The sequence below is a fragment of the Megalobrama amblycephala genome, linkage group LG6 (assembly GCF_018812025.1).
Source record: "Megalobrama amblycephala isolate DHTTF-2021 linkage group LG6, ASM1881202v1, whole genome shotgun sequence".
Taxonomy (NCBI): domain Eukaryota; kingdom Metazoa; phylum Chordata; class Actinopteri; order Cypriniformes; family Xenocyprididae; genus Megalobrama; species Megalobrama amblycephala.
The window spans coordinates 32,227,500-32,290,817 of NC_063049.1; the positions used below are offsets into that span (position 1 = coordinate 32,227,500).

Sequence of the window (63,318 nt, forward strand, 5' to 3'; positions counted from 1 at the left end):
AGTGTCTTGTGCAAAATTTATGAAGATTTCAGCCCCCTCATTCTTCCGGCACCTGAGTTATGGTGTAAAACATGTGTGACGGAGAGCTTTATTACTCCGCTTCTGAAGGCTGCAGATGAGAGCTAAATATCAAGCTGAGATCTCCAGCTCAGAGGAAGCAACATTTACCAAGACCCCCCCAGGGACAGGAATCATTCTGTTTGCTACAGACTCCTCACACAGCGGAGGTCAACGTCTAAAAATAAGCCAGGCTTGAGTTACAGTTGAGTTCAGATCCGAGGAGAAATTACTGGGATATGGAGAGAAATTATAGGGCTTTATGCAGCTGTGAGGCAAACAATAAATGATGCATTGTCAGCTTTGAAGGTTTCATTAAAAACAGGTGATATAAGCAGTGGTTGATATAAGCATCACTCAACGTGCATCAGTATGTAAATCTAGGAGGTGTACAACAGTAATAAGCAAATAAGCAAACAATTACAATAGCATATATATAATGTATATATTTCATACAACAATATGCCCTGAACTAATAAAAGTTATGTACTTATACAGGTAATGGATACGTGTAGGCCTATTTAGAATTATGAAGCCCAGGGTTAGGAACTGAGAACCAGTTCTTATGAATAATAAAAAAAATCCCAGAACTGTTTGATGTTCGTTCCGTTAATGGTTTGCGCATATAGCCTACATTTTTCAGCTGATGCAGACCGAATACTGTCCTAAAAAACTCACAAAGTTTCTTAACTTATATTCAGTTGCACCACTACTGAATCAAGTTAAATGAAAATTCTGTCATTTATTACTCACCCTCATGTCGTTCCACACCCGTAAGACCTTCATTCATCTTCAGAACACAAATTAAGATCTTTTTGATAAAATCCGATGGCTCAGTGAAGCCTGCATTGACAGCAAGATAATTAACTCTTTCAAATGCTCAGAAAGTTAATGAAGACATACTTAAAACAGTTCATGTGACTACATTAACCTTAAAGTTATGAAGCAACGAGAATACTTTGTGTGTGCCAAAAAAAACTAAATAAAGACTTTATTCAACAATATCTAGTGATGGGCGATTTCAAAACACTGCTTCATGAAGCTTTGAAGCTTTACGAATCTTTTGTTTCGAATCATTGGTTGGGAGCGCCTATCAAACTGCCAAAGTCACATGATTTCAGTAAACGAGGCTTTGTTACATCATAAGTGTTTTGAAAAGTTTCAAAATTTCAATGGTTCACGTGACTTTGGCAGTTTGATACACGTCATTTTTGATACAAGTCATTTTTCATTTTTGGGTGAACTATCCCTTTAAAGGGTTAGTTCACCCAAAAATGAAAATAATGTCATTTATTACTCACCCTCATGTAGTTCCACACCCGTAAGACCTTCAGAACACAAATTAAGATATTTTTGTTGAAATCTGATGGCTCAGTGAGGCCACAGCCAGCAATGACATTTCCTCTCTTAAGATCCATTAATGTACTAAAAACATATTTAAATCAGTTCATGTGAGAACAGTGGTTCAATATTAATATTATAAAGCAATGAGAATATTTTTGGTGTGCCAAAAAAACAAAATAATGACTTATTTAGTGATGGCCGATTTCAAAACACTGCTTCAGGAAGCTTCGGAGTGTTATGATTCTTCTGTGTCGAATCATGATTCGGATCGCGTGTCAAACTGCTGATATCACTTTGGCGCTCCGAACTGCTGATTCGACACGCTGATTCATAACGCTCCGAAGCTTCCTGAAGCAGTGTTTTGAAATCGGCCATCACTATATACGTCGTTTTTTTTGTTTGTTTTTTTTTTTGGCACACCAAAAATATTCTCGTCGCTTTATAATATTAATATTGAAACACTGTACTCACATGAACTGATTTAAATATGTTTTTAGTACCTTTATGGATCTTAAGAGAGGAAATGTCATTGCTGGCTATGCAGGCCTCACGGAGCCATCGGATTTCAACAAAAATATCTTAATTTGCGTTCCGAAGATTAATGAAGGTCTTACGGGTGTGTGAGTACTTAATGACAGAATTTTCATTTTTGGGTGAACTAACCCTTTAACATTCTGAGATAGTTCTTTGTAATGAATCAAAAACATATAGTGTGGCCAAGATTCCCTGAACCAATGACTCTAATCAGTTTGACCTTTTTAGTGAATCAAACACGTCATGCAGCTAGTTTCTGAGATTGTTCATGTGATAACATAAAGACATCAGCAGAGTTTTATAAAAAACAAATAAACAAATACATTACATATATTACCATAATGTTGGTTCTTTCAGTAATGTTCACTGTAAAAAAAAGATTGTAATGTTACCATAAAAGTAAAAATGCGACAGTAAATACCTATTAATTGTTACTGTTAAATTACATTTTGTGTAATTTAACAGTAAAATACTGTTAATTTCTTTTACTGTTACAATTTTAATGTAAAAAGAACAAATCATCTTATAATTTGATAAGCTGTAAACTGATATTCCTAGAAGTCCCTGTGTGATACTTCACGTGATGTTTTTTATTATTATTTTATTAATTATGTTTCTTCTTAGTTTTTTGTTATCAGTTATGTACATTAGGGTTTTATCATGTTACATTTTATGTTGTTAAATCGATGTTTATGCATTATTTTAGTATAATGTGCATGATGTGCGTTACCATGATGGTGTTTTTTATTTGTGTGCATGACACAGTTTACCTCAGCTTGTGGAAAAGTTTGTTGTGATGAGCTTTGATTCATCATGTGATTTTCTCATCATAACACTGGTGGATGTCAGTATAAGTACAAAAGCGACATGGCCTTGCTAATTCAGCAGAAAATGGCTTGTGTTCTTTACTCGTTTTATAATCAAAATTATCTTTATCTTTTTTCACACATTTCTTCATTAAAAGTAGAATTGGAACTGTAATCACTAAATTATTTAAGTTTGCTCACTTTCTACAGTGTTTCTCACACTGTAGAACATATCCACAAAAATCATAAGTAATTTTATCACAAACTAGAGTTCTGAGAGAGGATTTAAGTTTATTGTGCAAAGTATGAAGCAATAGTTTTCCTGTTGCCAATGAACTGGCCAAACCGCTGGTGACACCAAGTGAAAGGAGGAAGAAGTGCACTTGTAAAGCATTGTCTTTGCATCTCTTCTAGGGGTTTCTTTCATTTTCCCCTCTGTATATGTGAAACAGGACAGCCACTAAGCCTGTTCTGCTTTGAAGTTGCCTTTATACATCCAGCTGTTCACAGAAGCCTATGTGTAATGATGAATCTCTGTTTGTTCCTGACTGCACCGTTTCTCTATAGCCGTTTGTCCACAGGTGCTTGTTCCAATTGAACAGGACTCTTGATTTACCTAATTAACTGGTCCTAGTGGGCTGAATCAGATGGTGCAGTTTATTGTTGCAGCAAACATCTGAGGACAATAGAACCCCAGAGATGAACAACACTGGAGCAAGTGGGATTAGATTCATTTCTAGCAGCTGGTGAGGAAAATCACTTCCTTTCTAAGCCCATAGGAGAAGAGAGGAAAGGCATGCAATCTAATCCTGCGAGTATTACTGACACCAGATATACATTAATGCATCAAGTTAATAAGCTCTATGATTATTAAACCATGGGCAGACCCAACTGCCGCTTTTCTTGGCTCGAGTTCAATTACAAACACATCGGATGCTCTGATAATACACTAATAAAACCTAACCAGTGATAACAGTAAAATATATTAATTTAATCCACCTCACTATATCATTACTGTCTCTGTAAATAGCTGATAAATGTTCGGGGCTTCAAGCAGTAAATATTTAAAGTCTTTCTTTCATTACTTTGACAAAATTCTCCTTTCAACAGATTTTATCAGAAAGGGAGCACATTTTTCTGAAGTAATGATTATGTTTTTGTTCCTCTGAATGTCAAGCTTTTTTTATTTATTTTTTTGTCTTTTTTTTCTGTCACTGTTGATATGCTTTTCAAGCTTTTGGTTCAGAGTTGCAAATAATCACACAATCATTGTTGTTCATCAAAAGGCTTTCTCTCACAGAGCACTTCTAATAACATTCGTCAGGGGGTATAAGAACCAAACCTGCATTTGACTTTTGATGGCTTCAGCGATCGCTCATTGAGATCAATATATTTCCACTTGAGAGAGAAAAAGAAATATGGGCTGTTATCATGCTAGACCCAGTGGTTTATCACATCTGTGAAGCTTTTTTTCTTTTCTATTCGAAGCCCTTTTTGAAAGACTAAGATAGCAAGGATTTGAAATTTCATAATTTATATTCAGTGAGCATCGATCTGTTTTCTTCTATACTTGGTCTTGCAGGGCAACATCAAGTGCTTGACAAGGTAAGCATGTGAAATAAAGGTTTCACAGTGAGTGTTTCAAATGATCAGAGCAGCTGCACAAAATCAATGCTGTTTAATTATAAATGAGCTCATTAATTGATCTCTTAAAAAGAAAAAAGATAGAGTGTGTCTGTTGTCAAGAGAGATGTCAGTGCTCGGGACACCTTCAGGTCCCAAACTTTTCAAGTTATAGTAGCTATATAATCACACTGCTTATTTTTTGTTTGTTTAAATTAAATTTTTTTAAAAATAAAAAAATGGTTGGTTTACTGTTCTCATTTAAATCTAGCACAGACTAATCAAATTCAGTAAAATGAATTGAGCTATTTAAATAATTGTAATAATAATTTGATAATGATCAGCAAATAAGTCAACAATCTATCAAAAAACAAAAATTTAAAATGATATTAAAATCAAATACTGAATTTATTTTTGCACTTCCCATGCATCTTGCTTGTTGCCACAAGATTTCACTAAAAGTGGCCTACAAGAAATTCATTACAGGAAAAGTGAGTTGCTCAGTCTTATTTGCTCTAAAACAGGGGTGTCAAACTCATTTTAGGTTGAGGGCCGGATGGGAATTTTTTTTTTTTTTTTTTTTAAACCTAAGTGAGCTGACAATTACATTAATATTAACCATACAAACTACACATTAATTTGCAAGAAAAAAAAAACACTGCTCTTTGAAAACTGACGTCTAACCACAGCCCAAGAATAAACTAGTCATCAAATATACAGCTAATGAATGACTGCATCTATACATGTTATAGACAACAAAATAATGTCTAAAGGATTCTCATAAATGACAATCCATTCAAACAAATTAAATATAAAGGTTTTATTTAGAAAAAGAACTCAAGATAATACAAAATGAAAAATAAATAATAAATACAATTTTACAAATACAATACAATTATTATTATTATTATTATTTTTTTTTTTTTTTTTAAATATGAAACATTTTACAACTTTACAAAAAAAGTTCAATAAAAAAGGTTAACAATGATTTTTGGTTTATAAAACAATCTGATTAATTGTTGGCTTTATTTCCATAGCATTTTTTAACTCAAACTCTGTTGCCGCTGGAAAGTTCATCTGCCAAATAAGAAAAAAAAAATGCATGAGAAAAGCATTGTTGACATCAGGGAGTCATTCTCTTTTGTTTGGATGCACACTATAGGGCTGAGCAATATAGTTTTTAGTAATATATGGATATATTTATCAAAGCAATATAAATTGAGACTGTATTATTTATATCAATATAGCCTGATGTCACATTAAAAGAATTTATTCAAGCAGTTCTTAAAAATAAATAAATAAATAAATAAAAAATAAACATTGTGTATCACCATTTTTTTGTGTATTACCAATTTTTTTATGTCAATTTGACGTCCACACACTGATGTCCAATGGATGTTGAAAAAAACCCCATCAAATTGACGTCAACATCAATTTTGTCAATTTGACATCCACACACTTGACATCCAGCTTGCAACTGTTAATTCTTTTAAATCAAGCCTAAAGACTTTACTGTTTGCCACTGCCTTTCATTAATTGGAATAATTATGAATTTATTACACTGCACTGTAATGTTGTTTTTATTTTCTATTTAGCTGTTTTAAAATGTTTTCAAATGTCTTCTTATATTGTCTTTTTATATTGACCTATGTTGCTGTTATGTTTTATGAATTGCCTTGTTGCCGGACTATATCGGGTCTCTATAGTTAATGACGGCTATTGCTTTCTGGGAGGCTACTTGTACGGAGATCGAAACTTTTCTAAAGACAGTCCCCTTCTAAGTTACATTTATATAAAACCCAATCCAATATTTATATTTTTCTTCCTATGTTTCACAAACAGTGAGCCTGGCCTGGTACAGTATTTGCTCTGCTGGCACATCTGTGTTCTTCTCTTGTGTCCATATTCAGCATGTGGCTGTGTTAACGTCCTGTATACAGACTTTGTAATATTTCCACACAAACAACAGATTGGGAAATGATTGTAAAGCAGTTTGTTTGCAAGTCCAGAATAGATATTGGCCAAAATAAAACTAATAACCGTTCGGATTTATAGCCGGTGGACCATGCATAACTGTTTTTTATTATTGTTCAAATCATCCCCCGGGCTGGATTGGACACCTTTGTGGGCCGTACTCGGCCTTGTGTTTGACACCTGTGCTCTAAAATGTTAAAGGATTAGTCCACTTTTAAATACACTTTTCCTGATAAATTTACTCACCCCCATGTCATCCAAGATATTCATGTCTTTCTTTCGTCAGTCGAAAAGAAATTTCAGTGCAGCTGAAGAAGTTTCAGTGCAGCTTCAAGGGTTTTAAACGATACCAGATGAGTAATAAGGGTCTTATCTAGCGAATCGATCGGTCATTTTCGAAAAAAATACAACCGTTTATGCTTTATAAACAAAATATCACATTGAACGTACTTTCCGCTTCCGCATTCTTCATAACGCTTACGCTGAATGTTCTACGCCTTCCCTATTCTACTTACGGAAAGAACGCGGCGCCAGTTTCGTTTTTTTTCCGTAACTTGAATAGGGAAGGCGTGGGACATTCGGCGTATGCGTTATGAAGAATGCGGAAGCGGAAAGTACGTTCAATGCGCTATTTTGTTTATAAAGCATAAACGGTTGTATTTGTTTCGAAAATGACCGATCGATTCGCTAGATAAGACCCTTATTCCTCGTCTGGTATAGTTTAAAGCCCTTGAAGCTGCACTGAAACTGTCATTTTTACCTTCAACCTGTTGGTAGCCATTGAAATCCACTGTAAGGAGAAAAATCCTGGAATGTTTTCCTCAAAAACCTTCATTTCTTTTCGACTGACGAAAGAAAGACATGAACATCTTGGATGACATGGGGGTGAGTAAATTTATCAGGAAAAGTGTATTTAAAAGTGGACTAATCCTTTAAGATCATATATCTAATGGTAATCCAACACATTCCAGTGTTTATAGCCTCGTTGAGATTGGTTACGTTCAGACTCAGTCCAAATCTGATTTTTGTGCATATCTGATTGAAATCAGATCAGATTTAACAAATGTGAACAGCAAAAAAAAAAAAAAATCACATGAAATGTGATTTTTACAAATCTGTTTCAAGCTACATTCATATGTGGTTTGAAGTCCTTTTCAAATCGAATTTTTGAAATCCATTACAGTCTGACTGTTCAGGGGTGCGTTTCCCAAAGCGAACTATGGTCGCAAGTTCCGTCGTTACCAATAGAGTTCAATGGGACTTACGACCATGGTTTACCAACGATGCTTTCGGGAAACTCACCCCTGATCGGATTTCGCCTGGTTTATGTGAAAAATGACAATATAACTGAGACATGTTTTGAAACTGGTGGAGACAACAGCACATAATTGCTTACTCATGACATATAGCAACAAAGCTAAAAGTATTCCTCATGTGTTTGACCTTTTATTGTCTTTTAATATTCTACCTGTTGAGACATGCTTTCTCAAGCCACCATATACGTGCTGTTTTTGTGATGTTTGAGTTGAGGGCTGTTTGCTAGGTGTCACTAGTGTCAGAGAAACTACATACTTCACCTATAAAGGGTTAGTTCACCCAAAAATGAAAATAATGTAATTAATTACTCACCCTCATGTCGTTCTAGACCCGTAAGACCTTCGATCATCTCATCAACAAAAATTAAGATATTTTGATGAAACCCGATGGCTCAGTGAGCAGCAGCTCTCCAGCAGGTTTTACTTTTGTATGATAGCATGCTGCTGAGTGATGTCTTTTGATTGTTCTTTTACACATGCGGGTCAGTCCAGGACAATGATCTGTTCACACTGAGGCCACATTTAAAACAACAATGTGAAGAGCTATACAAAAAAATTAGATCTCAGCAATAAATCAGAATTGAGCGCTAAGGCTCACAGTGTGAACGTAACCTCTGATACACATGTATGTTAAAATCATTAATTACATTAGCCTACTAATAATGATAATGTAAAAGGCTGTTTAACAACAAAACTATGATTTTATATTCAGTTTACAGTTTGCAAACAACAACAAAAGCAAAAACTTCCTATCAGCTGGTTTTGGATGACATCTAGTGGTCATGCCCTATCTGTGCAACTATAAGGACTATAAGGGGTACAGAACTCCAGATCCACCATCCTGCAGCCTTTAGGTGGATCTCTGGAAACAGGACTACACTGCTCTGGTTTCTAGGGCCCCCACCACACATCATACACTGAGATAAACATATGAAGACTTCAGATGCAAAAGCCTCTAAGTGCTTTCTGAAATTTTCTTCTAAAATGAGCATTTTTATCAAGCTTGTATGTTTATGGTCAGTTATTTCATTTTAATGCCAATGAAAATGACCTATTAATTGCCATTTAAAGTGAAATTACTGAACCTAAATATACAAGCTTGATAAAAATGCTCATTTTAGAAGAAAATTTCAGACGGCACTTAGAGGCTTTGGCATCTGAAGTTTTCATATCCAGAAGAAAATCTTGTCTGAGAATCAGAAATAACAGTCTCAGCTTTGTTGCAATCGATAGACTTAACAGGCAAAAAGCACCAAAATATAAAGTCATGTTGCAAATCATGACTGGTATGAATCAAATAAGTTCACAGAAGGGAGAAAATTTTGGTCAGAAATTAATGTTACATGGAGAATAAATAAACATGATATTATATACATCACAATGAATTGGAATGGGAGCTTAACTTAATTTCAAAAATCAAGAGATACAACAAATTCCTTGAGTTTAGCATTCAACTGCCAAGTTACAAACTATAAGGAATGAAAAAAAAATGACCAGGGACCAGAAGGATGGCTGTTAAAGGGATAGTTCACCCAAAAATGAAAATGTGATGTTTATCTGCTTACCCCCAGCGCATCCAAGATGTAGGTGTCTTTGTTTCTTCAGTAGAACACAAATGATGATTTTTAACTGCAACCGCTGCCGTCTGTCAGTGGTATAATGCAAGTCAGCGGGAACTTGGACTATAAGAGTAAATAAAACACGACAGACAAATCCAAATTAAACCCTGCGGCTCGTGACGACACATTGATGTCTTAAGACACGAAACGATCGGTTTGTGTGAGAAACCGAACAGTATTTATATCATTTTTTACCTCTAATACACCACTATGTCCAACTGCATTCATCACTCGATTCGTTTGGTCTGATCGCGCTCTGACAGCGGCAGTGATGTCTCGCGCATATACTTGAATGAGAGCGAGGCTGCGTTCCACTCCAGTTTTAGACACGCACTCGCGAACTTCCCTACACACTTCCCCTCGGGGGAATCCCTGCCGCCATTTTGAAGTGCGTTCCACTTCGTGAAGTGGACGAGGGAAGTTTACATGGACAGACTACTTCACATGTACACTTCAGGCAGCTCCATAACCCACAATGCAACACGATTATGACGTCACCGCATATCGCGTTTAATTTACCCTACCACAAACATTTCTATGATATATTAATTATTTTTTAAAACATTTAAAACACACATATATACATATAGAATGCTGTATTAAACAAATTTGTAAGGGGAAAAAATAAATAATAAATCAGCTCCATTGCGGATTCCAAGTGATCAAGGGCTTAGGACATTCCAGTTCAGCCCATTGCAAAGGTTCCGCCAGAAGTGGGCACTCGTGCAACGTAAGCAATGACGTACATCCGAGTCAACGAGACCGAGGGAAGTTAGCGAGGGAAGGGCATTTAAAAACCGAACTGGAACGCAGCCCGAGACATCACTGCCGTTGTCAGAGCGCGGTCAGACCAAACGAATCGAGTGATGAATGCCGTTGGACATAGTGGTGCATTAGAGGTAAAAAATGATATAAATACTGTTCGGTTTCTCACACAAACCGATCGTTTCTTGTCTTAGGACATCAATGTGTCGTCACGAGCTGCAGGGCTTAATTTGGACTTGTCTAAGCAAGTTTTATTTAGGCCTACTCTTATTGTAGAAGTTCCCATCCACTAGCATTATTTGACTGACAGACGGCAGCGGTTGGAGTTAAAAATCATCATTTGTGTTCTACTGAAGAAACAAAGTCACCTACATCTTGGATGCTCTGGGGGTAAGCAGATAAACATAAAATTTTCATTTTTGGGTGAACTATCCCTTTAACATGAAGCCTTCACTTTATAATAGGGGAAACATGAGAAAGTTTACTTTATAACAAACTAGTATGACATACTTGTTAGGGAGTGAATTTGTAACCATATCCTCCTGAGACTCAGAAAAAAAAAAGTTTTTGAATTTAGAATTTTTTCACGTCATTACATTGTTTAGAGCATAAGAAACAAATAAATAAAAAAAAAACATTTTTTAAAAATTATATTTTCTTCATGTTATGCTATGTCCTCTGTAGTGGACAACAGAACTAAGTTGTTTAAAAAATAAAATGACATGAAATGACATGTATAGGCAAAAACAATGGGATTTTTTTATTCACCCTTTTTATTCACCCACTGAACTCACATGAACTGTTTCAAATATGTTTTTAGTACCTTTATGGACCTTGAGAGTTTGAATGGCTTTGCTCTCAATAGAGGCCTAACTGAGCCATCGGATTTCATCAACAATATCTTAATTTGTGTTCTGAAGATGAAAAAAGGTCTTTACGGCTGTAGAACGACATAAGGGTGAGTAAAATAATGACATTATTTTCATTTTTGGGTGAACAAACCCTTTAACAGTGGATGGGATTGATTACCTTGACTCATTGAAATCATTATAAGGGGTTGGTTGTACATTTTTGATAAACAATTACAACTATCACCACCCCAAACAGCCATTACATCAGCTGTTTTGGCATGTGGGTTTGAAGTTAGCATGAATAAAAAGCATCAAATTAAAATAGAGAAACTGACACTTCAGGTCATGTGAGTCAAATAATTGTATCTACAATACAATGATTGCTAGGCAAAAAAATAATGATTAAAAAAAAATATTTTCCTTCCTGAAAATCAGTTTTCTTGGTCATAAAATCTACATTGTTGTTGCTCAGTCACATGCACTTCTCCTGTGAGCTCAAAAAGGAAATGTGAGTGTATGGTATTAATGACATCACCACAGCTCTTTTCTGACTTTTCAAACTGTAAATGTTACAACTTTTCCCTCAAGTATTTATTATAAGTGTTAGCATTAGATTAAACTTCTGCATATCGAACTATGGAAATTGAGATCTACGTTCTCTGACTGTGGTCCAGTCATCATCATTTTAAACAATTTTAGGTTACACTTTACATTTGAGATAAGACGACAAGGCACAACCCGCATAGCTATACTACATGTCCACCAGGTGACGCCATATATGTATATGTATTTACACACAGTCCCCAAAAGGGTTGAACTTGATGAGTTGATTAGATCTAATTTCAATGTCGCAACTTTTTTAGTGACTGCCAGTGGATTCAAAATGCGGTGAAAATTTAGAAAGCTCACGGAACTAGGGCACTACATGAGGTTTTCTTAAAATAAAATCAGATTAACTATTAACCAACGAGCAGAATTTTCAGTGCAATTTAATCCAAAAAATGGAATATGTCATCCTCAAAAGTGAAATAGCTATATAGCCTACCTGAGCATAGTAATAATAATAATAATAATAATAATAATAATAAAAAGAACTTAAAAAGCTGCAAAGAGTCAAAGGGTTTGACCTTATTTTTTCAGGTGTTGTGCTAAATTCTGACCCCCACCAGAATATTCCCCCTCTAAGTCCCCAGTATAGGTAGGTTTAGGATAAGGTGTGGGGATGGGGATGGGGTTAGGATTAAGCAATCAGGTAGCGGCTTCAGCGAGGGGGGTAATATTTTGGCAGGGAGTCGAATTTAGGCACAAACCGGGACTCCTCCTGGCTAATGACGTCACGCAGCTTCTCGTACTGTACAGCGAAGCGCTCGAGACTGATGAGGCGCGCGCTCACGGCAGCTGCACATAACGGTCCACAAGAGACTGCACTTCATCTACAATAAAGTAAGTACTATTTATACATTTATATAATACATTTGGCCTTTATTTCTTCATCGAAGTTTTCGTCAATTAGTGTTTCATTGCTGTTTGCGTCTCTATCTACCACTGAGTTACAACTTTCCTTTCTGAACTTACAGCTGAACTCACAACTGCTGCTTCTGACACTTCATATATCGAGTTTATGATTTTTTTCCCCGTCGTGTTAGACACTGTGTGAATGTGTAGGTCTACTGAATGTCCTCATCCGTTTCTTAAGATTTCACAATACGTTTCAACTTGTCTGAGGTACACCCATCAACCGTCTTTTATCTCACATAAAGAATATGTACTCCCTGCTTGAGAGTTCATACTTGCACGTAGTCCTAAAAAACTGGGCATTAACTTGAGAAGTGTCAGAACATTTTCTTTTGCGCCATATCTTTCGACTGATCAGTGCAACTCTAACGGATGCAAATTTTATTAGTATCAGAACTCGAGTCAAACCTCCAGGAATCCACTCATGTCAAACTACTAAGGAGCTCCTCTTAAATAATATATACTCTGCAGCATTAATGTTTAATTTAACAGTCTGAACATTACTATTCCCCCCATTTCTCCTCAAAAGTCATCTAACTTACATATTTTCAGATATATGTTAACAATTAAACATACTGTTTTGAACTCTGTTTTGAGCTCTGCCTGGAATGTACCAAATAGGCTAACGTTACTTGTAAAAACGTTTTTTTTTTTTTTTTTTAATTCATTTAATCTGCACTGGATAAAACATATAATTTAAATACTGTAGGCTATATTGCAATGTCACCAATAAACAGCAGTCGTGTCTCAAAAATCTGTAAATTCAGTTTTGAAAATAGCCAATGATATAAACGTCCATTACAGTAAAAATTAAAGGGTTCACCCTAAAATGAAAATTCTGTCATTAATTATTCACCCTCACCCAATTACAGTTGAGCTTCTGTTTATGTTCTCTGATTATGGATTATATGTGAGTAAAAGCCTAAATTAAATCTGTTCATCATAAAAATCGATCGAGACTCTTCAGAAAATTTGGAGTAAACCGCTCGATTCATATGGATTTGTTTTCCAACCTCTTTATGAACTTTGAAGTGTCAAAGTGTCAGTTGCAAAGGCAGTCTATGAAGGAATAGAAATCTCTAAGATTTCATCAAAAAGATCTTCATTTGTTTTCCAAAGATGAACAAAAGTTTTACGGGTTTGGAACGACATGAGACTGAGTAATTAATCACAGAGTTTTTATTTTTGGGTGAACTATCCCTTTAATTGAACAAGAACTGAGATTTTTGTCCCAGACTGGTACGTCCTATACCCTGTAGGTGTTGGTTCACTAAAATGTGAAAGTTGTACCAAGTAAGTTTTGGGAAATGCAGCACATCATTATTTCACAGGCATTTCCTCTGTTTTTCTGAAACGAGGTGGAACAACCAAACAGTGTTTCACAGAGCAGATCCTGCAGTCTTACAAACACATACACAAATAAATCAAGACAAGTGAAGTCAATTTTAAGTCAGACAACAATGATTTAATAATGCCATTTTCAGGAATATTTGCCCAAATTTAAAAAAAAAAAAAAAAAAAAATCTAAATGAGCAGTTTACCACAGATAAATGTGTAGTAATATCTCATATAATATGCAACATAACACAACTGCTCTCCATTTGCTGATAATGTACTTAAGGCCATATTTGCTGCTTATATTATGTATTGGTTTACTATATAACATTGCTGTTTTAGTGTATATAAAACTGTAACACTCATTGAGTGAATTTGCTTTTACTAAAGGTGAGGCTTTGTGGAGAACTTCTTTAAGTTTTAAACATATTGAAATATTGAGTCCAGACACATAGCGATCGCTTTGTTGGAGTGATAATCTGCTGGACTGCAATACAGTTAGTAGTTTCATAATATGTCAGACTGATGAATGTGAGACATTCCCAGTAGGCTACAGCTGGGCATTTTCTCTAAAGGCGCTTCACTGTGTGTGCTTTCTTCCCCAAGGTGGTAGCCATGGAAACCACTGATGTGTATTGCTGGAGAGCCTTTATAGTTCATGATCAGACTTAAGAGGATGCCGAGTTCCACTCAAACACTATGCTAGTTTTGATTACTAAAAGCAAGCGTTGTTTGATCCTTAAGCTTGCATTCTGGGCACTTAAAGCAGCTCAGATGGAACTTCTATTTATTTATGAATAATTCAATCACTTTGCGCAATATTTGAAGCAAACATTGGACAACATAAGTCATTTCAAGTATAATAGTAAAAATTTAAAAAAAGGAAAGAAATGTAGTGCCTTTGATTTCAGGCTATAGAAGCAATTGACTGTGTGAACATTCATAAAGGCCAGGGCCTTTTATTCTCTGTTTGTTTTCAAGAGGATGTCACGAAAAAGGTAGACAAGTCTGGACAAGAAGAAATATTTCTGCTCTTATTAGCCTCACTTCAAGACATGTAGTGGCAAATGTGGGCTCTCTTAGGTTTAGGATAATAAATGGAACAAGGAAATGAAACTGAAATTTGCCTTATATACATGCCTGATAGACCAATAAGAAAATAATTGTAGGATTTGCTCTATAATGGCTAATCTTACTGTGATTATTAATACTGAGAAAAAAATTATAGTTATCACAGTTAACTGTGTGTATTTGTTTTTTTTTTAATTCTCCTTGTAGATGAATTGTTCTGATCTGTTCTGATTGCACTTCTTAATTAGAAAAGGACTGTCACAAAATCAGTATAATAATAATAGTTCTTTAACAAATCTTTATTTCTCAAATATTTTGTAAAGAATAGCACAAAGGAACATTGTTATGAAATTGTTACAATTTATCCTCTTAAAGGTGCTGTATGCAATTTCTCAAATTTGTTGTTGAACACTGTTGATATTTAAAATCAATCCAAACAAACCCACCCCTCTCTTCATTGCTCCACCTCCAAAACTCACACTCCAATTCTAACCACCCTGCTCTGAGTCGGTCTCGAACCCCGTCCCGATCGCTGCTGGCATGCGAGGCGAATGCACTACCAATGACTCTAAACACCTCATTTTCTAGTGGTGGTCAGTGTGCAATAGTTTAACTACAAACTCTCACTATCTGGCCACTGTTACACACGCAACGCGAGTGGATGTCTGCTGACGCGCAACAAAATGCTTCACGAAAAGTAAAGCGCAGATAATGAATGAACGACAAGGAAGCACAAAAAAATGAACGTACAGTGCACAAGAGTAAATACAGACAAGAGTTTGTTGTTAAATCGCCCACAGGACAGCAGCTCCAGACAATCAAAACCCAGTGTTACTCACATGAGAAGGAATCAAAGTCTGTTTTCAGGTCTTCTCCAGCGCTGGAAAGCTTTTCTAATATAAACGTGGGTCCTAAAGCGCTTGCCCAGTCATAAAACTTCATTGCAGTGATATTCTTTTGAGCTCTTTTGTATTGTGTCCCATCTCTCGTTCTGCAGTTTTTTATTTTATTTTCAAATCTTCCTCTTGCTCGTTCTCTCTCCTCGACTGTCATATGCCCCCTAATGCTGATTGGTTACATGTTTGTTGTTGGTATCGGTCCGACTAACTTCCAAACAGTGTATTTGAAATAATACACCTTTCATAATAGTCCACCTTTCATTTTCTTGCATTCCTAGTTAATTTCTAGTGGTGTTATTGTGCAAACAACATCAAATTTCCTTAAAGAATATATTCAGGAGAAATAAAAAAGCAAATTCATAATGCCCTTATATTGCTTTGATACAGATATTATGGAATGCTTTTGATCTCTCAATGTGAAACAGAAACATGTGAAGAAAACCTTGAGACAAGAGTTGGAGTTCAGTAGCGAAACTCACCATGGCTGCCCATCGCATTCGTTCAGCGAACAACAACACTGTGCTCCCTCGCTGTAGATCTGAGGGCGCACTTATCGATCTCAGTGAAGGAGTGTCAGAGGCCACCCTTACAGATGTTAAAGGTTTGTTTTCTTACTCTCACCTCACAATCAAAGTACTGTTAACTTTATTTTTAATTTCATTAATTTAATTTTTTTTTTTTTTTTTTTTTTTTTTTTTTTTTACAGCGCCTACCCCTAGTGCCTTACGACTGGATGTTACCTCATTTGGAGCAGTTAGGGAAGTGATTGCCATTAAGGATTACTGTCCGTCCAACTTCACCACTCTTAAGTTCTCAAAGGGAGACTGTCTTTATGTTATAGACACATCGGGTGGAGAGTGGTGGTATGCACACAACAGTAAAGAAATGGGATACATCCCAGCAGCCTATGTCCACCCAATCAATTATCGAGACTCCTCGTTCAGTGATAGCGGTATGATTGACAGCCTTGGTGACACTTCTGAGGGAGTGAAAGAAATGGACATCTCAGGGGAGTGGAAGGAGTCCTCCAAAAGCACAGAATCTAGAAATGAAAATCCTTTTGTTAATAAACGGATGTCAACTAACCCTTTCCTAAATGGCACGGTGCAAGACACCTCTGACCAAAACAACAAGCATAATTCAGCAAATGCTTTGTGTTTTGATAACCCCTCTCTTCCCATCTCAACCACCAGCAGCACTGTTAATATTAATGGCTTTGAAAGTGGGCTATTTGACGCGTACAATTTCAGTCCCGGCTCAGGAATGAGTCGAAATCTTCGCCGAGATGATCCGTTTTTTAGGAGCAAGCGCTGCTACAGCATGTCAGAACTGTCTGTCCTGCAGTCCTTGTCTGATGGGAATCAAGGCTCCTTGAGTTTTTTTGGTGGCATGAAGTCACCTAAACCTGAGCATTTTCAAAGTAGAGATGATTTCAAAACGGCATGGCTAAATCACCGCAAATTTACACGATCCTGCCACGACCTGGACTCCATTGGACAAAATCCAGGTTGGGGGCAAACCCAGCCAATAGAGACCAACATTGTGTGCAATCTGGACAGTTCTGGCGGAGCCGTGCAGCTACCAAATACCAGTATCAGCATACATATCCCTGAGGGCCATGTTGCACCAGGTGAGACTCAACAGATTTCACTGAAGGCCCTTCTGGATCCACCATTGGAGCTCAACAATGATAGATGTACTACTGTAAGTCCAGTGGTAGAAGTAAAACTCAGTAACATGGAAACCAAGACCCCAGTCACTTTAGAGATGAAGGTGTCTGTTGTAGTGAAGATAGAGAGCCGCAAAACTGCAGAGGTGGTGTGCGTAAGAAGCGACTGGAAAGAAGGACCATACGTCCCGATTCCACATGTATACATGTATGGAGACACAGTTCAAGTGACTCTGGACAATTTAGAACCTTGCATGTATGTCTCTGTGGTTGCCCAAGCACAAACTGTGGCCCCATACAACACGGTGTGGGAACATGTCGTAAAAAAGGTCACTCTTGGGGTATACGGGCCAAAACACATCCACCCATCCTTCAAGACCGTGGTGGCCATTTTTGGCCACGACTGCGCCCCGAAGACGTTGCTAGTGAGTGACGTAAAAAAGCACTCACAGTCTACTCCACCTGTCGTCCTCCAGCTCTGGGGAAAGCATCAGTTTGTACTAACAAAGCCTCAAGACCTTCAAGTTGGCGTGTATTCAAACATGTCCAATTTTGAAGTAAAAGCCAATGAGCAGGCAAGAACCATGAGGGGTTTTCAGATCAAACTCGGCAAAGTGGCCCGTCTCATCTACATGATTGCAGCCCGGGATTCTACTGATATTTTAGATTTTACTTTGCGAATTCAAGTCAAGGATGATAAGGACTGTATCCTTGCCCAGTTTTGTGTTCAGACGCCAACCCCACTACCAAAAACAAGCACAAGAAGCTCAGTTCAAAGGCGTTTCCTAAAGAAAAAGGAAGTGAACAAAATTGTACTGTCTCCTCTTGCTGCGACCACAAAGCACCCTGTGTTTCAGGACAGACTAGTCAAAAACCTGAAATTTGCTAAGTTGCTGAAAACTGTTATAAGACAGTCAAAAAGCATGTATCTACTAGAGTATCTTAAAGGTGATGTAATGGCTCTTTTGAGTGAGGAAAAAATAAAATTTAAAGGACATCTATGGACCAAAGAGTGGTACATCGGATACTACCATGGAAGAATTGGCTTGGTGCATGCCAAAAACATTCTAATCATGGGAAAAGTGAAACCTGTTAATTTCAAAGGGCCCGATCTTATGACTACAGCCCTTTTAGAGCAGATCCTGAAGCCCTGCATGTGCCTGACGTACATCTACGCATCAGTGCGAACGATATTGATGGAGAACGTTGCGAGCTGGAGAGCGTTTGCTGATGCTTTGGGCTACGTCAATCTGCCTCTGGCGCATTTCTGTCGGACAGAGCCGGAGAGTGAGCCTGAAAAAGTGGCTTCTGTTCTTGAGAAGCTTAAGGAAGACTGCAACGCAGCTGAAGGCAAAGAGAGGAAGTCTTTCCAGAAGGAACTCATGAAGGTAAGCGTTGACATGGAAGTAGATCTTTCAGCTAAACTTGAGTGTGTACTGAGAGCACCTTCATAGAAACTAAACATACTAATTGTATAAAACATTTTTTTTAATTTACTTCTTGAAACTGACAAGCTGATAATTTCCCCCATGTACTGGCCAATAACTGATAAATGGTGAATATTAAAATTTTATAATATTTTTTCAAAATAAATAATCATTTTAATTTTACTTTACACTTTAATTCATTTATTATTTATAAGGTTAGCAACTGCAAAGAGAATCAAGAGAAGAGTAAGGTTTTTGAATGTTAAGTTGAAAGTCTGAAAGTCAACTATGATAGTAATAGAAACAACCTGAAATAGAATAATGTCACTACTGAAAATTATAAAAACTTGATGAAGCTGCATGCAGTTGACCTTGATGGTGTGATTGAAGGATTTATTCTACACTTTTCAGTTTTGCAAATGAAGAGATTTGTATTAATTAAACTATGAATAATATATCATTTCTGTAGTTCTTACCAGAGCCAGTCAAATAAATATTTCATAATATTACTCACAGTTGTCACAAACACTTTTTTGGGGGGTTCTGAAGCAGAGACCAAGTGCTGTTAAACATTTTAAAGCACCACCTTATTTGCAGAATACCACCAGCTACTCACCCAACAACATATGATCAATTTAGCAACCATTTCTAAATAAACTGAATGAAAAACCTTACATTATATATCTCATTTGTCTATATTACGATGATGGAGAATGTGCTAAGATGCAGGTTTCTCTGGTTATCACCTGTCCCAACCTCTTCGTGCCACTGTGTCAATATGTGTGAAACTATGCCTCATGTGAAAATGTGTGTCAACAGGAACATGAAGCAGGATTTTTCCTAAGGAAATATCAAGTTGCATTTTAGCTACTTGTATTACAAACACACTTTTAAATAAAAATCTGCTTTGTAAACTGTGTTCCAAATTGTTGTGCAAGTGACATATCAGCAGGATTTTAGTGCAACAAACATTCAGATTTTAGTTTTTCAAAGAAAGTGTTTGTTTTATTTTCAGTAGCTTTTTAGATAACTGGAATCAATCTCAGACAGGTTTAAGTAGTTTGCCAGGTCTTCTTAGGTAATTGGAAAACCTACTTAAAGATGTTCTTCCACATCATTAAGCAAGGCACAGTTCTCATGCAATATGGGGAAGACCTGGCAAACTACTTGATAAACCTTTCTGAGATTGATACCAGTTATCTAAAAAGCTACACTGTAAAAAGAAATTCTGTAAAAATTATATATATATAAAAAATAAAAAAACGGATAATGTACTAGCAGAAAATTACCAGGACAATAATTTTACGGACATTTCCGTTAAACCTAAAACACAATATTCAATGTTCAAAATTTAAAATACAGGTAAAACACCTGTAAAAAATAAATACGGAAAATTCTTTCAAATACAGTACATTCTGCCCTATTTTTATGGATTTTTTTTTGAGTGTATGAGAAAACAAACAAATACACCTTTTTTGTAAAACTTAAATCTGAATGTTTATTGTACTAAAATCCTACCGACATGTCACTTGTCACTGCATAATAACTTGGATCACAGAGTATATTAATATAAAAAAATGCATAAGAAAGACATTTGCCTTGCCTACAACAGTCCACCAGTGGCCTTCTCATTAAAGGAATAGTTCACTTTCAAATGAAAATTACCCCAAGCTTTACTCACCCTCAAGCCATCATAGGTGTATGTGACTTTCTTTTTTTTGATGAACACAATCAGAGATATATTAATAAATATCCTGACGCATTCGAGCTTTATAATGGCAGTGAACAGGGGTCACGAGTATGAGCTGAAGAAAGTGCTTTCATCCACATCCATCCATCATAAACGCACTCCACATGGCTCCGGGGGGTTAATAAAGGCCTTCTGAAGTGCAGTGATGCGTTTGTGTAAAAAAATATCCATGTTTAACCAGTTCTGAAGTAAAATATGTAGCTTCTGCCAGACCACCTTCTGTATTCAACATTCGAAGAAAGTGTAAAACTCTTGCAGTTCAAAAAGTTTATAGGCTACGTCCTAAGCCTTCCCTATTCAACTTACGGAAAAAGTGCAACTGACGCAATGCTAGTTTACACTTACTCCGTAACTTGAATACGGAATGTGGTCTGGCGGAAGCTAGATATTTTACCTCATAACTTATTAAATATGGATATCTTTTTTACACAAACGCATCGCTTCGCTTCAGAAGGCCTTTATTAACCCCCCCGGAGCCGTGTGGACTAAGTTTATGATGGATGGATGTGGATAGAAGCACTTTTTTCAGCTCATACTCATTGGTATCGCTCACTGCCATTATAATGCTCGCATGCATCAGGATATTTATTAAAATATCTCAGATTGTGTTCATCAGAAAGAAGAAAGTCATACACCTAGGATGGCTTGAGGGTGAGTAAAGCTTGGGGTATTTTTCATTTGAAAGTGAACTAATCCTTTAATGCTGTGTTTCACACATATGTGTCATTGTCTCAACAATGATTACAATGCTTATTCTGACAAGTCTTTACTACTGTGTGTGTGTGTGTTAAATATTTGTAGGTCGACTTCCTGAAGAGTGTAAACACTGCCAGAAATTACACACTTTTTCCTTTAACGTTCACATTGGCTGCCATATGTATGCATATTTTTTGTGATTCAGTCACTCAATACAATTTTGAAAGTAGTCAGAAACACACCAATTCATCTAACAATAATTTTGCAAAACAGGAAATAAAAATAGTAAAGTTTAAATAGTTTTAAACTTAAAATTATGTGCAACTGTAAAAGAAAATGAAATGCGAAATGCACAAGACTTAAAAAGAATGTCTTCAGTATCTGATATCAACATGCAGAAACAAATCACATAAAGTCTGCGCATAACACGCTTAAGTTTAGTTAACTGAAATAACAATGAGCTGAAACATCTGCTCAAAACATCACATTTGTAGTCAGATTAAAATTACGATATTGGCAATATACATTGTCATATAACACGAAATCAGTTTAAGAGCTGCATATGAAGTGAAGCTGCCTAAATGAATGTCAGACACATAGAAATGTTCTTCATAAACTACATTTTGGAAGGGTCATCTGTGACCATCTAAAACGTGACAACAGACCTGTGAGTGAAAATGCCGGAAGACGTGAACGTGTTGAAGAGTCTTAGTTGTGCAGATGTTTCCTTTCTTATTGTTCACATCTACACAGAAGCATCAAATATGGACTGAAAGGCGCCCTAAACTACACAACCCCTCCACACCTACAAATCTATTGCCAGGAGATTGCTAACACACATGCAACTGTAATTCTCTGCACATTTTAATAAACTACTATTCTGCATAGAGAAGAATTTGCATTTTAGAGCAACGGATTTGCCTCTGGAATTTCTAGGGCTTTTTTATTTATAAATAAAATGAGGTCTGTGGTTAACATTTTATGAAGAGACTTTCCTGTTCTACAAAATAAATGACACAGTCAAATGTGAATTTTGAAACCCATTAAAAATTCCCAAGGGAAGCCATGGTGAATTAGTCTTTTGGGTTGCCTATAAATTGACTGAACAGCTTTGCAACTCCAGAACTTTGCAATTCCATTTTAATCAGTAAAAGTTTTAGTTGTAATGCTGTTTCCTTGCATAGTCTGGGCTTTATTTATGACCAGATGAATTTACAGACATGCTTCAGAAGAACATTTAAATGTCTCTGAACTTTTTTTAAGTCTTTGATTCCTCAAGAGTCCTCCCATTTCCTTTAGCCTATTGTTTGAGCAGAAGAGTGGTTCTGTATAAACAGTCTGAAATTTCTGACAATAGTTCATAAACAAGAAGACAGAATGGTCAGCTTATATAAAAATAAATCAAAAGGGACAGGCAAGAGGAAATATATAGTAAGAATAGTGTCATAAAATCAGATTTTAAAGAAGAGGAAGTCAAAAGAGAAATTTTGTTCTCATCTGTCTTAATCTGCAGTGATGATGTCTAGTGTACGTGCAGTGTTAAATCAAAGCTAAGCAAACGTACGAGCATGCTAACTAATTCACATGTCATGTTTTATGAATTTAAAGAATCTATGCACTGATCAAATATCTTGATTTGCTCAGACACGCTTTGTGTGTAATATACAGTATAATTAAATTCTTGTAGTAGGTCAACTGGTATATCATGACGCTAACAATTCCTGTTAATTGGAGTGAACGTATACAGATTCAAGTTTTTTGGCTTGAATTCACTGCAAGTGTAGCACTCCAATATGCTACACAATTCTCAATGTGTGTATTTCCACAGACATTTTAGGTAAAATTAACAATACATCTTTATAACTGTTTAAATTTGCCAGAACATTAATATAAAAATAAACTTGTTCTGTGCCAAAATTAGCTAGGTTCACTGGGTTGTGGGTAGTTTGAATCAATGTATTATTAGTAACAAAGAATCTCCACAACAAATAATAAACAAATAAATCATGGAGACAAAAGGCTCAGAGTACTGAGGAAAGTCTGGAAACAGGAATGAAACATTTTTTACTTTTCATTTTTGCACATTTGCTCTTGTTGATTTTGTCACAAACATGTTTAGTAATTAATGAACCTTAATTTAAAAGCCTCCTGTCTGCCATTAATTGTTTTATTATTATTATTATTATTATTATTATTATTATTATTTTATGTGTGAATTGACCCTTCACCAGGAGTTTGATTGAGAGGCCAATTGTCTAACCAATCAAACGCCGAATCCGCCATACTGTCCGACAAAGGAGTTAGCAGATTAACGTCCGTGGACTTGAACTTGAAAAATGGTGTGTACTGACGTCTTTCCGCGATTGAAACAACATTCCTTATGATGTTCATTCATATTTATTTGATGCTATAAATAAACTAGTAGGAAGAGATGATCGGTTCACGAGCCGCTTGAACTGAGGCGCTACAGCAATCTGTCACAACACATTAAAGAGCCACAAAATGGTATTTATTGTTTAGATTTCTTTAAAAATGGCAAATTTTGAAATTTGAGACTTTGTTTCGACACGTTGTCAGTGACCTCTTCGCTCCTGTCTAAAGGAACAATGAAGAGAGCAAAACAACAAAACAGTGAAACCAGCTTTGGCATATTTGTGTGCAAAATAGTAAAATGAATAGGAATCATTATAATAATAATTTACCCTTGAATTATTTTCTCAATAGATTTTAAAATGATTACAGATTTGGATATTCTTTTTTCTAGTTACGTTTTCCACACTTGACATTCTTGTAATTTTTGAAGAATTAACATTTGGTTCTGGATTCTGTGACAGTCAAAATCCTGAGCAGCAGATTTTGTTTGGCTTTCTATTACTACTGTGTCTCTGGAGGGTTTACTTTAATAAGTTCCTGTCAGTGACAGGGGTCAGAGGTGAGACACCTCAGGAAACAGGTGCACATGAAAGGCCTTATCTTTCTTTGGCTAATGCACACAATCAGTGTGTACACAGTGTGATACATTCACACACAATTCACTTGCATTCAGACAGTGAGTGGCAAAGTCACTGCTTGTAGTATACAGGAGAGGAGTGAAGACTGTACCGATCACATAAATGTATCTCCCTTTTAGCACTGACTGAATGTACAAGTCAAAAAAACATACCTTCCTGTCTGTTTGCAGAACTACCATCTTTGATAAGATGGAAACCATCCAAGACTCCTGCTAACTCATTGCTCTGTTTGAAGCCAAACATGTCTTCTGGGGCATCAGCTCCGTGTTCCTCCCCCTCTGAGCAGACTTCCTGTCATTCCAAACATTCCAAGCCATGGAACTGAAATCAGAGATTAGTGGGTTCAGGGCGTGTAACTTTAAAACACTTGCTGCTGCTGTTGTGTGTGTGTCCATGAGAACATATTTGAGTATACGAAGAACACCTGCACTTTTGACAAATTCATGTTCAAATGCTGAATTGCATTCACTGATGACACTAGTAAAAAAGACCGATTCTTTTCTTTGTTGTATAAATAAAGCACTAACAAAGTATAAATGTCACATGTCATCATCATCAGATAACAGTTTCAGACATTTTGTAGATCAGTGAATGTCATATATTCACAAGGCAAGGTGAATGTAAGTCCTTATTCAGTTTTTTAAATGTCGTGACAAACTCTCAGGGAGAAAAGAAGGTCACGTTAATAAGAAAGAATACTTTGCCAACAGAACGACCGGATGTTCCTCCCTAACATTTCCCTTGTCCAAGGGGCCTGGAGTCACTCTCATTATATTGTGCTCACAGGAGCATTGCACGTCGCTTCCTGCATATCGCTACATTTATCAAAGCACACTGAATGATGACTTGAGCTCTTGATTGGCCAGATCTTCTGAGGCGGTGCTTAGAAAAACACCAACACTATCTCAGTTTTGTAGTTTGTGTTGCTGTGTACTCTTGGTGAAGGTCACTTATTTAGAACAGGCTTTACTTAGCAACAACATAGGGAAAAAAACACTTTTTAAAAAAAAAAAAATAGCAGAAGACATGGTGTGAGATTATGAAAGCAGATAACACAACTACACAAACTACAAACATTTAGTTTGATTCCAAGGCTTTTACTGTGTCAAATATTTGCATATAGATTTGCATATAGATTCAATGTCTTTTGGATTCTTCACACCTTATTTAAGCATGATATTTTGAGCATATGCAGTAAATGCATTGTAACTGGTATTAAAATTCAGGCCGATACTGATATATACCGATAATTATTTTTATGTTACAGCTAATAACCAATAAATGGTTCATGTTAAAATTCGTAACTGACAATTTACAATATTAAAATGTACAGTATGGATATTCCTTTTAAAATTAGCCACATATGTAAAAACCACATATGTTGTTCCAAACCAGTATGAAAAAAAGGACATACAAGGAGGGTCCAGTGTGGTTTTGGACCCCACTGACTTTAACTGTATAAATAAAAACATTTCTTCAAAATAACTTATTTTGTGTTCTACATAATAAAGAAACCATACAGGTTTGGAACAACATGAGGGTGAATAAATGATGACAGAATATTCATTTTTGAGTGATCCCTATAACACTGTTATGAAATTATATCTTTAAGCAAGTGTTAGACAATTTCAAAAGTTATCTAAAGGAAAAAAAAAATTAGAATGCACAATTAAATATCCATTGTAAGTAGAGATGCACCGATCAATCGGTATCGGCCAATAAAAGCTATTATTATCACTATTGACCATCATCAGTAGCCGATGATCAGGGCCGATTATATCCAGTCAATCAAAAGGGTGCGGAAAAATGTGTTCAGACTGTAACTCATACATAGTGTGAAGGAAATCACTCTTGTGTTGAATTTTAACGCATTAACAGTTTAAAATAGTGATGTTAAAGCAGGCTCTTTTTGACCATATGAATCACTCGTAGTTCAAGCCAGGGTTGCCAGGTCTGAGTTGTTGTTTTTTTTTGCTACATCAAATATTATTTGTAGCACCTCCCATCCAATAATAGCAAAAAGATTTGTGCTTTGTTACTTCTGATAAGACTAAAAGTTTCAGTTTTCAAATTCTGTGAATTTTATAATGAAATTAAAACATTAAATGGCGTGTTGACATTCTTAAATGTGACGTGTGGTGTCAGATCGCTGTAATGCCTCAGTTCAGGCGGCAGCGCGGAGCGCGAGTCTTTTCTTCCTCTTATATATATGTTATATCTCGAGAAACATGCATGAACGTCAAAGGTATGTTGAAAGATATAGTACAACCTACCGGAATGTATCATGTCTCATGTAATCACTTTATTTGTGTTTCAACAGCGGAAAGATGTCAATAAAACAGCTTGTGAACAATATGTCACTCACATCATGTCACATTTACCTCAGGAATGATTTCCGGTGTTCACAGTTCCTTAGCTATCTATATATATAAAACACTAGAAAGGAGCTTATTTACTGTTAATTATATGTTTGTGTAAATTGTGTAAAGTGCTTATGAAAACTACCTTATGTGATTACAAACATTTCAGTTTTTATTTGAGTGTTATTATTATTATATCTGAAAATAAACAGCAGCTGAATATAATACCTCTGTTAATTGTAACCTCTAATGTTGTAGTGTACCAAATGAGATGGTTCCCTGTATAGTTTGCAACATTATTTAGGAGAGATTTTTTAAGAAAAACCAAACTGTCGGTATCATCAGATATCATCAGCCGATATCATTCTGAATAACTGGCTATCGGTATCGGCATCGGCAGAGAAATAAAATTTAGTATCGGTGCATTTTTAAAGGTGCCCTAGAATTAAAAACTGAATTTACCTCGGCATAGTTAAATAACAAGAGTTCAGTACATGGAAATGACATACAGTGAGTCTCAAACATCATTGTTTCCTCCTTCTTATATAAATCTCAAGATATATAAAAGACCTCCGAAGAACAGGCGAATCTCAACATAACACCGACTGTTACGTAACAGTCGGGAACGTTAATATGTATGACCCCAATATTTGCATATGCCAGCTCATGATTGAGGTATTACACAAGGGCAGGCAGTATTAACGTCTGGATCTGTGCACAGCTGAATCATCAGACTAGGTAAGCAAGCAAGGAAAACAGCGAAAAATGGCAGATGGAGCGATAATAACTGACATGATCCATGATTACATGATATTTTTAATGATATTTGTAAACTGTCTTTCTAAATGTTTTGTTAGCATGTTGCTAATGTACTGTTAAATGTGGTTAAAGTTACCATCGTTTCTTACTGTATTCACAGAGACAAGAGCCGTCATTATTTTCATTATTAAACACTTGCAGTCTGTATAATTCATAAACACAACTTCATTCTTTATAAATCTCTCCAACCGTGTAGCATTAGCCGTTAGCCACGGAGCACAGCCTCAAATTCATTCATAATCAAATGTAAACATCCAAATAAATACTATACTCACATGATCCGACGAATGCATGCAGTATGCATGACGAACACTTTGTAAAGATCCATTTTGAGGGTTATATTAGCTGTGTGAACTTTGTTTATGCACTGTTTAAGGCAAGCGCAAGCTCCGGGGGCGGAGAGTGTGCGATTTAAAGGGGCCGCAACCTTAATCGGCGCATTTCTAATTATGCCCCAAAATAGGCAGTTAAAAAAATTAATTAAAAAAATCTATGGGGTATTTTGAGCTGAAACTTCACAGACACAAACACAACTTCATTCTTTATAAATCTCTCCAACCGTGTAGCATTAGCCGTTAGCCACGGAGCACAGCCTCAAATTCATTCATAATCAAATGTAAACATCCAAATAAATACTATACTCACATGATCCGACGAATGCATGCAGTATGCATGACGAACACTTTGTAAAGATCCATTTTGAGGGTTATATTAGCTGTGTGAACTTTGTTTATGCACTGTTTAAGGCAAGCGCAAGCTCCGGGGGCGGAGAGTGTGCGATTTAAAGGGGCCGCAACCTTAATCGGCGCATTTCTAATTATGCCCCAAAATAGGCAGTTAAAAAAATTAATTAAAAAAATCTATGGGGTATTTTGAGCTGAAACTTCACAGACACATTCAGGGGACACCTTAGACTTATATTACATCTTGTAAAAAAAACATTCGATGGCACCTTTAATTGTAAGACAATATATAGCCAGTATCTACCAATAGAGATATAAAAAAAAATTACTACCAAATTTTATACATTTCTGTATCTGTCATTCAGGCTCTTCTGAAGATGGACTGTCAGGGCCTGGTGGCACGGCTGGTCATGGACTTTGTTCTGTTGACCACAGCGGTGGAGGTGGCGGGACGCTGGAGGGAGCTTGCTGAGAGACTGGCTAAAGTGTCCCGGCAGCAGATGGAAGCATATGAATCTCCACACAGGGACAGCAGGGGACAACTGGACAGCGAGGTAAAACTCAAAAAGTTCAAACTCAGAAAGCTCAAAAACTTGGGGCCCGTTTCAATAAGGTGGTTCAACCATGAGTTAAAACTTGAACTCTGAGTTGACTTACCCTGAAATGGGAGACTCTGAGTTTTCTGTTTCAGAACAGCTGAATTGAGTTAGTTCAATCGACTCTGAGTAGGTTGACTGGGTGCTTTTCAATATCCCTCCTCGTTTCCTCGCTCCTCCGTCCTCCATCCTATGACCCGGAAACCGATCGAGCTCAGCCATCTTGAAGGACATCTCAATTCTCTAATTGCACCACGAGGAACGAGGAGTGAGGAGGCTTCCCGAGGAGTTATGAGCGAGGATACACAGGTGCATCCTTTGCACGCTTAAATTCTCCTCCCCTTTCATATCTGTCACAATAATTTAAATGTATGCTTTAATGTATGAAGTTTAAATAAATTTTACATCTCACATATTTCAACGGGGCATCTTGCTTTATTAATATTTATAACATTTTTTTTTAAATAACCAATACTTTAACAACATATGGGTAGATCCCTCGAGTGCCGCTGATGACGCTTTGAAGTGACGCTAAAGGGAGCGAGGATATATCATTTCACTTGATTCAATTCCTCCGTCCTCGCTTCTTTTCCTTGTTTCCCTTCTTCGCATCCTGAAGGGCTGGAGCTAAGACGCGAGGAAAGGAAACGAGGATGCACAAATAAGAATTGAGAAGCACCCTCTGAGTTAAGCGTGTGCACCACGACTATGAAAAGCCGTGATCAGTGGAGCTCAGATATTACGATTCACCAAGGCAACAGAACGTGACAAAATGACATCCGCATTCTTCTGAGTCAATGCAAGTTTAATTCTTATCACTGTTATAATATCAAAGGTGAAAAGTGGCAGAACGGTAAGTTATTGAACTAATATTCATTTTCATGGTATCCTACAGTACATGCAAAAAAAGAAAATAATAATAATAATTTAAGTGCATTTTTTTTATTTTACAAATTATGTTCAATTTATAAAGGCTAAAAGTAGCAGTTATTAAGCAGCAAGTGTAAATAGTAATTAAATGCTATTTATATTTTATACTGGCAGATACATACTATTTGCACCTTAGTATTATTGTACTTTAACAGGATGCAATAATAACAGAGTGTAAATGATTTTATCATTATTCAACACTCGTTAGGCAATTTACTTCCAATTTTAGAACATTTTCTTCATTTTTATTAAAAGTAAATGCCTTTCTGATGTGATAAGTGATGAGAAAAGGGAGAAGAGCGAGCTCGGCAGAAGTCAGATTCGAACCCAGTCAGTCGCATCACAAGTTAGCTCTCCAAGCCCAACACGCTACTGCCTACACCACTGAAGCCATTAATCATTTCCATTGTTTTGTATGACAGTGGTGGGCGGGGCTACTGTAAATTTGCACTTAGTAATAGACACTCCGAATAATCTTGTTTTCCGTTTGCATTAAGTTTATTTTTATTTGATCATTTTACTTAAGTAAAATGCACTTAATTTAGATCCCCCCAGGAAACAAAACTAAATATCTATCATTTTCTTATATAGAAATTTTTTTTAGATATTTATCCTTGAAATAGGACAAAAAATACCAGGAGTGGGTTTCCCAAAAGCATCGTTAGCCAACTATGGTCGCAAGTTCCATTGAATTCTATTGGTAACGACGGAACTTTCGATGATGGTTGGCTTTGGGAAACGCACCTCAGGTTAGGTTCACAGAGTAAGTTACCATGGTAACTGACTCTAAGTATAAGTTACCTCTCTTTTAGAAACGGGCTTGACTTACCCTGCTTTCTCGGGTTTGACATACCTCCCATTCTGAAACGGAAAACCCAGAGTTTCCCTCATTTCAGGGTTAACATACATAACATTTTCACTTAACCTCCTTTCTGAAACGGGCCCCTGAACATTCTGTCATTATTTACTCACTATCATTGTTCCAAACCCGTATGAATTTATTTTTTCAGTGGTACCCAACAAGATGTTTTGGGGATTTTTTTCTTGCATTGAAAATGTATGATGACTGAGACTGTCATTCTGCCTAACATCTCATTTTATACTACACAGAAGAAAGAAAGTAATTTAACCCACTAACAATATGAAGTGGAGTCATTTTTTGAGTGAAATATTCTTTTAAAACTGGCTGACTATCAACTAAAAGATAAAGCTATACCCCTCATTCAACTTAAGAGCGTGTTTGATTAATGACAAGTCATGAATGATGATTTTGGAATGGGGAAGCTCTGTTATTCTGTGCTGGTGCTGATAGACTCTCATACAGAGTGACATTAAACAGGGAGGCACAATATTTCCCACAAAACAACACAATCTAATGGCAATTCATGACTGTTTTACATTTTGCAGAATTGGTAGCTAATTCCTATGATCTTATTCATACGTTTTTATACAGTCTGTTTACACCCCACTGACGGGGTGTGCTTATAGGGCCTTCATGCTTACTGTGTTTTTTTCCCTAAAAATCTTATGTTTTCATACAAATCAAACTAAATTCATACCAAATCACCGCCTTGTAATTTTCTCATGAGATCAGGTTGGAAAAAAGTTGACATTACAGACAACTGTGCAAACAAAACAAAGACATAGATTATGAAATGAAAAAAAAAAAGAAAAAAAAAAAGTATATCTGAAGTATAGAATGTTGAATCCTCTAAATTATAACAAATGGATAAATAATTAAAATTTGTGTGAGGGAGTAGTTGACATATGTAAAGTCTAAAACTGGGTTTTAAGCACTGATTACATGACATACAGGTCATGATTACAGTGTTTGCATCCAGCTCAGAAGAGGAACCTAAATGTACCAACAATTGATGAGATTATGAGCTTCCTCTTGCTCTTTGTTTTACTGGCTTAGAATATTTGCACACATTCACTCTAATGGAGACAGATCAGGTAGACAGTCTTTTCTGGGAAATAAATTTAGGGCACTTGAATGTCATGTGCATGCAGGTTTATATGACAAACTCAAATGAATCTTTACTTTTTTTCTCCTCTCACTAAGGCCATGTGGAAACCTGCCTATGACTTCCTTGTCACATGGGCAGCACAGATTGGGGACAGTTACAGGGATGTGATTCAGGAACTTCACACTGGATTGGACAAAATGAAGAACCCCATCACCAAGCGCTGGAGACACATCACAGGCTCCCTCATCCTTGTCAACTGTCTGGATCTCCTTCGGAGCTCCGCCTTTAGCCCCTCCCCTCAAGATGACTGTGCCATATAAGGACTGCCTACACCAGCTAACTTTTACAAGACCCAGATACAACTGATTTCAATTTATATTCCTAAAGGGCCCCTATTATGCTTATTTACAGGTCTATAATTTTGTTTTGGGGGTGTACTAGAATAAATTTACAAGCTTAAGGCCCCGTTTACAATGAAAACCATCCTCGTCTACACTGGAGTTTCCACAGGGTTTCAGAAACGATCTCCGTCTACACTACATGACCAAAAACGAATGTCACATGACCGTTCATACACACTGGTTATGCGCATACAAGTGTAAACAGTTGTCTCTTGCACATGTAGGTAGCAGCAGTATTAAAAAAAATTCAGAGTTAAACTGTACAATGGCTGCTAAAAATGACAACAATGCCTGGAAAGATTGCAGTTCTGTCTCCATGTTTTTGTTTACACTGTCGTCAAGGATATGCAGAGCGAACGGGGGCAGCCGTGCCATCGTCTCCATTTTGGTCTGTTTACACTGAAACGCAACCATGGCGTTTTCGAAAGTCTCTGTTTTCGAGGGTCTAAAACGTTGGGGTAACCATATCAATATTTATGCGATTTAAAATGAAAACGCACTAGTGTAAACGGGGCCTAAATGTTCAAAAAAAAAAACTATTTTTCGGTTACGGTTTTCACACTCTGTCTGAATGCTCTGTTTTAGTTTTAGTTTCTTTAAAACCTGCCTTCCGGAAAGCCTAGTCTGCTCTGATTGTTCAACCGGCCCCAATCTGCTGTATTGGTCTACCGCTTGGAGCATGTGTGACAAATGTAACGTTAAAAATTCATTATAAACACTGTAAGTTTTAAGTCCATGTAATGTTTTCCCTCTCACGCAGTGAAAAGAAGTGATAAACTCCTCCTGGCCTTATAAAACCTTTGTTTGATGGCGAGTCACATTAGCCAGCAGCTAGGCATTACGCAAACGTGTTACATGGTGACGTAGTTACAGCACGGAAATAATAGCAGGACTACAAATGAGGCATTCCAGTTAGGTGTTTTCTGTGGGAGCAATTAATTCCCTTTGGCATGGACTTTGTAACTTTGCGGATTGTTTACATGCACAAACATTTATATTGCACACTAAAGACAAAATGAAAAAAAGCATAATAGGTCCCCTGTAAAGACCCTTTTGTTTATACAATAGTTTTGTTAACCTTGGTTTTGCACAGCAAATTGTACAAAGGACCAAATGTGTATTTCTGATGTTTTAATACAAATTCAAGGCCTCTATCTCATGGATATGTAAAACTCCAAATGTAAAATAAGATATGATTGTTCAGATTTGTTTCTATTACATATTGCAGATCATCGTGATTTTATACTTTTATCATGACGCATTATCATGATGTAAATTTTGTACAAAAGATACACTGTTCCCCTGGTGGCTTTCTATGTGAATGCGCTCAGAGTCAAAGCCGAACGCGGATAAGCAAATGGCTTCGGATACGTGCCTAAATGCGTACACACAAAAATGTCAAAATGCCTTTTTAGAGTATTTAGGTAAACACAGTGGGTTATGTCTTAAGTAAACGTGCACAGTTAAGAAAGAAGACGCGTGTGTAACAGTATATTGGATCCGTGCATTAGCTCTTAAAGTGACAGCTACCTGCTGCAGTCATTAATGATAATCAAACAACAAATGATAAAGGCAAATCACTCACTGATCTTGACTGAATAACTTAAGTAGCTTTAATAAGGATTAATCTATTTTTAATGTGTACAGTAAGCCTTTGCAGTGTTAAATGCAGTGTTATTTTACATGTGACTATTCAATTTTTTGTTGTAGGATATCAGGCCTACTTATCTGAATACCACTGTTGGTAGGCTATATCTACCTGAAAAATGTAAAACACTGTTTATTTAATTTGTATTTTCATTCTGTTGTATTTCCATTTTGTTTGTGATTAGGTTCTTTGTTCTTATAATATGCTGACTGTTTGTCTTGTGTAATTGTATTGAGGACCTTTTCTTACATTAGTTAAGTATCGAAATTTGTGAAACTTCACTGATATTTAAAATCGCTCATATTGTGAAATAAGATTTTGATCATATCACCCACCAATAATCATGTTAAATAATCGTGATTTCAATATTGTCCAAAAAAATGATGATTATGATTTTCGCCATAATCGAGCAACCCTAACAATTATTCTGTTTTGTTTTTATGTGTTGTTTTGTGATGTCAACTACATTGTATTGCTAAACTGCCTATTTCTAAGTGTCTATTGTTCATGAAGACCTACTTTAATTTTAAGTAGGCCAATGTTTTAAGGGAAAGTATATATAATATAAACTCAAATACTCACATCAACACATATATAAAAAAGCTTTTGATCATCAACTGACAAATAAAACGGCTTGCTCACCATTAGTGCGCTGGAGGTGAGAACGATATCTTTGACCATTTTATTGTGTTGTTACTGGGTCATTCTACAGAAGCGTCCACTTTTGGTATGACAAAATGTCTTAAAATGTATTTCTTTTTCTAACATTTAAACTTAGCCCACATTATTATATTACACTTTGACTTTATGAATACAGATAAATGACAGCTTAATGATTTTTTTTTTTTTTTTTCGTGCATTTATTTAAAGATCGCATGTACCCGTTTTTTGTCACTGGTGTTACTTCTCTGGCATTTCTAAACATTTTTATGAAACATTACTCATTTTTCAGAGTTACAGAAAAATAATGATAATGCAAAAAATAAGGAGATTGTGTTTTTTTTTTTTTATTTTAATCAGGTTAGTTAAAAGTGTGATTGTATGATGTTAATTCAATTTCGCAACAATGTATTTGCTATAACAATGAAAATATTTTAAAAAACAGTTATAAACAAGTAATGATGCAATCCTTTAAATCTTAATTCTTGAGTGTAGCAGATTTCAATGGATGTAAAATTATCATGTCACATATGACACATTTATTTTAATGAGACAGACAAAAAACAGTAACACCAGTGACAAAATGAATCACCAGTGACGTACACATAAGACCAAAGATCCTTATTCTTCAACTAGAATTAAGTAGATGAGACTAAATTTTTTCCAATCAAAGACTTATCATTGACACTTAGTGAAAGCAGTCAGTAAAAGATCATAAACAACATATTAAAACTGTCTGTAAAGTCGCTGCACTGAATTTAGCCAAATACCCTTAATTTAGCCATATCTGCCCAAAGGAGGATTAACAATGAGAATGAAAAGTTAGAATCATGTAATCTTAGTGCTATTTTATGCTAAAGAACTTAATGAATAGCTTTAAATAAAGTTTATCTATAAACGGGTAACACCAGTGACAATTTTCATAAAAAGTAACACCAGTGACAGTAACACCAGTGACATATTTCTTGAAAAATGCATTTTACAAAATGGCTGCTGCAAGGTATCAACCCACATGGTATATTCACTAAATGAAGTAATGTAATCCATTTATATTCTAGTTTTTTTTTTTAATTCCCTAACAGTAAAGTAGGTCACACCAGTGACTAAAAGCTTAATATGAAATTATGATTTTCTAATTAAAATTTCTGATAACTGAAAAGAGATAGTGTACTTTCCATTGTCCTTCCTTCATTGATCTTCAGGAAATAGGAAGAAGGAAGTCAAGTGATGTCATCAGTGTGATTTTTTCTTTCAAAATAAGAGATTTAACACCAGTGACACAACACCAGGGGACCACTACATTCATTATATATTTTATAATATTTATTTTGTATTTGTTTTTTTTATGCCATTTACATTATATATTTGATAGTTATGCATACATTATTGTATTTGAAATGGTTCTGGGCTGAAAATAAAGCACTTTCCCTTTGTACATGACTGTGGGGACGAGCACTTCTGTGGTGTTTGGAATTATTAAAATTAATTAAAAAACAAATAAAGCCACATTGATGGCTCAAGAAGGTTTAATTGTTCAAATAACATATTGTTTTATATTAAAATCCTAAAGTGTTTTTCAAGTGTAATATTTCTGTAAAGTCTAGGGACAGAAAAGTGGACGTTCCTGTAGAATGACCCTACTTTACTCAAGCGTGTTTTCCTTTTGTTAATTTACTGATCAACGAAATTAATCTTAAAGGTTTCTTTCTGGAGACCGTCTGTTGTGTTACAATTGTAATGTAATTTCATTTATTCCGCTCAAGCTTAAATTCACAGCTCACAGAGTTTAAACTTTGGTGCGCAGCGGAAGTCGAAACTTTTTCGCCTGTGCTACATTGATGTCAATGTAGTTACAGCCAAATATACAAAGTAGCAGATTATTAATTATTCATGCAGCCTCTGTATTTCGTTTTAGTCCAATGTTTGGTTTGTGCTGTCATACCAAACAGCACATTTTATATAAAATGGTTTTATTAATTATTTTATCAATATAAAAAAAAAAAAAAAATGGGCACTTTGTTCATTTAAAGTTTAAAAGTTTAAATGCATAAAATTAAATTGTAATAAATTATATATTTCTTTATATGTGGAAACTATGTTAGCATCTACACATATGACTAGGATTGTTGTCATAGCAAGCTGTTGCGTCTCTGTATCCAGTTTGCATATTTTTGTCATGCCTTGTACTAGATCACAACATGTCACAGTAGATTTGGTTACACATTTACTGTGCACATTCTGAGTGGATACTGATATAAATTATAGCCTATTATACATTAACCTCTCTGACGTGCTGAAAATAATGTTTTTCATTTCTGTCCTCCAAAGAGAATCAGTTTGGCTTGAATAGGCACATTTGTAAAGGTTAATGGTTTAATGTTAAACTGGTCTATATTTGTCAAGTCCTATGATGGCTTTGTGTGACATAAGTTGTTGCAGTCGGAGTGTAACATCATTCTAAGTTTGTTTTCTTGCTGTGCCCACTGAGAGTTTTGCAAACCTCAAGTATTATGTGCAAATTCCAGTCTTATCACTCCAGCATAATTTTTCTCACTGCTTGACAGGTTCTCCCAACAGAAATTATGACCAATGTAAACAGTCATCATTGTGGGTCTAACAAAAATGTGCTTACATTTGCCCTTACTGCAGACACAGGCATGCAGACAGACAGCATAGTTCACATAACAAGCCTTTCATCTGTGCCCTCTCTCGCTCTGTGGGGGGAACCATGGACTTCTGACAAAAATCTTAAAGATATAAGAGTGTGTATGTGTGTGTGTGTGCAGGTCTGTAGGTGGGGTATCCAGGGCCCCTGTGCAGTTGTTGCTGTGGGCCCCCTTGGATGAAATCGCATTCGGGTTCCTCCTCGGTTGAAATCACGCTCATCCCCCTCATTTGAAATTGTGGGACCTAAGGCAGAAGAATCTCCCTTAGAATCGTCACCACATATCGCCCTGCTATAGCGACGGCCCTGTGTGTGTACGATATAATGAACATGTGGAATCAACTGTGAAGATTTTATACAGTTGTAACTGGTATTCCAAAGATACAGTCAAGCAAGTCTGTTTATTAACATGTTTCTTCTCAGTTCTGCTGAGGAAAACAAAGACAAATGACTTGCCTCAGTACATTGCTTCATTTTTCATTTTCTTCATGCTAATGCTAAAAAAATTATATTGTTTTGAAATAGTGTATAAATAGTCCGTTTTTAAGTCCATGATTGAATGTTACATTCTAAGCCATTTTATACAGCCTAAATAGGTAAATTGGTAATTACAAAATAAGGCCAATTCTCATTTCCAGTAATTTCTCTTCTAACATTGTCTACCATCTAGTGGACAAACAATTGATAAGCCTAAATGTTTACTCAGTAAAGACAATCTCCTGACACCCATGCAGAGATTGTAGCCCACCATATCTGAGTTGTGTTCAAAATTAGTAGCAATGAGCAATGTTGTATGATACCCTAATTAAACCTGACATTAATGATTATCATATGTAAATATGTAAAAGACAAATTTTCGATTTGATACCATGCCACACTCCTCCATGAAGGTGATACATTGGTTAAGTTTTTAGGGTCTAGGAGAACCCAGCTATACAATGTAAACAAATGCAATGAAGTTTAACCACCAGTCTCTGTACAAAGCTGGGTTTTGATAAACACCATGTACCTACTATGAACGGCAGGTGGCGCTATATACCAACAATAACATTAGCCACAATGTAACTTCAGTTTAACTGAAATTAGACTATGAGATAATGCTCGTTTGAAAAAAGCTTTTGGTCAGACGAAATACCAATAAAAGTTAATCGCTCTGAAGAGTTAGAAGGTTAAGATATAATGATTCAAATTTGCTGTGGAAATATTAGTATTTTATTTAAATGATTTCAGGGGAATGTTGAAATACGTGTCTAAAATGTAAATTTGTTCCTAACGTGTTTTTGGACAAATCGGTACCTTGTTGACGCACACTGGTTTCTTTACGAATGCCACACATCTTCCATGAAAACTAGAAATAACCTGTGCAGAGACTGCTGAGGAAGGTTGTGTGGAAAACCATTTTAACATTTATTCCTTCAACTAACTAGTAGTGAACTATTTTTGTTACTATAACTTACTTACTTAAATTGTATTACTATAGTAGCCAGTATACTCACTTCAAAATAAAGGTTCTTTATTGGCATCAATGGTTCCATGAAGAACCTTTCACATAAATGGAACCTATCGCACAAAATGTTATTTATAATGGAAAAAGGTTCTTTAGATTATTAAAATGTTTTTCACAATAAGAAGAATATGGTTCTTTTAAGAACTTTTTACTAAAAGGTTTTTTGGGAAACCCACAATTGTTCTGCCATGGTATTGCTGTGAGACCCCCTTTTGGAAATTTTATTTTTAAAGCTGCAGTCCCTAACTTTTGCCTGTTTGTCGCCATCTCTGTTTGAAACCTGAAATTGCAGTTATTTGTGGAGTTATCTTCTTTACATAATGTTTTGTGTCGAATGTGTAATAATATTCACTTTACCGTTCTTATTCAGCTCCAATACTTAACACTAGAGGTGGAGGCGGATATGCTTTTCTTGGAATAGAGGCGAATTGCTCTCTCATAGGTAGTACAAAACTGAAATTTACCATAATGACCAATAGAAAAGCGAGAGAAAAAGCACAATAAAGGAAATTCCATATAGATTAAGCAAACAAGTGTGCTATACTGTTACCCAATTACTCACTAAATCATTGAAATATCTTATCTGTCCAATAATAAAAAAATAAGCCATCTCTGTGTTTGTTTTGAACCCGTTCAAAACGGCACCTTCAAAAGCCCTGCCTATATTTATTCTTGTTTTCGCACGGGCGCGGTTGTTTATCCTTTTTTGCTGTAGTCTCTCCACGGTCCGAAGTCTTTTACTTTTTACTACTGGTGATTCCCCAGTTGTCAACGATGATTGTCGTTTTGAACTTTCTTTATTACAAGCCGCCATCAAAATTAATCAAGTTTAATTACATTTCAGCTGAAAGATCCACCACCTGCAGCATCCACACATGTGAGCCTACTAGCCGGGATCCTTCTTTATACAGACATGACATGATGATGCAAAGATGAACTCATATTTCCCACGGAAACAGACACAAACCACTCAAATTAGAAAACATTATTACCATTGTGAATTGGGCATAGGTAAAGAGATAGTTTTGAACACTGATTGGTTATGTACTTGCTCAATAATTGATTTTGGATCATTTTTAACCAGAAAAAAAGTTACAGACAGCTTTAAGTGTAGGCCTATTTTTGAAAACACTAGAAACTATTATTCATTCAATATAGCCTATACTTGAAGGATTAGTCCACTTTCAAATAAAATTTTCCTGATAATTTACTCACCCCCATGTCATCTAAGATGTCCATGTCCTTCTTTCTTCAGTCGAAAAGAAATTAAGGTTTTTGATGAAAACATTCCAGGATTATTCTCCATATAGTGGACTTCAATTGGCCCTAAACGGTTGCAGGTCAAAATTACAGTTTCAGTGCAGCTTCAAATGGCTTTATTAGAATATATAATTAGAATTCCGGCAGTGTAGACGCTGCTAAGTGTATTACTGCCCTCCACAGGTCAAAGTTTGAATTAATTGTTATATATTTGCAGTAGCATATTGTATATGACAATTTAGTTCAAACTTTGACCTGTGGAGGGCAGTAATACACTTAGCAGCGTCTATACTGCCGGAATTCTAAAAGAGAAGAAGAAGAGAGCTAGTTCAAGACGAGCATTTATGGTTAAAACGTATATAATTTTTTATTTTATTTTTTTTAGAAAATGACCGATCGTTACGCTAGATAAGACCCTCATTACTCGTCTGGTATCGTTTAAAGCCCTTTGAAGCTGCGCTGAAACTGTAATTTTGACCTTCAACCATCTGGAGGTCATTGAAGTCCACTAGAAGGAGAATAATCCTGGAATGTTTTCATCAAAAACATTCATTTCTTTTCAGCTGAAGAAAGAAGGACATGGACATCTTGGATGACATGGGGGTGAGTAAATTATCAGGAAATTTTTATTTGAAAGTGAACTAATCCTTAATGAATAATAATGAAGGACCATTGAATGACCCCTTCCTCAATTATTTGTAGTTATTTAAGCGCAAAATGTTTTAAGCACAACATGACAAAATACATTTGCAGATAGGTAACATCACACATTTTAAAATAATAATTATTAATAATAATAATAATAATAATAATAAAGCAAAAATTAGGCTTACTTTATGTAGACTCAAATTGTCCATGTTATGTGTTTTACTGTATAAAAAATAAAAAAAAAAAAAAATAAAAAAAAAACGAAATTAGTATGTATTATATATATGAATAAATATTATCTACAAATCTACTATTTAATAGTGAAAAAGATAGTCATTCTTGGACTACTTACAAGTGTTTAAAAAAACTGCCCGTAACATAAAAACGTATACTGTCTAGTTTTAAGGAATAAATGGCTTGCCATAAGAGGGGTTTGTTTTTCAGTTTTCACATGAAATGCGGGCGGAGTTTCTCCAGCGTGAGGAGCAGCTGCTGCAGGGCCACTGCTGGCTTCCATTCATTATCATACATTCGCTTGTGTCCATCACTGCGTGAGTAGACGCGTTCGTGTTACGTCCAAAGCAGATTTCTGATCACATTCATTCATCGCTAATGTGGACGACTGCCGGGAGAGACTGACCACCGAGCCATCAGGAGGAATTTTAAGCAGTTTGTGGTGGGAATGTTGATGTGAGCTGTTATTGCGGAGGCTCTCCGCACATTGAGGAGTGTTTACCGAGCACGAGCTGATCTCACGCGCACTGCAATGATCACTCCATCACATCCAGTCTGAATTTGGTCTAATCGCTGGTGCCGAGGGGTCTGCTTTGGTTTTTACCCCTGCTAACGAGGAGATCAAAATGGGGAACAGTTTCTCCAATATATCCGCGTTTCAGTCCCTCCATATAGTGATGCTTGGCTTGGATTCAGCAGGGAAAACCACGGTCCTTTACAGACTGAAATTCAACGAGTTTGTCAATACTGTGCCCACAATAGGATTCAACACGGAAAAGATCAAGCTTAGTAATGGCACTGCCAAAGGCATAAGCTGTCATTTTTGGGATGTTGGTGGGCAGGAGAAACTCCGGCCCTTGTGGAAATCTTACAGTAGGTGCACGGATGGCATTATTTATGTGGTGGACTCTGTAGACGTGGATCGACTGGAGGAGGCCAAGACGGAGCTCCATAAAGTGACCAAATTTGCTGAAAACCAAGGAACACCGCTTTTAGTCATAGCTAATAAACAGGACCTGCCAAAATCTCTGTCTGTGGCTGACATAGAGAAGCAGCTCGCGCTCCAGGAACTCACGCCTGCCACTACTTACCACATTCAACCGGCCTGTGCCATCATTGGTGAGGGGCTTCACGAAGGCATGGACAAACTGTATGAAATGATAGTCAAGCGACGAAAAAGCCTCAAACAGAAAAAGAAGCGATAACTCTCTAAGCCTGAACCTGCCTTTTTTTTTCCATTGCTGATGGCCTGAGTCATTGGGTTTGCCATTTCAACATTGCACTGTTGACCATTATCTGAATGGTTGTTTGTTCTCGAGCTGGATTTATGTTGCATGTGATCGTGATGGCGCAGGTGAACCAAAAAAATTGGAAATGATTTGTTTGATATAAAAGGGCTGGTCCCGATTAAGCTGCCATTTATTTGCATAGCCTGGTCATCAGTTTGAAGGAGCCTCTACTGAAGCACTGTGAAAAACGCTGTAACATTTCATGGAATGCTTGATATCTTATTTTGACTCTTATGGAACAGAGTGAACTTCTAAAGAACATTATCAAGAACTGTATCTTCAAAATCCCAGAAAGAATTTGGGGTTTGAGGACCTTGTAATTCACAAATTTACTGTAACTTCACAGGGCCGGAGTGAGTATGAGGCCTCGTGAAGATACTGGAACTCTGAAGAACACAAGTGATGGACGGGGCATTGCCTGCAACACGGTCCACTTATAAGCACTTTTTTCTTACCAAGATAGTAGTGTACAACACTGTAGATCAGATATTAGACTGTCAGTGTATTACAGAGTCAAAATGAAACCTGAAGTATTTTTCAATTAAAATATGTGTTAAAGCAAACATCTTCTCTCATGTTTTTTTATCATGGTGATCTGAGGGTAAAAGGTGAGGTCAGCTTCATGGATGAATCTCTCACCTCAGATTTTATGTTTTTCAAAGAAATGCTGATAACAGCATCTGTCTTCTGATATAGGTTCATTGAAAATTTCATTTGGGCTTTTTTCAGTCTTTTAAAGTAAAGGTATATGAGCTTAGCTTTAGAATTATTGAAATAAGCCACGCTGACAACTTTTCAATGCATTATTCTTATTTCTTATATTTATTTATGGAACTCTCAGGACTCTGAGCTTTACCTTCAGCACACTTCCTTTGAAGTAGGCATGAATCAAGTTCATTTTGTTAACTGAATTGAAAGGTGAATTGTAATGCCTGCGACATCTACACATATTTTGCAGTTGTTTACGAACACACGCACATTTAATTTAATGTTTTTCACAAAAAGTGTGTATTTGGATACCCATGCTCTTTGTTATATTAGCTCTAGAGAATAAGCCCCCTTTCCAGCCATGCCATGCTGACAATGGTGTCTTTCTATCCCATTTAACTCTAAGGTTTCATCCCAAGAGGGAAGAGATGGTCAGTCTATACAGAAACCCCCATTTAAGAAAACTGGCTGGTCACGTACAGCCACAATTATACCTAACCAAAATTTCACGGTCTTACCTGAAACTCGGAATTTGACTATGTTTTAAATATTCTTCAGCAAGTAATTATAAAATAATGTGTTTTTGTTTTTTTGAGTGTGGTCTTCACTCATCAAATTTCCCATAAAGTTACACTAAATAAACATAAAAGTTTAATAATGCATTTCTGTTATTATAAACTGTAGCTGGTAAGAGTCATTTGTCTTGATTTGATAGGCGGGCTGATAAGAGACTCACTATACATGAAACTTTGATGAAGATCAGGTTTCACATGAGGCTTTTGTGAAGACAGAAGGCAATTCCCTGTGTACCTCCAAATGGACAGCAGAAGATGATGCCATAATGAGGTCATGAAGGCAATCTTTACATTTTGTCACCTTGGAATTATAAGGTTCTATCTGACATTTTTGTCAAAATTGAGTTTTTCACACATTGCAAAAATGCAAAAACTTTGAAGCTCAATATCTCAAAACTGCTCAGAATGCAGATAGAACCTTGTAATTCCAAGGTGGCGATTTGTCTTGTCTTGTGTTTTCAGGTTCAGTTTAGGTTATATAGCAATAGTTGTTTTACTAACCCAGTATCCAGCAGTATTTAACAGAATGCATGATGTGGACGTGAGGAATATTGACTCAAAAATGTAAAATAAAGTCAATTATTCAACAAGCCTTCATAAAGATGGACAGCAAGAACTCTGGAAATCTCTCTCAATCTTCTGTCGGAAACTGTTTCGGACAAGATTTATATTTAACAGATTCTTTCTTGGTCTCGCATGATTAAACTGTAGAGGAGTTTCCTCTAACAAAGGTAGAAATGGTGACAAAATAAGCAACTGCTGAGTCAGGAAAACCTTTTAAAAAATTGCAACAGAGAATTTTAATGTTTCCACACTGCAGTCCTCGCATTCTTGCATTGCTATATTTTGCATGTGTCAGAAACTAAAACTGTTGACAGAAAAGTCAATTGTTCTGGTTATGATTTGAAGCATATATATATATATATATATATATATATATATATATATATATATATATATATATATATATATATATGAATTTCAAACTCTGTCCAAAAACCTAAAGTTTGTTTATGAACATTTGAGATTTTGTGAATGTGTGAATGTGTATGTTTAAGTTGTGTGTGTTCCTTCACCTGTGGAACGTGCTGATGGTCTGTTTTCTCAGCTGCAATTTGGGCTTCTGTTGGCATTTATAATTTTAAAGTTTGACTTTATACAGGTTAGTATGTGCATAAATCCATGAAGCTATTAGGCGGGCCCATTCTTAGCTCTGTGTGAGAACCAAATGTTGCCCTCCTGTCAATCAAATGCAAAACCTCTGGCCTTATATGTGTAAATTGTGCAAGAGACTGAAGGTGCCTGAAAGAAAGAAAAGTGTGAGATGTGAGTGAGAAATCTACGGAGGAGGGGAAAGCTGTTTACATTTCCCTTGAGAGGGGGATGGGGACAGAGACACATAATGGGTGAGTGTCTGTGTCGGGGGCAAGGGTGGGTGGATATCTCCAGGTTCCTTGAGGGAATAGCACAACAGAAAGAAGAAACCTTCAGCAAATGGCTGCAAATCAATGCCTGTCTCCTCCCTCTCACGGGAGAGAGAAGTACAGCATGAGACCCACAACCCCCTTCCATGACCATCAGGCCAGTTCTACCACAAAACAAGTATCAAGAAGCATTTAGCGTTTACATTCCCAATGTGTTAATAAACTTGCATTTATGTTCGAATACACTCCATTTGGTCTCGTAATGGCATGTTTTACCATGGTTTTTACCTAATGTCAGTAGAGATCTGAACAAGTGACAACAATCCAAGTATAACAACAACGGATTTCAAACTTCTTATTTTGCCCATTACCTTATCCAGCCCTGCGGATTGGACTCTCTTATTGGATCTAGGGTCAGTTCAACTTCCTTTCCCAGCATGCTTGGCTGCATATGCAGATTTTGCTTTGGGCAGTTGTGCTTATTTATGATCAGACAGCTTGATAGAGACATTTATCAGAATATCTGAAGTAAACTCTGCTTTGACTAGTCTCAATTGATTAGTGTTACAAATGGCAGCAGAGAAAAATATTGGATACTGTTTTAAAAGAATACAAGACAGCGCCTTTAAAATGCCTTTTGATGGATCCGAAATGGTCAATATTCATATTCATGCACTTTTGTTAATATTTATTTTTAATCATTTATGGCTTATGACTTTTGCTTTCATATATTTATGTACTCATACTTTATAGATTAATTCTTATCATATTTTCAAGTATTCACTGGTGATTGTACCCTTATGGTTATTTTATATTTAAGAGTATGCTTGTTATGTTCAGATGTTCTTCAAGTGTTCCAATGTGACAGGTCACGCTGACACGTTTGTGGTTAGACATTGGACGCCTGCAGAAATAACCATTTGAATTTGAATCTGATCAAAATATGTCTGCTGACATTTAATTATGTAAGATTTGCAAAATTCCCTATAGGGGATAAAACAACTATTTTTGACACTGGACCAGTAGATGACGTAGTGGGTGAAATTAACCTTTTCATTTAGAACAAAAACATCAGTTTGTGTGGGTTGGGAATTTCCCTGTATGCTTATGGTATAATATGGACTGAGTTGTTGATAATTCAGCTTTTTCTTCTCTCCTTTGCTCTCCTTGGCTTCTACTTGTCTCTTATCTGCAAATGTCTTAATTATTGCTCTTTTTGATCTTCATCTATTAGATACAATACTCTGGATTTTACAATACTCTAAATTTTATTATTAACTATTGACTAATACTTTATGATGGTTATTTTACCTTTTGGTTTTATTAAGTATTTTCATTATCGATTAAAGTTTGCGTGTGAGGCTAAATTTAATTGTAATGAATAAATAATTTTTCATCAACTTTATCTACTGCCTGGATCTCAATTTCACAAGTTTTTGCATCACCTTTAAATCACGTGTCATTTGACATATAAGTAAACTATTACTACCGTTCAAAAGTTTAGGTCCAGTAAGATTCATTTTTTAAAGAAATTTGAATATTTTTATTCAGCAAGGATGCATTAAATTGGTCAAAAGTGAGAGTAAAGACATTAATAATGTAAATACTGTTCTTTTTCATGAAAGAAACCTGAAAAAATGTATTGTTTTCTACAAAAATATTAAGTGGGACAACTGTTTTCAACATTGATAATACAAAATATTTCTTGATCAGCAAATCAGCATATTAGATGAGACTTCTATCTATCTATCTATATTGTAAATTGCTATCATGCTTACTGTAGGCTTCAGAGAAAGAGCACCCCTCCCCCACACCACAAAATACAGCATAATTAATCTATGAGAAACAACGGGTGAAAACAATGTAAATTGCATTGCACCAGCAGTCATGTAGAGACAAATTAATTAGGTCTTTAATCTAAAGACAAAGGGCACCTGTCAGACTCAGAATAAACAAACAGGCGCTTGACATCACAAGACCACTGGAACTCATGAGCAGAACTGAACTGCTGAAGATCCACACAGACCTCAGGAAAATAGAGCAATGAAGAAAAGATCCATGATACATGACTTTATTCTTTATTCAGAAAGCTGGATGTGAAATATTAGCTTACGTACATCCTTCAGGCATAAAAGGCTTTTGAAAGGCTTCCCTCTCTTATGCTTTGACTTTGTATCATCGTAACAGATACCACAAATGGATGTTTGATAAGTGTGAAACAGCAGCTACACCCAACAGACCTTTTGTTCTGGGGAGAAATCTGGGTCATATCCTACACCCACATCTTCTATGTCTTTACTAGGTCATTATATAATAATTTAATTGTTTGTGCTTAATAGGATGAGCCTGAACTATAACTCTGGGACATTAGAGAATCAGATGATTAAGCTGAAATTATATGTTCATTAGATAACATTGCATATGTAACACTTGGAAATTGTTAAAGAAAAAATTCAGGTTCAAGCTAAATCAGCATACTTTTGGCATAATGTTGATTACAGCAAAGATTATTTTTAATATGTCTCCCCTTTTCTTCAAACGAAAAATAGTGAAAATCTGGGTTACAGTGAGGCATTACAATAGAAGTCAGTGGGGCCAATCTGTAAACATTACAACAATCTCTGTTTCATTATAGCCACAAGATATAGACAATATACTGTACTTGTTAATATGATATGAGTGAAAAATACACTTGCTAACCATTTCTATGTACAGCTTTACCCGATTATAAAATTTTGGTGCAACACTCTAAAAAATGCTGGGTTAAAAACAACCCAAGATGGGATGAAAATGGACAAACCCAGCGGTTGGGTTAAATGTTTGTCCAACCTTCAGGGCAGTTTTATTTAACCCAACTATTGCTTAAAAATTACTAAATGGCTGGCTTAAAAATGAACCCAAAATAGGTTGGAAATTAAAAATCAGACACATAATTACTAGAGGCAACAATAATAATCAAAAGGTGAACATTTATTAATAAGCAATTTAATAAATGTTGTATTGTTTAATTATCATTTATTAAACTTAAATGTTAATTTATTAAACATATTAATAAATGTTAATTTCCAACATATTTTGGGTTCATTTTAAGCAAGCAATACAGTAATTTTTAAACAATAGTTGAGTTAAATAAAACTATCCAGGTTGGGCAAACATTTAACCCGGCTGCTGGGTTAAAACAACCCAATTGCTGGGTTTGTCCATTTTCAACTCGAGTTGTTTTTAACCCAACATTTTTTAGAGTGTATGATTTTGCCATGACGTAATGGCTAAAACAGTAAATTGACCAAAAAAATGATGAGAACAACTTTAGAGCTCAAATACACAGAGCTATTAAGGGGACATGGTGGTGAGGGGAAAAATATGAGATGGGAGGAAAAATAATAAGTTTGGTTTCTTTGCAACACTCTAAAAAATGCTGGGTTAAAAACAACCCAAGTTGGGTTGAAAATGGACAAACCCAGCAATTGGGTTGTTTTAACCCAGCGGTAGGGTTAAATGTTTGCCCAACCTGCTGGGTAGTTTTATTTAACTCAACTATTGTTTAAAAATTACTGTATTGCTTAATTAAAATTAACCCAAAGTATGTTGGAAATGAACATTTATTAATGTTCAATGAATAATTATTAAACAATAAACATTTATTAAATTGCTTATTAATACATTTATATTAATAAACTATTAAACTATTAAATTTATATTAATAAAATATTAAAGCTTATTAATAAACATTCACCTTTTGTCTATTATTGTTGCCTCTAATTGCATCTGGTTTTTAATTTCCCAACTATTTTGGGTTCATTTTAAGCTAGCCATATAGCAATTTTTAAACAATAGTTGGTTTAAATAAAACTACCCAGCAGGTTGGGCAAACATTTAACCCAAGCGCATTTTTTAGAGTGAAGTGAAGGCAAAGTTTCTTGGGGGAATGCAAAACAATTGCGAGAGAATGCAAAAGCATTGCCAAATAATTTTTCCTGCCATCTCATTTTTTTCTTGTTCATCATGTCCCTTTAGGGGCTCCCTACAAATAATACACAAGTCTTAATAGAAGAATTAATGTAAGCACTTTTATAAAATGATAAGTGTCACATTTCTGATTTTAGATCCTCCGAAAATCGGCCCCATTTACTTCCATTGTAAGTGCCTCACTGTAACCTTGATTTTTGCTTTGAGCGACTAGTCAAAATTATTGTTTGTGGTAATTAAAAGCCATAAATTCTTTAAATAAATATCAATCTTATCTAAATCTTATCTCAATCTTGACCGATCATCATAGATTTACACTGCAGATATGCAACAGACACATTTATATGATTTATATGTTCTGTACTGCTACTTTATACAGACATTTCAATTCCACCTCTACTTTCCTTGAGAACGTGAGACGGCCGCTGAAGTGAAAATGATTTCCGCCTTCAATTCTCAGCGGCCAAAGCTGGGGAACTCCTTTCAAATGGAAATGGAGCGACTTTCTGTTGCCCAGCTCTCTATTGTTCCTGCTCTCTCTCTTTCTCTGTCCCACCCTATCTGATTCTTGTTCCTCGTGTGCCCCTGTTCTACTGAAGCAACACAGTATTTTGCAATGCTTTGCAGAGTAGTGTGGGTTCATATTTTGAAGCACACTTGCTGAATATTTCCTACACTAAAATAGATCTGTATTTCTCAGTATTTCTGAACTCAAATGCTATACAAATGTGCATGCCCTTAAAAGTTCCTGAACTGAATTTTCATTGTGTAAAAAGAATTTCCTGCTTTTTACTTCTCTTTCATTCAATAATATAAACTCATTACAGAATGAACGTAGAAAGCCACAGACACATAAGACTCCACCTCCAGAGGTTTTGCTGGTATTGTTTTTTATTAGATGTTTTCCCATGTTATATGGATATGTTATATTCAATATTGTACTGTTTAAGTGATCAAATACCTTGAATGTATAAAATGTCACTAATCACTAACTTTCACTTAAGTGATATATTGTGCATATTTCAAGATCTTTAACGGCATAATAAGGTACACTACCGTTCAAAGGTTTGGTGTCAAAATGTTTGTAATGTTTTTTTTGTTTGTTTGTTTGTTTGTTTTTTAAAGAAGCCTTTTATGCTCAACGGAAGAGGATTAGGGCCAAGCAATAATAAAAAAAATAAAACCATCTCGAGATTAAAGTTGTTAAATTTTGAGAAAAAAGTCGAAATAAAATGTTGAGAATAAACTCGTTAAATTACGAGAACAAAATCGTTAAATTTCAAGAAAAAGGTCGAGATAAAATGTTGAGAATAAAGTCATTAAATTACGAGAAAAAAGTCGTTAGATTATGAGAACAAATTCATTAAATTATGAGAAAAATGTTGTTAAATTTCGAGAAAAAAGTCGAGATAAAATGTTGAGAATAAACTCATTAAATTATGAGAAAAAAGTCGTTAAATTACAAATTTGTTCTCATAATCTAACAACTTTTTTCTCGTAATTTAATGACTTTATTCTCAACATTTTATCTTGACTTTTTTCTTGAAATTTAACAACTTTTTTTCTCATAATTTAACGAATTTGTTCTCATAATCTAACGAGTTTTTTCTCGAAATTTAACAACTTTAATCTCGAGATTGTTTTTTTTTTTTTTATTATTGCTTGGCCCTAATCCTCTTCCATAATGTTCACTAAAGCTGCATCTATTTATAAAAATACAGTAAAGTACAAAAAATACAATTTAAACAGTTGTTTTCTGTTTGAATATATTTTAAATTGTAACCTATTCCTGTGATAACAAAGCTGAATTTTCAGCATCATTACTCCAGTCTTCAGTGTCACATGATCCTTCAGAAATCATTCTAATATGCTGATTTGGTGTTCAAAAAATATTTTTTATTATTATCAATGTTGAAAACAGTTGTGCTGCTTAATATGTTTGTGCAAACATTTTTTTCAGATTTCTTTGATGAATGGAAAGTTAAAATTAAAGCATTTATTAGAATTTAGTTAGGATGTAACAATGTAAAATACCTTACTGTCACTTTTGATCAATTTAATGCATCCTTGCTGAATAAAGACATTAATTTCTATAAAAAAAATCTTACCCCAAACTTTTGAACAGTAGGGTATATTTGAATTGCTTGCTTAAAATATGCTAAATGTTAAATAGTCACAAATCATTCAAAAAAAAAAAAAATTTGAAGTGCAAAGAAAATTGCAGAATTGGGAAACTTCTCAATGATGACTCGATTACAATGTTGCAACCAAACTCTCTGTTTGAAATTGGGAAACTGACTTAACCTAACATATACCATCTGACAGACTTGATGCGAAAATTAGAAAGTTATTTTAAAGGTTATGTCTCAAGAAGTGTGGCTATTGTATCATCTCTCTTACACATCAGCACTTTTTGCATTGGGAAATCTCTCAACTGAAGGTATATTCTAGAAGTTCAACTAAGCCAATTTATTCTGGCTCACCTCCAGTATGACAGGCAGTCAAAGGCCCTATACTGTGAGGTCCATGCAGCTTCACAAACACCACTGTGTTACATTTTTCACCAAAACCACCCTTGTTTAGGTGGGGTGATGCACACCTGTTTGCCTGCCTGTTAAATCTTTCTGACGTGTGCAGGATTCTTTCAGATATTTGAAAAAGAGAGAAAAAAAACACAGAAAACCTGTCTTTCTTCTCTGGTTTATAGCTGAGGCTGTATATGCTATAATATTTTGAGTAGACCAGTATAACATGTTATGTAACATAATGAATATAATGAATAGCATGACTTCCTATCATTAGCAGGCTCTCCTGGCTGTCTTGCCCTGAGCTCACTGCAGTCATTCAGAGCAACATACCTAATGTTGTACAAAATGTTCAGTGCCCTATGTCAGCTTCTTGTAGGAACTATACAATCTGGATTTGGGTTGGGAAGGGGGATGGTCAGAGATCTGCACAAAAATGCCACTTACTTGGGGGTTGTAGGCCAAGCTGCACTATTTGACTTTTTGTGAGAAGTGTCACAGGTCAAAGGTTAAAGTTCTACGACTCCATGCATGGTTGAGTAAACAAACCGGTTTTGGGTGCAGCAGTCACACTAATGCATGAGAGAAAGACTGAGCCATGCCAGAGGCATTCTGGAAAAAAATAATGATTTGTTAAGCTTAACGAGCCCCAGAGTCAATCAGGGAAAATATACATTTATTTTGTAATGAGTGGTTAGAAGATTTGAAATTAAAGGGTTAGTTCACCCAAAAATAATTACTCACCCTCATGTCGTTCCACACCCGTAAGACCTTCGTTCATCTTCGGAACACGAAGTATTTTTATTAAATCCGAGACGTTTTTTTTATCCTCCATTGAAAGCAATGATATTACCACATTCATTGTTCAGAAAAGTAGGAAAAACATCATTAAAATAGTCAGCATGACTGCAGTTGTTCAACCTAAATGCTATGAAGCAACAAGAATACATTTTTAACAAAAAAATGACTTTATTCAACAATTTTTCCTCTTCCCTGTCAGTCTGTTAAAGGGTTAGTTCACCCAAAAATGAAAATAATGTAATTTATTACTGACCCTCATGTCGTTCCACACCCGTAAGGCCTTCATTCATCTTCAGAATGCAAATTAAGATATTTTGATAAAATCAGATGGCTCAGTGAGGCCTGCATTCACAGCTATGACATTTCCTCTCTCAAGATCCATAAAGGTACTAAAAACATATTTAAAACAGTTCAGTAGTTCTACCTTAATACTATAAAGCGACGATAATACTTTTTGTGGACCAAAAAAACAAAATAACGACTTTTCAACAATATAGTGTTGGGCCGATTTCAAAACACTGCTTCGGAGCTTTGCAAATCAAATCAGTGACTCTGAGCGCCAAAGTCACGCGATTTCAGCAGTTTAGCCGTTTGATAGGAGATCCGAGTCACTGATTCGATTCGTAAAGCTCCGAAGCAGTGTTCTGAAATCGGCCCATCACTATATTGTTGAAAAGTCGTTATTTTGTTTTTTTGGCGCACAAAAAGTATTCTCGTCGCTTTATAATATTAGGATAGAACCACTGTACTCACATGAACTGATTTAAATATGTTTTTAGTACCTTTATGGATCTTGAGAGAGGAAGTGTCATTGCTGTGAATGCAGGCCTCACTGAGTCATCAAATTTAATCAAAATGTCTTAATTTGTGTTCTGAAGTCTTACAGGTTTGGAACAACATGAGGGTGAGTAATTAATGACAGAAATTTCATTTTTGGGTGAACTAACCCTTTAAGTTAATTTTAATTTAAGACAGAATAAAAAAAATAGTATTTGTCTTGGTCTGTTTTCATAAGGAATGTATGTTCGCATTCTTCTATATAACTTCCAGTGTTTTAATACTGACTAAAGGCCAATTCACAGATGGCAACAGACACTTCCTCAGGTTTTGTCGGATCAGTGTGTTATCCCTGTCGGAGACTGTTGGCATCTGTCTGAGCTTGTTTTTGCCAAGTGAACATGCTGAATCAGAATCAGAATTAGAATGTCCGAGAAGTGACGTGCTGGTGAATGTCACGTTGGTCTGCATCTGTGAATTGGCCTATACCAGGGGTGCCCACTGCCCAATCCTGTTCCTGGAGATCTACCTTCCTGCAAAGTTCAGCTCCAACCCTGATCAAACACACCTGAACCAGCTAATTAAGATATTCAGAACACTTGATAATTACAGACAGGTGTGTTGCATCAGGATTGGATCTGAACTCTGGGTGCATCTTAATCAGCTCCCTAGCTTCCGAGGTCGTGAATCATTATATCATGTACATGAATTCGGGTACTGCAGGACAGTCATGACTCACTACACATTGGGACACTGATGACTCTATTTCCGGCGATGTTACAACGTCCTTATGTACAACATCGCTACTGGTATTTAGTGATGTATTTACATCAGAACTGATATCTTTCTGACATTATTTTTTAATATTATTTAAAGTACATTATGATAAATACTTTGCTTGTTACATATACATGCAACATTTCAGCCTTAAATTATAAATGTTAGCTAGACTGTTCATTATATGCGATGTTTGTTTATGCTGAAATATAATTAAATAATGGTTTGTACTTTTAAAAACATCTATCATGTGTCATTATGTGCAGTGAGTTGGCTCACGTTATTTAACTTTCGCGCTTCGGAACTTCCGTTAATGGAACATAGTGAGCATCGATGCTGCCTGGTTTTCATGGTGCATTGTGAGACTTTTTAGGGATCGAACGTTTCAGTGCATTGGAAGTTTTTTGCCCTTAAAATGGCTGACTCCCTGACTACTGAACTAGGGAGCTGATTGAGACACACCCTCTGTAGTTAGGTAGATCTCCAAGGACAGGATTGGGCACCCTGGCCTATACAGTACTTCACAGAAGACTGCTGTATGACTTTGCTCTCTATCGCCATCTGTTACTGCTACAGGCTACTGATGTTTTTTTTTTTGTTTTTTTGTTTTTGACTAGCTAAATTAAGATCACTGATAGTATGATGAAAAAATACAAGACGTATACAAAAAATGTAATCTGAAAAAAGTAAGTGCTTTCATTTAGCCAGGAGTTAATTTCTTCATTTACGGACATGATGTGAACACACAAGAATGAATGACAGAAGCTGAAATTTGAGCTGAAATTGCAAAAACAAACTCAACAACTATGAATATAAATAATTGCTGCAGCTTTACAATAGTGACTCAGGGTAAGGGAAGAACATGGTTTTAAACACAACTGGCTCAATGTTTAATTTCTAAAAATTATCGGCCCTTACTAAGCAGAAATCACCATTGATTGGATCAGAGAGGGACTATTTATTAGAAAACAATACTGCAATGTTATAAATGACTATAAGCATTATAGTCATTGCTTTTTCTCCTGCAAAAGTGCTGACTCCATGTTATGCTTGCATACTTGATAGTAATAGTGTGTGGGCTGAACAGCTGAGCAGTGATCTTCTGAGAAGAGCTTGTGGTAGACTAACACTATCTGTTCACAGTTCTGTCTTCCTTTTCTTAACAGTCTTGATGCAAAAGATTTTAAAACCTGTTTACTATCACGCCTAATAAATATATAAATCCCAGCTAACAGGGAATGTTCTCAGAACTTTGGCTAATGTTCTGGCAAGGTTGTCTCAAAGTTATAAACCAACATTCTTCCAGTAACTTTAATAGAACATTAGTCATGCTTGCATGACCAAGAAAAAATGTTTTTAAAGCATTTAAAATAACTGGATGTTTTGAATGTTCTGTGTACATTCAGAAATAACATTTTTATAACTTAAAGGGATAGTTCACCCAAAAATGAAAATTTGATGTTTATCTGCTTACCCCCAGAGCATCCAAGATGTAGGTGAATTTGTTTCTTCAGTAGAACACAAATGATGATTTTTAACTCCAACCGTTGCCGTCTGTCAGTCAAATAATGCTAGTGGATGGGAACTTCTACAATAAGAGTAAATAAAACTTGCTTAGACAAGTCCAAATTAAACCCTGCAGCTCATGACGACACATTGATGTCCTAAGACAAGAAACGATCGGTTTGTGCGAGAAACCGAAAAGTATTTATATCATTTTTTACCTCTAATACACCACTATGTCCAACGCGCATATACTTCAATGAGAGCGAGACATCACTGCCGCTGTCAGAGCGCGATCAGACCAAACGAATCGAGTGATGAATGCAGTTGGACATAGTGGTGTATTAGAGGTAAGAAATTATATAAATACTGTTCGGTTTCTCGCACAAACCGATCGTTTCGTGTCTTAAGACATCAAAGTGTCGTCACGAGCCGCAGGGTTTAATTTGGATTTGTCTGTCGTGTTTTATTTACTCTTATAGTCCAAGTTCCCGCTGACATGCATTATACCACTGACAGACGGTAGCAGTTGCAATTAAAAATCATCATTTGTGTTCTACTGAAGAAACAAAGACACCTACATCTTGGATGCGCTGGGGGTAAGCAGATAAACATCAAATTTTCATTTTTGGGTGAACTATCCCTTTAAAGGTGCTAAAGAGGATGTTTTGTTTTATACATTTTTGCAATATTACTTGAAACTGTCTTTACTAACTGATACAAGGCTATTTATTAGGTGCACTGATAGTAATAATATTAATATACATCATCTGTGCACGAGGTAGGGCCTTAAAAACATCAGCCAATCGTTTACGCGATCATTGCGTAAACAATTGGCCCTCTGGCTTGTCAATCACTGCCGTGACGTTCCTTGTGAGAGACGTGCGCGGCTGCGCGCTCCAGTAACTTTCCACACTCCACAGGCGCCGCATGCAATGTTTTTGTCAGGAGACAGGAGTAACAACTGCAGATTATGAGTTACCTGCGGTGAGTCCGACATAATGAATCCACTAACATGACACAGCGAATGCCGGTGGTAAACACTCGTGTTCCAATACTCGTGCATGAGTTTTGGGAGGCGTTCCCTTGAAATGAGCTGTGAAGGAGGGGGGTTGTTCTTACGCATGCGCTCATTTCAAAAACTCAGTAACAGTCTTTGGATTCTCAGTCGACGAAAAAATCCTCTCTATCACCTTTAATATGAACATTAGCAAAATGTTCTCAGAACATATTTTTGTTAGCTGGGATTAGCAGTACAGGTCTGTAAAATGTCAGAAGGTTTTCAAATTTCGCATTAGCAGACTGATCCATAATATACCATAAATGGTGGAACATGACTCTGTGAACTAGATGTTGGTGACCAGTCCTAGACTGGCACTGAGCCATAAAGCATCACATCTCCATGAACTGCATGATTAATGACTGCACTGGATAAGTCTGTCTCATTATCTCCATCTAAACTCTTCCACATGACCCCACAGCATGGTGCAAATTGAGTGAAAAGCAGTGCAAGTGTGCAAGACAAGGCACTTTGATACTGAAGCTTTTGATTGTTTTAAAGGGGGTGAGAGATGTTGTAAGTAATAAAGATGATCTGATGATTTCTTCATCCACTGCATGAAATATTTAAAATCGCTCAGGCTAAGAACCCCACGTGAGGAGATTGGATCTTCCACATAACTCTCACCTCTTTCTTTTAAACACCACCTAAAAATAAATGATCAGCTCATTGCAGCTACAGGACGTGCTAACATTTCTCAATATAAGTGTCTCTGTGTGAAGGTGTAAAGTCAGCTTTCACACTTTTAAAAGCTGCTCCTGGCTAAGAATTTACATTCACATACTGTTCAAAAGTTTGAAGTCGGGAAGATTTATTAAATGTTTTTATATGCTCACCAATGCTGCATTTATCTGCACTTAAATACAGTAATATTATGAAATATTACACTTTAAAATAAACTTTTTCTAGTTTAATATATTTTAAAATAAATATTCCTGTGATGGCAAAGCTGAATTTTCAGCATCATTACTCCAGTCTTCAGTGTCACATGATCCTTCAGAAATCATTCTAATATGCTGATTTGCTGCTTAAGAAACATTTATTATTATTATTATTATCAATGTTAAAAACAGTTGTGTTGGTCAATATTTTGTGGAAGCTGTGGATTCTTTGATGAACAAAAAGTTGAAATGGAAAACTTTTGTAACAATATAAATGTCTTTACTGTCAGTTTTGATCAATTTAATGCATCCTTGCTAAATAAAAGTATTAATTTCAGTCTTACTGACTCCAAACTTTTGAACGGTGTACTGTAAATGATTATTTAAAAATCAGTTTTCTAATATATGGCCCATGCAGGGGCTTGATCCTTGAGTGGCATTCATTCATATTGACCAGCATGATTCCCATCAGCTGAAATGTGAGAGAGATGCAGAAGGATCTCGTAATGACATACAGCTTTGTTTATGATCAGCCCACTTTCACAAGAGTGAGAGGGAATCAAGAGGTTGACATGGCAACCGGTCCATCTGGTCACACTCCAGCTGTCTTGAGAGAATCATAGGGTTTCAGTGGGGGAAACTATTCACAAGAACGCTTTGAATGCGAAACTCTGTACTTCCTCTGAAGCTACAGATAACACTTTGTCCATGTACAACACAAATAATTTAAACAAGACAAGCATCTTGTAAGAAAATAATCCATTTCATTGCTATCTTGTTCTGAAAAGTACTTTGTATTATAAAATAAATAAATTGGGTTGGACAGGATTTAAACAGAAATTGCATTTCCATTGTCTTTCATGTGATTGAATGGCTTCTTTGGACATCTTTGTGTGTTGTCAACATTGAATTTCTATTTGAATCTTTCAGGCTTGATAAAACCCCTTAATACAGAACTTTTTTGTATAATATGACACCATATGTTTACAGTGAATAAACTCATTTCCACTTTTCTTCTCCAAAAAAAACATTGCTACAGTAGTCTGCCATGCTTCTAATAACTGTCCTGCCAGGAAAGGTCTTCTGTGGTCAACATCTGTCATGCCATCTTGCTTCCATGAGCACAGATTATATCTTTACAGGGATCTATTGGCTCTCTTGTGGTTTTCCCTGTTTTTGTTGGTCACGGTCTGCAGTTGGTCCTTCAGCTCCAAGCTGGTCAGATTGCTTTTTTTCCCTCTGTAAAGATTAACAATGTATCGTTATGCATCAAAGATCATGTTTCAGACCAATAAAGACACACTGTTTATACTATATCACATCATATAGCAGATCGACATCTTAACATACAAACAAATGCTTTATACTTTGTACCTTTGACATTGAATGAACAATATTGTTGTTGGTGACATTTCGATTTAATAATTGGCTCAAAAATAACGATTTTCCAACATAATTTTTTTTCCATTGGCTTTTGCACTGAGCATCATTGGTTATATTTAGCTGTGACAGAATTGTGGGTGGGAATGTGATTCATTTGGCATCTTAGTCAAATGCTGACCATTCATCCACACTTTTTTGATGACTCTGAAATTTATTTAGCAAATTCTGTGGAAAGTAGTGAGAGCGCTAGGCTGCCAGCATTGCTAAATCAATACCATGATGACTCACTGGTTCATCACTGGTGCAAGTATTGTGTCTCATGTTTGTAGCTACTTTAAATATTTGGAAATAATGCAATCGAATTGTTTAACAGTGAATTTACACATATTCAGACAGATAATATGCAAACGTTCTGATCAAACCACAAATACTGGTTGATGAATAGGCCTATTACAGTAAGGTGACCAGATTTCTGAAATGGAAACCAGGGACATTTCCTATCCGAGTGGTCAAAATATCACCAAAATCTAATTTATTAAAAAAGGGGACAATACATTTTTGAATGTTTTTGTTTTTAATTGTTGTGGGTTGCTTATATAATTACATTAATAGTTATTATGAGTTTGATTATTAGGATTTTTGCTGTGGTTTTAATACAATTCACCAAAAAACTATTATATGATTAATAAAAGCATTGTAAAAGCAGTTCAAAACAATATGCTTGTTATAACACAAGTATGACTTACAAAATTACTTTACATTACAAAAATAAAACTAGTATAAGATGATAAGACAAATAAAACGGCATTTAACAAATATTTTTTTAACATTTTGGATTTAATATTTTACTTTTCAGAAGCTGTTTTTACTGTATACAGAAATTACAACTGTTTTAACTATTTTTAACTATTATTTTGCATTTTAGACTCATTTTAAGCACGTGTCTTATTTATTTAATTTTATTTTTATTCATATCTGAGTGTACCTTCACCACGTGATATAGTTAAGACATGGAAAATTCTGCGTTGTGACTTCGGAACTTTTGTGGACATAAAATTGTGCAAAAGGCACCCTGTTGAGGCCCTGTTATAAAACATAAAACAGTATTACTTTAATTTAACATGAATAGTTAGTATGTTACTACCTTTAAATCGATAATGATGTTTATTTTGATATTTGACGATAATGGCACGGTCCAGATCCAGATTACGTTCTTCATTAAGTAGCGGTGCGCGTGCGACCAAGTGTAGCTGCAGAGCCCCCTGTTGGTGAACCTGATCACTACACAATTGCTCCGATAACCAACAGACTGCTATGCTGGTTCGGGTTTTTTTATAATGTGTTTGCGGGTTGTTTTGAAGGAGCTATAAAACGGGGACATTTCCGGGGACAGCCCCAGTCGGGGACAGAACACCAAAAAACCGGGACTGTCCCCGAAAAACGGGAACGTCTGGTCACCCTATATTACAGAGAACCATTTTATTTTTGCTTTTTCTTAAACATGTCACTTTGCCACATTCACACAGCAGCAGAATACAGTTGTCAGTCCTGTATTTGAGTTCTTAATACACTTATGTTCACACACAGTGCGGTTATTTACGGGAGTGACAACTGCATTCCTTAACCGAACCCACAGCCCTAAATTTTCAGGACTCACATCTGCATTCTTGGAATATTTGTGCTGTGTGAACGGAACCGGACTGGACAACTAGTTTGTCAACTAGTCTGTCACGTCATACAGTGTGAGAGAGCAAAGACTATTCGGTCGTTAAGTCTGACGTCACGCGGCAGCGCTTCCGGGTCCTAACGCTCTATTTCCTACCACAAGAAAACAACAAACGGTGCTAATATACACACACGATGTGGTGTAATACTACAAAAAAAATGATAATCATAACCTTTATCTCCATACCAAAATTCTAGATGGCCAGACAATGATTCGTCTTTTATAAAAAGTTAAAATATTAATGTCTGTGACGTTGTGAGCACGGAGACTGTTGTGTAAACTGTAAGTATTTAAAATGTTCAACTTTTTAAAATGTTTGATGTTTAATATGAACAAATAGCGCTCATAAACGGCCGTCGATGGCATTCTCAAGTAAAACGAGTCGAGGCTTGGACCCGGAAATGGCGTTCCTTACGTCACGACTTAACAAGGATAGAATAACACAAAAATGTGTCACTCGTATTGTTTTGAATGGGAGAAAGTGTAACGCGCAATATGGCGGAATAAGTCCCGCCTTCTAAATAAGAGCCAATCGCCGACTGGTAAAGTCATCGCGTCACTTCAGCGGCCGTTAGAATCACCGGTTTCTATAGAAACAGTCAGACGCGCGCCTCCAAAGAGACGCGCATTTAGGTCTTTTGTCATGATTCGAGCGTTTAGAAACTAAATTTATGAGCCGATTGTTGTTAGATTTCATTGGTGATTTCAAATATGAAATTTAATCGTAAGGTTGGCGAACAGTTTTGGAGAATTTGATGTTTCCCCGTTCAAAGAGATTGCATGATGCCCAGGATGCCCGAGAGGCGTTTCAAAGATGAAATGACTTGTCTTAAAGGGACTTTGGAGAGAGCCGCTATGCTGAGGGGTTTTTTGCGTGTGGCTACACTTTCGGTAACTTACAGCGAGGGAGAGATGAGCTGTGTGTCATCTGAAGGTTTTAGATCCAGTCACTGTTCTCCACCTGAGCCGCTCCCATCAGTTTTGTATTCCATGCGCAACTCAAATGCCATGGCATGCGCTACAAAGGACGTGAGATGCGAGTGCAACGGTTATAGGTGTCCGGCTAGCGCATGTTTTGAAGCTGCTGTCGGTTAATGAAGATTTGATGGATGAACTCACGGCTCAGCTGGACTCTGTCCTGTCAAAAGTGATACAACTTTTAAGTTTTATGGACGTCGCCATCTTTGAAATGACTTTGGTCACTGTCAATATGGTTACTAAGAGAATAGGGGCTTGACTCTCATTGCACTTTCATACTGACAGCATTAGAGACGCTGCTGTAAGTTGCTTTTTGAATGAGACATTTCAAGACTCACACCTGTAAGTAAATGTGGTTGTCAATCCCAAAATCTGACAGTGTGAATGGGCCAAAGAAAGACCAAGCGTCTGTGCGCATACACACTCAAACGCGGCTAAACACGTAAATGAATGACAAGAATGCAATAAAAGTCTTCTGTTTTCAGTTAAAAATGTGTCATTTAAGCGGCCCTTAAGTTAATAATTAATGACTTTTTACAACACTAGTGATTCAATAAAAGAACTTTCTTTAGTTCGATAATAACTTTTTCCTAGAGCTGCTGTAAAGCCAAAAAAATCTCTGTCCATTAATTTTCCTGTTATCACCATGAAGCTGCTTTTAAACAATCTGTATTGTAAAAAGCGCTACATAAATGAAGATGTCTTGATTTGTCATGCTAACATTTACTGAAAAATTAATATTCCTATTCCTACACTGCTGGATATAGTAGTGAGTCAAGCTAAGCAGAACATTTAAATTCAATGAATGATCAAATGGCTGAAAAACATTTCTCCAGCATCATACAAATAAAAATCTAAAGCTGCTAGATTAAGTACTGAAGCCCTAAATTCAAGTTACCTTTACTGGCCCTTGCGGGTAAACATTCCTCATGGAGGAAGGGACCAAATAATTCATTGTTCCTTCTAAAGCAGGTAGAATAGCTTTTCTTTGCACTACAAAAACAACAAGAGCGAAAAGTAGAGAGAGAGAGAGAGAGAGAGAGACTCCTTGTACAAAGGTTGATTCATGGCTGAGACATTATTAGTCAGTAATAGAAGAACAACTTCACCCTGATGAAAGCTGGGAGGTGGTGGGGGTTGAAGCAATGAGGTAGATGGGACATTCTGCCAGGTAATGCCACAGGAACTCAAACTCAACTTTATGTCCTTTTTATAAAGTCTCACAACTGTATTATAGCAGAAAGCTTGTATGAACAATCCTTGAAGACTGAAGAGTTATGTAATATTTCTTATTATAATGATATACACTTGTAATAATGACTAAGCTTGATAAAGTCAGGAAACACTCATCCTAAACTAAAATCTACACCATTATTCTTAAAAAAAAAAAAAGAAAACATTAGACATTGGAGAAACATTATCTTGCTACATTAGATTAAATGATGGGTGGTTTGGGGAATTGCAACAAAGAGCTCTTTGTTCTTCTCTTTGTTCTTCTCTTTTTTCAACCACTCCCTCTAAGGAAGCAATTCCCACACATGGACAGCCTCACTGAGACCACAGCCCCAGTCTTTGTGGGACAGGAGGGTCAGAGGTGGTCGTAAGGGGTCCCCAGCTGGAGAACGTAAATCCAGACAAGCTTTGACTGCCTGTCTTCTGGTCTACTTGGTTAATTAGCTTTTCTCTGTTTTGGTTTACTCTGGGCTACATTTTCTCAATGAAACAGCACTAAATACGTCTTAAATTGCAGGCTATTTAGAGCACATTACATACTTTGACCATGTGAAATATTATTTGTGGAGAATCATGGCCTCAATTTACAGAGGGAGAGCACTCAGACATGTCTTTGCTTGCTCATGCAGTGTTTGTGTTCTGAGTCAAACATTATCCAGTCTGAACAAGCGGGTGTTTCTCAATAACAGGGTGTAGCAATAATAAGAGCTTGACTTTCACGAACACATGTGTTGTTTACATTCGACAAACAAACCAGCAAGGCAAACACACCTGCAGTTGGCATTTCATTTAAGGCAGAAAACAGTAACTAAATGCATTATCCGGATTTACGATGTCCGTTATCGTGCCGGTATTGTCTCTGAAAAGATTTTCTATTTTAAATCAGATAACAGCTTATCAACTAACAAGAATGTTTAATTCACAGTTATTTTCAATGTCATTTTAAGTTACTGAAATGAGTTTTGCAAGCTAACAAGAAAAAGAGAAAATATAAATATCTGATTGTTACACAGAAGAGGGACAGAAGAATTCAAATTCTTGAACAATGTGGACATCAAAACCAACA

The 63,318-nt window shown here is 36.1% G+C and overlaps 2 protein-coding genes across 3 annotated transcripts; both read left to right on the forward strand.

Annotated features, from left to right (window-relative positions):
* The first annotated feature begins 12,168 nt into the window (after positions 1–12,168).
* On the forward strand, positions 12,169–34,352 carry sh3bp4 (SH3-domain binding protein 4). Of its 2 annotated transcripts, none has more exons than XM_048194075.1 (5): positions 12,169–12,332; positions 16,097–16,310; positions 16,416–18,766; positions 28,490–28,678; positions 31,716–34,352. In XM_048194075.1, exons 2-5 carry the CDS (start codon positions 16,190–16,192, stop codon positions 31,938–31,940), a joined length of 2,886 nt encoding a protein of 961 aa, XP_048050032.1. In that variant the 5' UTR covers positions 12,169–12,332; positions 16,097–16,189; the 3' UTR covers positions 31,941–34,352. The 2 variants fall into 2 exon arrangements, with proteins under 2 accessions (XP_048050032.1, XP_048050031.1); XM_048194074.1 differs by having other exon boundaries at positions 12,170–12,332; positions 16,135–16,310.
* A 6,506-nt stretch (positions 34,353–40,858) lies between these two features.
* arl4cb (ADP-ribosylation factor-like 4Cb) lies at positions 40,859–42,495 on the forward strand. Its single transcript, XM_048194077.1, has one exon. The coding sequence runs from the start codon at positions 41,270–41,272 to the stop codon at positions 41,846–41,848; it is 579 nt and encodes a 192-aa protein (XP_048050034.1). The 5' UTR covers positions 40,859–41,269; the 3' UTR covers positions 41,849–42,495.
* Positions 42,496–63,318: the final 20,823 nt, after the last annotated feature.

Excerpts from the sequence above, each read along its gene's own strand:
- arl4cb (XM_048194077.1), top strand. The coding sequence starts at position 41,270 with ATGGGGAACAGTTTCTCCAATATATCCGCGTTTCAGTCCCTCCATATA.
- sh3bp4 (XM_048194075.1), top strand. The coding sequence starts at position 16,190 with ATGGCTGCCCATCGCATTCGTTCAGCGAACAACAACACTGTGCTCCCT. Across the intron at positions 16,311-16,415 it reads CACCCTTACAGATGTTAAAG|CGCCTACCCCTAGTGCCTTA; the intron begins GTTTGTTTTCTT and ends TTTTTTTTACAG. Across the intron at positions 18,767-28,489 it reads TCCAGAAGGAACTCATGAAG|GCTCTTCTGAAGATGGACTG; the intron begins GTAAGCGTTGAC and ends TCTGTCATTCAG.